Below are 62,333 nucleotides of genomic sequence, written 5' to 3'. Positions count from 1 at the left end.
ATTTGAATCCATATCCTAACCCAAATCATATTATTTTAGATACGGATTAATCCGATTGTACGGTACACTCGAATATACCCAGGATTTTGTGATGAAGAATTTATAAGTTTTCTCCTCCAAACGACGTCGTAAATTACAACTTTCATAAATTGTTCGACAACTCATCATTTAAATTGGTTGGAACCTTAGTCCACATAGATCAAATAAAAAGAACTACATCAAACACCAAAATAAATTTAGGGTCAAATTTGCTACAAAATTATAGGTTGAAACTTGATGATAATATCTTAAAAATTAGATTTAATTTGCAACAAGAAGAGATTTTAGAAGCAATTATCCCCTTGCTTAACAATAACTGATTAAAACTAGTTTGTTATATAAAAAATGAAGATTCTTGAATGAAAAATGAAGGTACATCAACTTAATGATATACTCCATTCGTCCCACGAATCTTGATGCATATTCCTTTTTGGACCGTTCCACGAATCTTGATGCATATTTTTTTTTGGACCGTTCCACGAATCTTGATGCATTTTTAAATATAGTAGTAACAATTAAATAAAAAAATAAGGGTTCTTAATTATATTTAATTATCACTTTTCTACTTTATTACCTACACACTTAAACACTAATCTACAACTCCTTAATTCCCGTACTAAAAATAAATGCATCAAGATTCGTGGGACGAAGAGAGTACTATAAAATAACTCCCCTATTTATTAACTCAAAATACAAGGGCCCAAAGTGGTTCATAATTTTTTTTTCTTTTTTTTAAAAAAAATTGGGGGAGGGGGAGCAGTGGAGTTTGAACCATAGACCTCACTGTTCACAGACATGAGTTTTGCTAGGTCCGAAGGGTCTCGAATAGGTGTATGGGGGGGGGGGAAATACACCTATAGACTACTTTTAATCAAAATCAGAGGGATCTCAAGATAGAGATCAAAACGAAACTTTACACGCAAACTTAGACGCTTGTTAACTGAAAGGAGTTTTGACCTAACATGGTTGACGACTGATACTGAAATACTCTTCAGTAAAGAGTTATCAGTTAAGTCAATGGAACTTAACTGATGCACGTTAAGGCTTCAGTCGAGTTTGCTAAAACAGAGATGTTACAAGTCTTCCTGACTATCAGAGGATAGATCAGTCAGACTAATAACATACGCAGGGGAAATAACTTTGTTTCGTAATAGCCTTTGTTGAGCACGTTGTTAGTCTTAGGTTTCTCTTTACATTTAGTCAGTGTTCAGTTTATCAAAGGAAAGAGCATAAGTAAGAATGTAAAACTGAAAGCTGTAAATAACACAGAGATTTTTACGTGGTTCGGAAAACACTTCCTACATCCACGGTCGATTGATCAGACCAACAACTTTACTCCGCAAGTGCTTAGCCGGGTACACTGCAAACTGAAACTGTGTGCTTAGCCTGGTGCACACCGCCGAATCAACTGAAGATCCAATCTTCAGTACCAACACTTCACTCGCGTTGGATTTCCCACTCTTAGCACGAACTGGCACTAGGATCTCACGGAGTCAGAGTACCTTCCTGAACTCCTTTTCAACTCAAACACTCGATTCTATCGGTCGAAGGGAGGTTTGAAATCTTGCCAACTAAACTTCAAAGAACAAGTTCTTTGGAGTTAGTTTTGACCTAGGCTCTGGGTAAGCAGGGGTTTGCCTAAGGTCTAAGAGAATGTATGTAATCAGCAGTGACTGATTTTTGGCTTTGGTATTCTCTTCTTCGATTCAAGCTTTGGAGAGATTTAAGCTTTTGGCTGAGAAACAATTTTGGCAGAGTTTCAGCTTATGTTGTTGAATCGGTGAAGATTGAAGTGATCCTCGAGCGCTATTTATAGGAGAGGTCTTGAATAGATCCGTTGGCGGAGAACGTCTTCAAGATTTCTTCCGTTGGAGAGCTTTTTGAATTTGGGCTGAGGCTTCAATCTTCGAGGTTCCTTGTTTGGTGAGAACGAATATGTTGAAGAGCAGGAGATGCGACGTCTCTGATAAAGTAGCCACCAAATAGGAATGACCTCTACAGAGAAAAGAGGATCCTGAGATCTCTGCATTTAATGCGGTTGTACTTTTGGAGTATGTGGCTTCCTTTGAATGTTGGAGGTTCAGTCCGAGGAAGAATGTTTAACTGATACTTGACTTTAGTATCAGTCCGCTGAATCCACGTGGCACGCATTAAGTAATCAGTTCCGGACTGATTCTTCAACTGATACTTCAGTTGGTAACTTCAGTCTTCAGCCCTTCGTCCTTCAGTCTTCAGTCTTCAGAACCGCTAATTAAACTAGAAAAGAACTCTAACACTTGAGTTCGAACAGTTCTAGTCTATTACAATTAAGGCCTATGAATTTTGGTATCATCAAAACAAGGATTAGGATATTCCATTAAGTTCCAACAAGTTTGCTCTGTTTGGTGTCCCATTAGAGACTATTTTTTTTTGTCTTCTTAATTAATACTAATGTATAGTTACTGTTATGAGGTAGTTTCCTGTAAATCCGGGTGTACCGTACACCCGAGTTGTACCCGACCCAGATCCTGACCCAGACTAGTTGGACTATCCTAACCCATTTTTTCTTGAAATGACACTAACACTAACACGAAATGACACTAACACTAACACGATCTTGGAATGACACTAATATTATTTTGTTTTACAAATGACACTATTTCGAAAATAACACTAACACTATTTTATTTTACAAATGACACTATTTCGAAAATGACACTAGCACTATATTGAAATGACACTAACATTACGTGTAAAATGACACTTACACTACATGTAAATGACACTAACACTATATCGAAATAACACTAACACTTGACATTCGGATATGATAGTCCAGTTGGGTCGGATTCGGATCAGGATTCAGGTCGAATACGACCCGAGTGTACTGTACATCCGGGTGTACGCAAGTTTTTGTGTACAGTGGAGGGAGAGAATTAATTAATTTCTACAAACCAATTTATTTTTTTATATGATCTACATGGACGGCAAGCATGTTTAGGACATTGGAAAACATGTCGATTAAGAAATTAAATGCGAGATGCCGAGGCTAGCTATATAACTTTTTATTCATTTACCCAATGCATATCTATCTAGAATTCAATTTTTAGATGAGTAATTAGCTTTTGACGATGAGTATTCATATTTTCTAAGTTCTCCAAAAAAATAAAACCGACAATATATATCTTACCACATCTAAAACAAGATGGCTACAATTTTGGCTTCATTTTTTTTTTGTTACGATTGCTTGCATACATTCTGAAAATTCCACAAAAGATTGAAATCTTACAAAGAAAGGTAAGTCTAGGTCGTTGAATGGATTACAAATTTTCCTTTATCACCCCATTCCTGAAAAATAAAATCCCAAGATTGCAAAGCGGATTGCATAATTTTATTTTTTTTGTCAGATTTCCATAATATCGGCGTACAATGAGTAAAAAATTCAATATTAAGCTTTATAGCAATTGCTATAAGTCTTCCCTAAAAAAAAAAAAGCAATTGCTAAGTCTACATTACATGGGTGAAACACGTACGAATAGAAAGTGACAATATCTATAAAAATACTATAGTAATATTATTATTATCCATAAAATACTTTTTATTGCGATTATTTCTTTTTCTAGATCAGTTTTTTTGCCACTTGCGTGGTTTGAAATCTCAAAAAAAAAAAAAAAAAATCTTACCTTTTAAATCCATTGTATATAGGGTTAAGGCGCAGATCCACTCCTAAAGTAGAGGCCCCTAGAGCGTTTATCCCCTCATTCTCGACCTTGGCGCAAATACCTCCCCATAGTCCAAGAAAAGGGTGCAATTAAACCCAGACCTCTAACGCCGTTAAGTGCCGTTAAACGTCTGGGTTTGATTGCACCCTCTACTTCAGGGGTGGATATGCACCTTAACCTTAACCTTTTTTTTTCTAATTTCGACAACCCACCTTCGGCATCAACTTAGCCGCCTCAGTACTCATCGGCTCCGATTTGCACCTTGTCAACTCGCACGCGTCTAATTTCTTGGTCGTCGACTGCCCACCGTCGACATGAGCAACACCACCAACTTCTTCATCGCTCCGCACAACAACATCGACGACCAAGAGATTGGGTGCATGCGAGTTGACAAGGTGCAAGTCGGAGCCGATGAGTACGGAGGCGGCTAAGCTGATGTCGGAGGTGGGTTGTCGAAATTGAAAAAAAAAAGATTAAGGTGCAGATCCACCCCTAAAGTAGAGGGTGCAATTAAATTCAGACGTTTAACGACGCTTAACGGCGTTAGAGGTATGGGTTTAATTGCACCATTTTCTTGGACTATGAGGAGGTGTTTGCGCCAGAGTCGAGAATGGGGAGATAAACGCTCTAGGGGCCTCTACTTCAAGGGTGGATTTGCACCTTAACCCTTGTATATATACATAATTAATACTTTGATTGACTTTCTTTCTTTTTTATTCTTCTTATTTTTCTTAATCAGATTTTTTATTTCAATATTTTTCTTTTGCTGAATTCTTTTTCAATATTTTTCTTTCTTTTCCTAAACCAAAAGTATGAAACTACCTGAATAAATCAAAAGATTAATGGGATGTGATGCTTTTGGGAGAATGAATATTGCTTTTGATCAATTGCTATAAATTTTTGGATAAATTGCAAAATAAGTCACAAACTTCGACTCATTTTTCAATTTCAATATCATTTTTTTAGTCGAATTTTCAACATCACTTTTAAATATTTACAAATAAGTAAAAATTCTTTTAAGTTTTTGTAATTGGAGCTTCTCGTCTCAATTTACAGCCTCTTTTTCTCTTTTTTTTTTTCTTTTTCTTGCAATCAGCTGTGTTATTATTGTTATAATTTATTTATTAGTATATATCTCCACATACAATAGGTTCACTTGCTTCTCTCGTGTTGTCAATGTGGTAGTTCAAGAGGTGTAAAAATTTGGGGAAGCCCCAATTGCAAAAATCTAAAAGAATTAATTGGTATTTATTTGCAAAGGTTTAAAAGTGGTGTTAAAATTATAAAATGAGACAAAGTTTGTGACTTATTTTGCAATTTATCTTAAATTTTTTGACAGAAAAAAAAAATGAAAATTAAAGTTTGGCACGATCGTGAATGCAACTCAGTCGACGTATAATCCAATATACTTAACCATTTGAGTCCCTTTAATTAATTGCGAGGAATAATTAACTTTAATTAGAATTCAATTAGAATAAAATTAAACACATTTAGAGAAAAGAAATATACATATATATGAACTCCTTTCGACCATCTTGTTTCTCCTTACAAATAAAAAAGTAAAAGTATTTTTAACTTTAACTATAAAAGTAACTTAAAAATCACACGTTTTCCCAAAAAATAAAATTAGATTATTAATTAAATACTCCACTATGACTATTTTTGCACCTTTACCTAAACAAAAGTCTCTAAAACTACGAATTAAGGTCCAACTAAAAAAGGAAAAAAGAAAAAAGAAATGCGTCAAAGATGGAACAAGCTAACGTAACATGATAAGAGAATGAAATTCAAGACAACCTTTTTACATTTTACTTTTACGAAGTTAAATTACAAAGTCAAGCCAATCTTATCATTCTAAACCCTTCACAAAAAATAGTCTATTTTCGTTTATAAATACTACCACACAATATAATTCTTCTCGATACATATATCAACTAATTAATCTATCACCTATTAAACCCTTTAGCTTTCTCTACTCAAAATATAATTAATTATCATTATTAATATTATTCTTTAACTGAGATCGTTTCTCTAATCACAATACTACACTCAATCACTTTTATAAGAGCTCGTATCGTCCCCTTCTATGATTATGTTTTGGGGATGGAATATATTTTTACAAAGTCAAGCTATAGAGATATACTATATTGGATTAACTTTCTGAAATCCACATAAAATTTGTGTCTCAGAAAGCCTATATATATCCGGATCCAAATTTACATTTTATTATCATGAAATGAATCTAAACTTATATTAAATTGAGATGCTAAAAACTTTTGTAAAACAATCTCATCGTCATGATATATCCAAAATTAATTTGTACTATACATTTGTAATTTCTGTAGGTGAAGATGAGGAGTTTGTAATTAATGATATATTTGTAATTTGTGTATAATTTGCCGTTAAATATGATGAGTTTGCATCTGAATCTTGTTGGAAATATGGTTTTATGCCATATCTGAAAATTATTATTTAATTAAATATTTATTATTTAATTAAAATAATAATTGGATGTTAATCTACATCTCGAGTAGATCAACGTGATATACTTGAAGTCTCAAAACTGATTTCCGGTGAGTGAGATATTGTATGTCAAAGTTTGGATGTTGAAGAGGGAAAATCAGTTTCAACTTCTGCGTTCAACGATTGCGGCCACCTACCGCAGCCGCCGGAATTGACTGTTTCAACTTCTGCGTTCAACGATTGCGGCCACCTACCGCAGCCGCCGGAGTTGACTGCCGATCCGTTCACACTCGGTTTAACACCTATAAATATGGGTGTGTGGTGAGCTTTAGAATTCACTCTGAAAACTCACAACTCACAACTCACAAAATAGTCTGCATTCTGCATTCCACCTCTAGCTCAGTTTTTCGATCCTTATTCAGTTCGCCGGAGCTCGCCGGATTGTGGTGCTACATCCGCCGAGACGAAGTCGTTTTACCTTTGGGGAAGATACGCCAAACCGAAGAGCACTACCGGGGCGATAATCTTCTTGCGGGAAGAGATTCATCTCGACTCGACTTAGTTTATACGTATAATTTATTTATACAGTATATTTCAGTTGTATACAATTATTTGAGTTGTAATTTCTCAAATTATTTTCTTTGTAATATTTTCAATTATTTTGAGTTGTAATATCTCAAAATATTTATTTTGTAATATCTCGATCGTGTACCCGGTTCTAACAATCGCAAGAAGATTATTTCTCTGCCGTTGATACACGTTCGAGAAATGGCTCACACCGACGTCAATATGGATGGCTCCACCACCTCTGCAACCATCGGTTCAACCACGTCGTCAATATTTTCCTCGTTTGCATCAACGGGGGCTTCATCGTCAACATCTAGAACTATTGGTCTTGCCGAGAAACCATCAACGTTCTCAGGCAAGAACTTCAAATATTGGCAAGAGAAGATGTTATTCTACCTCACAACCGTGGGGTTTGCCGGATTCTTAATGGAGGATAAACCTCCAACCCCGAGTGAAGGGGAAGGGGAGACAAGCCAAGAAATTCGTGCCGAATATTTGAACTGGTGTCGCGGCGACTACTTGTGCCGTAACACCGTTCTCATGTCTCTGGACGAACGGCTCTACCGTGTTTTCAAGGTTCATGAAATCGCGAAACAATTGTGGGAGGCCCTTGATCTAAAGTATCAAGTGGACAAGGCAAATACTACCAAGTATATTGTTGCCAAATGGTTGGAATATAAAATGGTCGACTCCCGACCATTGATGGACCAAGTGGAAGAGTTCCAAAATCTTTCACATGAGGTTCAAGCCGAAGGGATGCCCTTGGCGGATGCATTGCTCGTTGCAATCATCATAGAGAAATTACCTCCTAGTTGGAGGAAATTTCAAAACCTTTTGAAGCATGAGCGCTCGGAGATGTCCGTGCCGATATTGTTATCCAAGCTTCAAATGGAGGATCACGAGAGAAGTCGTGATCAAAAGGGAAAAGCTCCAATGGAGGCAAAGGCCAATCTCACCGAGAAATGCGGTCCCTCCAACAAACGTGGTCGCCCTAACCCTAACAATAAAGGTAAAGGGAAGCAAGGCGGACATCAACCATCAAAGTTTGATGGTGTATGTTATAATTGTGACAAAAAAGGTCACATGGCTAAGGATTGCCGCAAGCCAAAGCGGAAGAAAGCAAATGGCAACGTGAACAACGTCGAGAAGGACTTCGACGATTGGAACCACGATGACTTTGCTGCCATGATCTCCGAGGTGAATCATGTGGACAACCCGAACGCTTGGTTCGTGGACACCGGCGCTACCGTCCATATATGCATAAATCGTGAGTTGTTCCACAACTACAAAGAAGTGGAAAACAAAACGATAATGGAGGCTAGCGAACGGACATCCCAAGTCCTTGGCATGGGAGATGTGATTCTTCAACTCACGTCGGGCGTGGAGATCACATTAAAAGACGTATTACACGTTCCAACTGTCCGAAAGAATTTAATTTCGGGCTTTAGGCTTACGAATAAGGATTTTGAATTATTTTTCAAATCTGACTATGTTGTAATACGCAAGTGGGGAAAGTTCCTAGGGAAAGGCTATGCCTCCGAAGGACTTTTCAAACTTGGTGTAAGAGCTTGTAAGCCTGCCAAGGCTAAAATCAATAAAGATGCATCAACTTCTTCTGCTTACTTGATTGAGTGTTCTGATTTATGGCATTGTAGACTTGGACATGTTAATCTAAATGCTATAAAGAGATTAGTAAAAATGAATTTACTAAAAGTTGATGAATACAACTCACAAGAAAAATGTGAAGTTTGTGTTGAAGCCAAAATGGCTAAGTTACCGTTTAAATCGGTAAAAAGGAACACTCAACCTTTGGAACTTATTCACACCGATGTTTGTGATTTAAAGTTCGTGCAAACTAGAGGTGGCAAGAAGTACTTTATCACCTTTATAGACGATTGCACAAAGTATTGTTACCTTTACTTATTGAAAAGTAAAGATGAGGCTATTGAAGCTTTTATAAACTTCAAAAATGAAGCCGAGAATCAACTTGGATGTCGAATTAAGATGGTTCGAAGTGATAGAGGTGGAGAATATGTAGCTCCGTTTGCTGAATTATGCAACGAAAGTGGTATAATCCATCAAACGACGGCTCCTTATTCACCACAATCTAACGGCGTTGCTGAACGCAAGAATCGAACTCTTAAGGAGATGATGAATGCCTTGTTGATTAGTTCAGGATTACCCCAGAACATGTGGGGGGAAGCTGTCTTAACGGCCAACTATATCTTGAACAAGATTCCACTCAAAGGGAAAGATGTAACTCCCTATGAGCTATGGAAAGGAAGGAAACCTTCGTATAAATACCTCAAAGTGTGGGGGTGTTTAGCCAAGGTAGAAGTGCCTTTACCAAAGCAAGTTACAATAGGACCTAAAACGGTGGATTGTATCTTCATTGGTCATGCACTTAATAGCAGTGCCTATCGTTTTATAGTGCACAGATCGGAGATACCTGATATACATGTTGGGACAACGATAGAATCAAGGAATGCTATATTCTTTGAAAATATCTATCCTAACAAGGATAAAGGTACATCGAACTCTAATGATGGAGTTGATGGTAATGCTACAGGTTCTAAACCTATGGAAGTAGCTAGTAATTCTACTCAAGTAGATGATGCCACGGGTTCTAATCATGTACCACCTAATAGGAAAAGACCAAGGTCTAAACCTATGGATGTAGAACCGAGACGTGGGGAACGAATTAGAAAAGCTAATGTCTATGGACCGGATTATGTTGTCTTGATGCTAGATGGCGAACCGGTGACGATTAAAGAAGCTATGTCTGGCTCAGATGCAGCTCTCTGGAAAGAAGCCATCGATATTGAGATTGATTCCATTATGCAGAATCATACTTGGGTGTTAGTGGATCTACCACCTGGAAGTAAAGCTTTAGGATGCAAATGGATCCTAAAGAAGAAGTACAAATCTGATGGTACTATAGATAAGTACAAAGCCCGACTTGTCGTTCAAGGTTTCAGGCAGAAAGAAGGGTACGATTTCTTCGATACCTATTCACCTGTGACCAGACTAACATCTATTCGGATGCTTCTCGCTATTGCTGCCTTGCACAATCTCGAGATTCACCAAATGGATGTGAAAACTGCGTTCTTGTATGGCGAGTTGGAAGATGAAATATATATGAAGCAACCTGAAGGGTTTGTAGTACCTGGGCAAGAGCACAAAGTATGCAAACTTCAAAGGTCTTTATATGGGTTGAAGCAAGCACCGCTTCAATGGCATTTAAAATTTGACAGTGTAATGTTGTCAAATGGATTCAGAATCAATGAGTGCGATAAATGTATCTACATTAAGAATTCTAATAACGGATATGTTGTTGTTTGTCTTTATGTAGATGACATGCTCATCATGGGAAGTAATTCCCGAGTGATTCAAGAAACCAAAGGCATGCTAAGTAAAAATTTTAGTATGAAAGATATGGGCTTAGCTGATGTTATCCTTGGAATTAAAATTCTAAGAAGACCTGATGGTATTGCTATAACACAATCTCACTACGTTGAGAAAGTGTTAAAGAAATTCAACGCTTTTGACAAGCCAATAGCTAAGACACCATGGGAACCTAATGTGCATTTGAGTGTACACAAGGGAGAACCTGTTGACGCGATAGAATATGCGAAGATTATTGGGAGCTTGTTGTATCTAACAAATTGCACTCGTCCCGATATAGCATGCTCGGTCAACAAGTTGGGCAGCTTTACAGCTAACCCTAGTAATGAACATTGGAAAGCTCTTGAAAGGGTTTTGAGATATTTGAAATATACTCAAAACTATGCGATTCATTATACTAGGGAACCCTCTGTACTTGAAGGGTACTGTGATGCAAATTGGATATCTGATGCCAAAGACTCGTTTTCAACGAGCGGTTATGTATTCACTGTGGGGGGTGGTGCTGTGTCTTGGAAATCCAAGAAGCAAACATGTATTGCTAGATCGACCATGGAATCAGAATTCATAGCTTTGGATAAAGCTGGTGAAGAAGCCGAGTGGCTTAGAAATTTCCTCGAGGATATTCCATGTTGGTCAAAACCTGTGTCGTCCGTGATAATTCATTGTGATAGTCAAGCTGCTATCGGACGAGCACAAAACCATTTGTATAACGGTAAGTCGAGACATATTCGTCGACGTCATAATACCGTGAGACATTTGATCACTAGTGGAGTTATCTCAATTGATTATATAAGATCAATTGATAACATAGCTGATCCTTTGACAAAAAGTATCCATCGAGATCAAATGTATAAACTGTTAGGGGGAATGGGTTTGAAGTCCACAAATTAAGGATAATCATAGTGGCAACCCAACCATGATGACTGGAGGATCCCAAGAACTTGGTTCAATGGGACAACTAAGTTATGAAAATCCGTGTGTTGAACACTCGAATTGCCTATTCCTTGTAGAACAGTGAGTGTTCGGAAACCTGCACGTGGTGAGGTTAAGTCTTTGACTTTTAATGACTCTAGAACTCCTCGAAGAGGACAAGTATAGCAGGATACTTGAGTTAAGAGTCACCTATGTAAGTGTGAAGTGGGGCCGCTTCGATTGAAACACTTATGAATCCAAAGAGGTGTTCCAAGGCCTGTAATGGACACAAACGTGAGAACGAATAAGGATTGAAGCAATATTGTGTCAATATTGTTGACTAAGTATACACCGAGGAGGACTAGTTCAAGGAACACAATCCACTAGGCCGCCGGTATACTCGATAATATTGACTATGGCAGGTTCAAAGCCACAAGCTACCTTTCCAAAAGCAATGTTGTTTCTTAAGAAGACTGAGCTAAGTGTCTGCATACTTTCGCATACTGATTTCTCACTCATGTGGGGGATTGTTGGAAATATGGTTTTATGCCATATCTGAAAATTATTATTTAATTAAATATTTATTATTTAATTAAAATAATAATTGGATGTTAATCTACATCTCGAGTAGATCAACGTGATATACTTGAAGTCTCAAAACCGATTTCCGGTGAGTGAGATATTGTATGTCAAAGTTTGGATGTTGAAGAGGGAAAATCAGTTTCAACTTCTGCGTTCAACGATTGCGGCCACCTACCGCAGCCGCCGGAATTGACTGTTTCAACTTCTGCGTTCAACGATTGCGGCCACCTACCGCAGCCGCCGGAGTTGACTGCCGATCCGTTCACACTCGGTTTAACACCTATAAATATGGGTGTGTGGTGAGCTTTAGAATTCACTCTGAAAACTCACAACTCACAACTCACAAAATAGTCTGCATTCTGCATTCCACCTCTAGCTCAGTTTTTCGATCCTTATTCAGTTCGCCGGAGCTCGCCGGATTGTGGTGCTACATCCGCCGAGACGAAGTCGTTTTACCTTTGGGGAAGATACGCCAAACCGAAGAGCACTACCGGGGCGATAATCTTCTTGCGGGAAGAGATTCATCTCGACTCGACTTAGTTTATACGTATAATTTATTTATACAGTATATTTCAGTTGTATACAATTATTTGAGTTGTAATTTCTCAAATTATTTTCTTTGTAATATTTTCAATTATTTTGAGTTGTAATATCTCAAAATATTTATTTTGTAATATCTCGATCGTGTACCCGGTTCTAACAAATCTTGACCCGTTTCATTTCATGGCGAGAGAGGTGTGGCATATGACATGACATACGTATTTGATAATGATAAATATGCCATTTATTATAAGCTGATCCAAATCTGACGTGAAGGGTGTTACGTACATATAAGCCTCCCCAAATAAAGACCAATTTATTAAACGATTTTTGAATCAGAATTGATTGAAAAAAAGTACGATGCACGACACGCGTATGCTGTAATTTTCCCAAAGATTATAGACTTATGCATAGCCATAAAAGTTCACTAAATGCAATCACGTCTCTCCCATCTATAAATATATATATATCTCTACAACACATGAAAAAAATCATACACATTTCTTCTATTGCATCATCATTCATAAACATGGCAGATTTGGAGCAGATAAGCGTCCAAGAACTCATGAAAACCAAAATTCATGAAATCCCGCAAAAATACGTAATCGATCAAGAACCGGCGATGGCGTCGGAATCCTCCGTTCCGATCGTGGACATGAAGAGCTTCTTCTCGAGCGCCGAAGCCAAGGCTTGGGAGCTCGAGAAGTTCCACTCCGCATGCAAAGAATGGGGCATCTTCCAGGTTCTAGAACATTCTGGAAGCTCAACTTAATTGTTTCATATGATCTTAGCGTAATCTGGTGGATATTTTTGCAGCTGGTGAATCACGGGTTGGAAGCTTCGTTGCTGGAGCGGCTGAGGCGCGAGATTCAGGAATTCTACGCACTGCCATTGGAGGAGAGGCTCAAGTATAGAATTAGGGCAGGAGAATTCGAGGGTTATGGCCAGCATCTGCTACAGAATTCCGGCGATCAGAAGGTGGATTGGGCTGATCGCTTTTACATGATCACCAACCCCATCCGCCGGAGGAAGCCTCATCTCTTCCCCGAGCTACCCGACTCTCTCAGGTACTAATATTTTCCTTTTTCCAATAAATCCATCATCAAATCTACGTCCTACTCACTCAATAATTTTAATTCATAAGGCCACTCAAAAATCTATTATTACAAAAATTAAGCCTTTTTTGCAATCCACACAAAAATTAAGTCTTATATATGTTGCCGTCTTGCAAAAAGAACAACTCTCCCGTTACCCAATTAACTTCCTACCTTTGAAATAACTTTTCATCTATTTTGGGACACTACTCCATTATTAATAATACATCATTTATTCTTATCTTTTCATATTGTCGCCATCCCAATAATAATAATAATACATTTTTACCACTTTCAATATATTATTCAATATATTATTCAATACTCCTCCCTCCTATAGAAAGTTATTTAGGGAACCAATGGAGTATTAGTTACTCCAATTTATTGTGTGTAGATTAGAGGGGAAGATAGAACGGACTAGCTATGTTGGAAAATTATACTTTTTCCATTTTGTTGGTCAAAAAGGAATTCTTTTTTAAAAATTTTGACCTACACAAAATGAAAGAAATTTATAAATTATAAAATGATTATATGATAGCGACGGTTTTTGGTAAACACGGTGGTGGCGCAGGGAGAGCTTAGAGGGCTTCATATCGGAACTGCAAAAACTGGCGAAGGCCCTTCTGGGATTGGTCGCGGAAGCTCTGAAGATTGATATAAAAGACATTGAAGAAATGTTCGAGGACGGAATGCAATCGGTGAGGATGAACTACTACCCGCCGTGCCCGGAGCCCGATAAGGTGATCGGGCTGACGCCGCACTCCGACGGCAGCGGCCTCACCATCCTCCTCCAAGTCAACGGCGTCGAAGGTCTCCAAATCAAGAAAGACGGCGTTTGGATGCCTGTCAAGTTCTTGCCGGAAGCCTTGGCTGTCAATTTGGGAGACATTGTTGAGGTTTGTCGGTCATTGCCTTTTTTTTGTGACAACGATGTTTCATTATATTATAACTTGACATATAAAATAAATATATGAAAAGAGCTACATTCCCCATTTTTATTTGCTTTGACAAAGGGCGAAACTAGTTTATTTATTTATTTTTTAATTAAAGAAGAAGATGGTCAATATATAGATCAATAGATGGGTTGGCCGGTCGTGTATCTGACAGGTATATATTATAGGTTTGATTATTTCATCAAAAAATATTTATCATCCCTAATTAAGAAGAAGAAGAATAAAACCTCAAATTAAGACCAAGATTAAAGTTGATTACTCAATCGAGATGGTTTGACTGATGAAAATGAATATTACATAGGATTTGTACTAGTAAAATCTACTAGAAGAAATTATGTAAGTAATTGCAAACACGTCATAGATATACAATGTCAAGATTTTAACATGAAAAATTGATTTAATATTTCGTAATATAGCAAAAAAAAAAAAGAAACTAATAATAGAACTTGCCTATATATAATACTAGTATATATAGCATGGAAAAAAATAGAAGATAATCGCCATAATCTTTTTACCATTATTATTTGGAAGCCCCCTTGTCATGCATATATAGGTGATCCCAATATGTTATTAATATTAATAAATAATGGTATATGGACCACATAATAATTGAGTTTTGACCAAAATTTAAACATTATCTCCATTTGATGTTAATCGATCAGTAATGCGATTCAATTTGGTAGTTCAAAATCAAGAATAAATACCAGTATATATATATATATATATATATATATATATATATATATATATATATGGAGAGGTTCAAGAAAGAACTATAAATAAAAAAAGAACGGAGAACCATTTTCAGCCATTCGATTATCAAGATTTACGGTGGATGTATCATCTTGTTGGATGAATGCAGATCCTGGGTTCGAATCCTGAAGGAAGCAATTTTTATTTTTTTTGGAGTGCATTAATTTTAACAGCGAATGCATCAATTTTTACAGTGAATGCATTAGATTTGATGGTTCTCACGTTCTCACAAATAATATAGTTCTCTCTAGAACCACACCCTATATATATATATATATATATATATATATATATATATAGGGAAGGGCTAAAATAAGAGCATTTCTTAAGATATAAAATAACAATCATTTTCAGCCCTTGGATCATCAAGATCTACAGTTGATTCGTAATCCTGTTGGATGGATTTATGGTCCTGAGTTCGAATCCCAAAGGTAGCAAAAATTTATTTTTCACAATTCATACTTTTATACAGCGAATTCATACGCGTTCTACATAAAATTCATACATTAAAAATTGCTCTTATTTCTTATTTTAAGATGTGCTCTCACGGTAGCCCACCCCTATATATATATATATATATATATATATATATATAGGGTGTGGTTCTAGAGAGAACTACATTATTTGTGAGAACGGGAGAACCATCAAATCTAATGCATTCACTGTAAAAATTAATGCATCCGCTGTTAAAATTAATGCACTCAAAAAAATAAAAAAAAATGCTCCCTTCAGGATTCGAACCCAGGATCTGCATTCATCCAACAAGATGATGCATCCACCGTAGATCTTGATGATCGAATGGCTGAAAATGGTTCTCCGGTCTTCTTTTATTTATGGTTCTTTCCTGAACCTCTCCCTATATATATATATATATATATATATATATATATATATATATATATATATATATTAGGGTCAAGAATGGCATGAATGTGGCATATGCTTCAAATCAAATCAAAGTAGGGTATAGTCTTGTCCCAAAAAACAGTTGTGTATGGTCATTCATTTCCATTGAAGTATGAAAATGAACCAATCAATAAAATATACTATCAAGTAAGGATATGTAAAAAAATTGATTTTATGTCCACTTAGTTTAATATTTTTGGTTCGATAATATACATTAACTAAGAAGTAGAACAATACTATTTTACTTCATTCATAAATTATTCATGACTTGACTCATTCATACACAATAATTAATTAAGTATAACAATTTTATTTGGCTTTTATCTTTTAATTGATTGACTAGATTCGATGAGATACATTAATTGAGCATTAGAACACACTTCTCTTTTATTTCATTTCAATCTGATCTACTTGGTTCGTTACCCTTACCATACTATTATATTTCAGTTTGATTTATTGATTAGGGGTTCATTTTATACTAATTAACGAGTCGTGAATATTATTCTATGCTTTGCTTTTTTTACTTGGTTCGTTAGCCTTACCATACTATTTTATTTCAGTTTTGATTTATTGACTAGGTTTCATTTTATAGTTAATACACTCATGAATACTATTCTTACTTTTTTTTTTACTTGGATGAGGGGCAGAAGTGAGTTTGAACCTTAGACTTGATTATTTACAAATTGAAGCTTGCTGCATTCTTTGAATGTTCCATTGGAACATTTTATGACATAAAATGACAATGTCACATCATTGGTGAACACATCAAACATTTAAGCGTTTAATTTTGAAAAAAAGATGGTTCTTAAATAAGTGTTATTTCAAAATTCTATACAAAAATGATGTCAAACTACCAGAGTTACCCTTGTTCCAATACTACTACAACTTAGCCAACTCTTCATATATATTATCCGCAATTAGGTGTTAAAATAGTAAATTTTACCATTTTGTTGGTATACAATTTGAGGATACTTATTGAAGGAGGAAGATAGTAATTTGGTATGTTTTGCAGGTGTTGAGCAATGGATTGTATAAGAGCATTGAGCACAGGGCAACCGCGTGAATTCAGAGAAAGAGAGAATTTCAATAGCAATGTTTTGCAACCCTAATTTTCAAGCAAATGTGGGCCCATCTCCAGCTCTCCTGACTCACCAGACGCCAATATTTAAGACTATGTCAATGGAGGAGTATGTCAATGGCTTCTTCTCTAGGCGGCTCAAGGGCAAATTTCTAGACACCATGAGAATATAACATCATTAATTAATTACTTACAATTAAATAAATATAGTTAGTTTCATTATATTATATATGTGTATTTAATAATTGTGTGATTTGCATTTATTTATATGCAAATTTCATAATAAATATTAGGGCTATGTAATTTATACTAAATGAATTTTAAATGAATACTTTACACATTCTTCATCTCATGGTGTATGTGCTGTAAGCGTGACACTATATAAATGGAACCACATCAACATTAACTTGATTAAAAATGAAAATGTCTACAGACTTTTTTTTTAAGGAAATGTCAAAAGATTGTTAAAAATGTAAAGTTTGTGCTACTTATTTCACGCTTCACAATTCACGTGCAAATTAAAAATGACTCATAGCTCATATAATTTACCGTAACTACCCCTCCTATTTTTAGGGTAGGGAATTATCTCCCCATTAGAAAATCAACCAAAAAATTATGTAATTTTGGTAGTTTCCTCCAGTATTGTGAATTTGGTGATGGTTGGCATGGAAATTGATGAATTGAGCCCAAAATATTTATTTCATCTCACTAGTTAAAACATGTCCTATTACGGTTTCAAAAAAGAAAAAAAAAAAGAAGAAAAACATGTCCTATAATATTTTAGGTCGGTATAGTTTTAAGCTTGGTCCAATAGTACATGTCAATTTTAAAGTTATGTTGATTTGTTTGCATTTTAACATATATAGGACCTATGCACCAATGAATACATTTGTGATGTTGTCTCCCATGTTATTTTCACGAGTGAGGATGTCAATTCAGCCCTAAATTTGTAGATTGCTTCTATTAGTCTAAGAATATTAGGATTAAAAAATTTCATTCCAATAAAATTATAATCTGAATAGTCCGTAAACGAATAATCCGACACTCGATCAGATTGACTCGATAATATCGAATTACAGCTTGAGCTCGAGCTCGGCTTGTTAGATGTTACTCTATATGATGTTCGAGCTTGAATTCGTTATAAATTTAGGAAAAGCTTCTTAATTAATATGTTACTCGAGCTCGAGTTCTACTCGTTTAAGGCTCGTACACTAAGTCGATTGAAGGCTCGACTGAAGGTTCGTGAATAGGCTCGCAAACATGTTCTTGAACAATCGAATTCGAACATGTTCACGAGCTCAACGAGCCGAGTACTATCATACTCAAGCTCGGCTCGATAAAAATCTTGAGCTCGAAATCAGGCTCGAGCTCAGCTCGTTTACTATCGAATCGAGTTCTGAACGAGTTTTTTTCGAGTCGAATCTCGAATAGCTTGCGAGTGGCTCTGTTCATTTACAACCCTATGCACTAGTTCCTAATTAAGTATAGAGATCTACTTGTAGGCATACTCCTATCCATTGGAGTCAATAAATTGTGAAAGATTATAGTTATCCAGTTGAACCCCCACAAGTGAGAGTGATGTCTGGCATACCAAAGAAGAAAAAGAGAAAGGACAAGGATGAAAAAATCTCAAACATCCTTCAAGGTTGAGGAGGGCAGGTACCATGATGACATGCTAAAAATGTTTGCAAGTAGGCCACAATACAACGGGTTGTAAAACTGAAGCTGTGGAGAAACCAGAAGTGGAGAAGAGGAAGCTCGAAAGACTAAGAAAACATCTAAGAACCGATGATATAGGGACTTTTGCAAGTGATAGGAGCATGGCTATTGCAAGGGTGAGGCAACAGGTACATGCAATGACATTTTGATTTGATTAATGGATTTCCATTCTATTCTCTAAATGTAATATCTACTAGTTTGATTAAATGTTTGTAGGAAAGAAATGAGATAGGGCACTTTATGGGAGAAGAGTTAGGGAACTCCTACATTGCAACTGGGAGCTAGTACGGTTCAACAAGTTCCTAGAGGGGAAGAACTCTCAACTCAAGTGCCAACCCAAAAATCCCAAGCCAACAAATGAAAGTGGATGCAGTTAGAACTTTTTGTGTTTTTTTTGTTTTTGTTTTTGTTTTTTGTTTTTTGTTTTTTGTTTTTTGTTTTTTGGATCATATATACTTGTATATTATTATGAGAAGTCTATTAGATCCTATTTGAGTAGATCCTATTTGAGGATGAATCTGTGAATCCAATACACATGTTTTGTTGAACTTGTGTTGGGCATATTTAATGCATAATTCATGGAAGATTTCCATATTTTCATTTGCACTTGTTTTGAATATATTCAAATTTTCGTTTGCTTTGAACTAGTTAATGCATAGTTAATCAAGATTTCCAGATTTTCATTTCCATTGCACTTGAAATACATTACAAAAGGGAGAAACCATATCATTCAAATCTTAACCAAAAACTTTAGTACATACGCACCTTCAAGCTTAGAAAGGGGGAATTCACATCATTCAATGATGAAAACCTACCAAATCTAAGCTAGAACATGACTGCAAAATAAGATAACCTACAACTCCTAAGCAAGCACCCATCAAGATCATCTTCTTGTTGTCCTTCTCCTGCATCCGTTTTACCTCAGCCTCCAACATCCAAATTTTCTTGAAGTCATCCTCAACATACTTTTGGAGTCGATAGTATTCACCAATCCAAAAATTCAGTTTTGCAGCAGCTTCATCTTTATCTCTGAAGTTCACATTCTTCATCCTAGTTACACAATCTCCATGATTTGGAGGAATCTCAGGATCAATCCATTCAAAGGAACATTGAAACTGTAAAAAAAAGTCTAGATTTAAAGACAAACATTACAATCTCCACTCAATCTCTACACTATACTCACGACTTGTACCTATTCTTTGGGGCATCGCAAGAACCTTCGGCCAGGGTTTTGCTGTCCGTGAAGTCTTCAACTCTACTCGACTTCCGCAATTACAAAAACTCCATAGAGCGGGTGTAGTCATGGTTGAAGCGCCGAAGGACGAAGATGGTATGACCATGGTCGAGGCCCTAATTGCGTAAGAGGGAAGAACAAATTTAGAAATGTTGAAACCTAATTTCGACAATTAAATAAGAAATCAAATAAAAAGACATCGTATTTATTAATATATAACGACGTCGTTTTGCTTGTCGTCCGGCATGTCCATGTCATTTATCAGGTAACTTAAAAAAATTCCATGTCAGCTTGTAATTTGAGGATTTATGAAAATTGCTGAAAAATTGGACAATGCTTTAAATTGATGGAATTGATGACAAAAATTAAAGTTCGTGGGAAGTTTGGAAACCAACCTAAAGTTCATGAGTTTTGGCGTAATTAACCATATATTTAATAAAATTATAATTTTTAAAATTTAAATTGGTTTAAATTAACATTAATTTGACCTTCATTGCAATTTATTTGTCTATAAAAATCAAATTCGTAATTTTAATATGTTTGTTATGTACTCCTTCCATCCCTCATAAATATGCATAGGTGCATCCAGCATGTGTTTTAATGAAAAGTTGCTTACAGTATTGATAGTGGAGAAAGGGTCCCATATTAAGGGTATTGTTATGTAGATTTTTTGTAAATAGTGTAAGTTAAAATGATAAAATTTTAAAAATTATGTGTGTTGCAGTGTCCAAAAACGAGGTGTGCGCATAAATTTGAGTGACGTACCAAAAAGGAAAAATATGCATAAATGTGGGGCACTGATGGAATAATATTTTAGGACTTTGATTCATATGCATAGGAGCGATCATTATACAAACTACTCCCTCTGTCCGCCAAGAGTATGTCACAATTGCCATTTTGGGCATCCACAAAGAGTATGTCACTTTCTTTTTTAGGACATGGTCCCACATATTTTCTTTATCATTTATCCTTACAAATACTCATTATTTACAAAAGAAACCACTTCTTATTCAATTTCAACCACTTATTTTATACAATGGTGGGACCCATTCTCCACTACAAAAAAAATCACCAATCATTTTTTAAAATCTCGTGCCCAACCAAAGTGACATACACGAACCTTGCACCATGAATTCATTGTAGATCTTCACAATCTAAAGGCTGAAAAATTGCTCTAATTTTATATGGTTAATACCTGGACTCATTTGAATCACTTATCTCTCTCTCTCCCCCCCCCATCTCTCTCTCTCTCTCTCTCTCTCTCTATATATATATATATATATATATATATATATATATATATATATAAGGGAGGGCTAAAATAAGTACACTTCTTAAGATATAAATAAGAATCATTTTCATACCTTAAATCATCAAGATCTACGGTTGATTCGTGTGACAACCCGTACTTGGGAAAAATAAAAATGTAATAAATAAAAGGACTTATTATGATGAAAGAGATCGATGACATAAAATGAGTTTATAATACGGAAAATTCCCAAGGGTTCGAAAATGTTTAGTTTCGCAATCTCCAATACATAACATCAAACAATGGAGCGGAATGAAGATAGTGATTCTGAGCTCAATATGATTAGACTAGTCATTATTCAAGAATATAAGCTAGAGCAACTAAAGAGTCGATTAGCAGTTGGATCAAGGAGCACTCCCCAGCTTAACACCGTGCATGCCATCTGCCTACCCTGAAAACATTTGAAAATAATTTGGGCTGAGTACTAATGCACTCAGTGGACATGAGTTTTATAAAGCCATTTTACGAAATGATAAAGGTAGTTTATCCAATATCACAATCATGACTTGGAAGGTTTTAAAACAGAAATCCGCTTCCAAGCATGATAAAATCTTTTCTCGTTGAGGGCACCCATATGACATTCGATTGTTACTCGCTGCTTATGATCTTGGGCTTTTAACCACCGTCGGATCGCTTATCGCCGCTTAAGTGAACCTGAGAACCCAGATGGAACACATCATCATTCGTGCTTTGGAACGTATCCAAGAGCACTCTTATAATTAAAGCCTGCTTAAGTTTGTTAGCACCCAATGACGATCAACCCATTGAGCCACTAACCTTGTGTATACAATCATCATTTAACGTGTTAGAAAAAATGAGAATATCGATCGATGCTTATGCGAGCATTAAACAATACAGAATGCACATAAAAACATTTATATTGGATAAACAAGTATTTTCATGAAATATCAGAGCTTATATAACTCAAGATATATTGTATGTAAAATAAAGCCCACCTCAATAGTGGAGATTCAATGCTCAACACGTTTGAAGTCTCACCGCTCTTGGTTATTCGGACCTACAAGAAATTTATTCCTTAAGTAGGTTTCCGAGGTTCCATTCTAATTTCTAAAGAATAGGGGATTTCTAACTATTGATACACTTTGCTCGGATAATTACTGAAGAATTGCTTATGGATAGATTCCAAGTAAGCATGGAGAATAATTAAGAATCAAATAATTTATAACTTAATGAAAAATAATTAAAGAAGTTTAAAGGTATATAAATATAATTAATGGTTTAGTGGAAATAATGAGAATAAGTATATATATATATATATATATATATATATATATATGAAATTAATTAAATAATAAGCTTTTAAAACTTATAAAATAATTAATAATTTGATACCTTTAGGATAATAAAATTAATTAAATACTAGTAGAAGTAGGTCCAATAGGAGAAATTAATAGAGCCCAAGCAAAATAAATAAACTGAGCCCAGTATAGAAGTAATAAATAGGCCCAATGCATTTAAATTATACTGGCCCGTCAGCAAAGTGAGGCCCAACAGCTAATTTAAACTAACTATATTTTAAATATATCAAAATAAAACCCTAAAATAATTATTAAAAAAAATACAAGTCTCTCTCTCTCTCTCTCTCTCTCTCTCTCTCTCTCTCCAGCTTCCTCTGTTTTAGACATAGATATTGGGCTCATTCCTCCCTTAAAAGGCCTTATAAGGGAGAGGGTTGCCTCACCATATAAAGTGGCTCATGCCACTATTTCCAATCCAATGTGGGACACTTCAATACACCCCCCGCACGCGTTGGCTCTGATACGTGTTAGAAATGGATATTGGGCCCATTCCTCCCTTAAAAGGCCTTATAAGGGAGAGGGTTGCCTCACCATATAAAGTGGCTCATGCCACTATCTCCAATCCAATGTGGGACACTTCAATACACCCCCCGCACGCGCAGCGTGGACTATCCCAAACGCCATCTGTTGACAACGATATTGGGGGGGCCATCATTGGATTGGGTTGGCTCTGATACCATGTTAGAAATGGATATTGGGCCCATTTCTCCCTTAAAAGGCCTTCTAAGGGAGAGGGTTGCCTCACCATATAAAGTGACTCATGCCACTATCTCCAATCCAATGTGGGACACTTCAATACACCCCCCGCACGCGCAGCGTGGACTATCCCAAACGCCATCTGTTGACAACGATATTGGAGGGGGGAATCATTGGATTGGGTTGGCTCTGATACCATGTTAGAAATGGATATTGGGCCCATTTCTCCCTTAAAAGGCCTTGTAAGGGAGAGGGTTGCCTCACCATATAAAGTGGCTCATGCCACTATCTCCAATCCAATGTGGGACACTTCAATACACCCCCCGCACGCGCAGCGTGGACTTATCCCAAACGCCATCTGTTGACAACGATATTGGGGGGGGCATCATTGGATTGGGTTGGCTCTGATACCATGTTAGAAATGGATATTGGGCCCATTCCTCCCTTAAAAGGCCTTATAAGGGAGAGGGTTGCCTCACCATATAAAGTGGCTCATGCCACTATCTCCAATCCAATGTGGGACACTTCAATACTCTGGACGCCGCCGCCCTCTTTCCGGTGAGGTTCGCCGTCAGCCGTTTTCCTTCGCTGCCTCTCCGTCTCGCGCCACCCCCTTTCCCTCACGTTCTCGGCAACGGGCGGCCAAGGAGGGCCGCCGCTGCTGCTGCTGCTCCACTCCGGGCGGCGCCTGGCCTTCGGCCGCGCCGCCTTGTCCGGCATCGTCTTGCTCAACCACCATTCGCCTCCTTCCCTCTTCCTCACGTTTTCGGCAGCAGCGGCCAAGGAGGGGCCGCTGCCTTTGCTCGTCCCCTCCGGCGTCTTGCTCTGCTCCGCTCCGGCCAACCGCCTGCCGCGCCACCTACGCCAGCCACAGCAACACACACATGCAGCCAAAGAGAAGTCTCTCTCCCTCACCGTCCCTCACGATTCGGCCCAACAAAAGAAAAGAATTGAAACGAAACTTTGCAGATTGAAAGGAAATGTCTGTTCTTGAGATAAAAATTGAGTCTTGGTGCTGGAGTTTAGAATTTTTGGAGGCTATGAAATGTCGAGTTCTTGGTTTGTACAGATTCTCCTTTCTTTTGTGTTTGGTGCTGAGTGTTTAGGAAGGTAAGTATATTATGCCAAGTCCTTTGTCTATGTTCATGTACCGAGATTCTAGTTCAGTTCATGTAGGAATTAGAGGTTGGAAAAAGTAGAACGAACCTTGTTGAGTTTGTTTGGGTATGTTTTTGTTGGATTGCCTTGGAGTTTCTGTGAACAAATATATACACACTTTCACACCACACCATTTCTTTCTTTCCAAATCTGCCAAAGAAAGTTTTTAACTTTAGGCAGAACATCAATCTTGCATAAACTCCCCCTACTAACCATCAAGAGTGAGAGAACTAGCCAGTTGATAACCGAATAATATCCATTATTAGTGGAGTGCCAAATGAGCTTATCAGGGCCAGAGTTAGGCAGAATGGTGGTGCTAATAATTGCACGGAAATCATTCTCAGATACCATAATGAAGCAGATCCACATCCCACCTATGCTGCCCCGACATCATCATATCTCTCACCATGATATTCTCAAGCCCCAAGGCCAAAGGACATAAACTCGAATCAACCTTAAATGAATCCGCCCATTTCAGCCAAGGATCTTGAAAGAAACGGACCATTGACCCATCACCGGTCCTCCACCGCAACCCCTTTTTCACAAGATCTTGAGCCGAGAAAATACTACGCCAAGTAAAACTCGGGCTATGGCCAATCTTAGCGGTGAGAAAATCCCCCCAGGGAAGTATTTTGCTTTGAGAACTCTACACACCAGAGCATCCGGTTCATCAATGAGACGCCAACCTATTTTCCCAAGCATGGCTGTATTCAAAAGCTGTAGACTACAGAAACCAAGCCCTCCAAGTTTCTTATCCACACAAAGTCTGTTCCATTTCATCCATTTAATTCATTTTCCTTCCGCGCCATTATTACCCCACCAAAAGGAGTTCAACATACGTTTAAGCTCATCCGTCAATCCCACGGGAAGAGAAAAAATAGCCATGCAGTAAGAAGGAATGGCTTGGGCAACACCTTTAATAAGAGTTTCCTTCCCAACTTTTGGAAAGCTTTTAATTATTCCAACCCTGGATCCGATTCCACAACCTATCACAAAGATAATTGAAGATACCTCGCTTTTTCCTCCCCACAAGCGAGGGCAGCCCAAGATAACGCCCAGTGTTGAGCGGAAGAGAGACTCTCATGAGCAAAGAGAAATCATCGCGATCATCATTGCTCACATTTGAGCTAAAAAATATGCCAGATTTTTTAAGATTGATAGCTTGACCTGATGCATCCTCATAATCAGCCAAGACACGTTTAAGGACCATACACTCATTTCTCATAGCCCGACAAAAGAACATGCAATTGTCGGCAAACATAAGATGTGAAATAGACGGACCACCACAACCAAGCTGCACGCTATGCATACTGCCCCTATCCGTCTCATGTTTAACCATAGCAGAAAGACCCTCAGCACAGAGAATAAAGAGATAAGGCGAGAGCGAATCGCCCTGCCGAAGACCCCGACCCGGGTTGATAGGACCAACCGGAGCATTATTCACCAACACGTCATAAGAAATAGTTTGCACACAAAGTCTCATCCATTCACGCCATTTATCACAAAAACCAAGTCTACGCAAAACAGCATCGAGATAGTCCCAATTCACTCTATCATAAGCATTGCTAATATCAATCTTAAAAGCAAAAGAACCAAACTTACCCCGAGTTTTCCGTTTCATAGAATGAATGGCTTCAAAAGCGATTAAGATATTATCTTGTATCAACCACCCCTCTCCACAAAAGCCGATTGGGCACGGTTAATAAGATTAGGCAGCACATGCTTCAAACGATTGCAAAGAAATTTGGAGATGATTTTATCAAGAACGTTACATAGGGCAATTGGGCGTAACTCCTTCATATTAGTCGGAGACTTTACCTTTGGAATGAGAGAAATCCAAGTGTGATTGTGACCAGCTGGGAAAGTGTAACACCCCGGTTTTACCAAGACAAAAATAAATAGAAAAATAATGGAAAAATTTAATAGAGCTAAATAAACTTGACAATTTACCCTTTTAAATGGGTTATTTATAATTTGAAGAGATAAAATGAAAGGCATTGAGTGATGACAATCAATTGATAATATTTAAACTCACAGGATCACATAAGTTTAGTTTCGCGACTCTGATCATAATCAACAATAACTTTATTAATAGAAATATGAGTTAAAAAGTCTAAGCTCAACAAGATAATATTGCACCATATAATAGAAGTTCTTAGTTTAGGGAATTGAAAGACTTAAGATAACAAGTTAGTCATTAGCGGAAGCAAAAGACAACGTGGAACCTTAGCATCAGCTCAACCCTGTCTGCACCAACCGATCAACTTGAAAATATTTAAAAATAATTTGGGCTGAGTACTAGTGTACTTAGTGGGCATGAGTTTTCGAAACATCTTATGAAATAGTCAAGCAGTTTATCCAATATCACAATCATGACTCAGAAAGTTTTAAAACAGAAATCCACTTCTAAGCATGACAAAACTTTTCTCATTACGTGGCGTGCCATGTAACGTTCGATTGTTACTCGCTGCTTATGATCCTAGACCTCTAGCCACCGTCGGATCGCTTTCTTTGCTCCCATTTATCAATCTCGAGACGCACCCGGTCTGATCAATAACCATAACTGTGCTTCGGAACACATCCAGACAAGCACCCTTATAACGCCTCTTAGCTTTGTTAGTGCACGATGGCGATCAACCCATCGAGCCACTAATCTTGTGTACACAATCCTCATCTAATGTGTTAGGCCAAATGAGACGCGAGCATTAAACAATACAGAACGCACATAAAACATTTATATTGGATAAACAAGTAACTTTCATGAAATATCAGAACTTATATAACTCAAGATACATTGTATGTAAAATAAAGCCCACCTCAGAAGTGGATATTCAGTGCTTGCTTTGCTCTTCTCTACTGCCCTTGGTTACTTGAACCTAAAAAAAATCTATTCTTAAATAGGTCTCGAGGTGTCATTCTAATTTTTAAGTAAAAGGGAAAAACCGCTAACTATTGATACACTTTGCTTGAATAATAATCTCTTTAAGTGACCATAAATTTTTAATACATAATTATTAACTTAATAAATTTTAAATTTATAAAATAATTAATAATTTTAAAATATAAAACTTTAATCTTGGGAGAAAGTTAATTAAAACATTTACAAAACCAAAACAATAATAAAAGTTCAAGGAAATAATGTAATAGGCCTGCCCAAGTAAAATATATAAACTGAATCCATCAGTTAAGTAAAATCGGCCCATTTGAAAAAAAAAAATTAGCCCAACAGATTTTAAAGAAAATCAGCCCATCATTTAATAAAAGAGAGCCCAAAAGAAACCGTACATTAAAAAAAATCTGAATTAAAAGATTGAGCTTCTCTCTCTATCCTCACTCAAACCCAACGTCTCTCTCTCTCTCTCTCTCTTCTCCCTCCACAGATCCGCCGCCGCCTGCTCCAACCCCGGCGAGAATCGGCGGCTCCGACGCCTCCATCACCCAACGCCTTCTCTCTCTCACCATACCCTCTCGCTCACCACCTCCCATCTGCTCCTCTCTCTCTTTCTTGCGTACCCGACAGCAGACGGCCAAGGAAGGAGCGCCGCCATCACTGCTGCTGCTGCTGCTGCTCCGTTCTCGGCCGCGTTAGTGGCGCCTGGCCTCCGGCCGCGCCACCTCGTTCAGCCACCCCGGACTTCGCCGCCTTGCTCCGACTCTGTCTGCCTTCGCCGCGAGTGGCCGGCGGGCTGGTGCCACGCATGCAGCGCCGGCAGCCGCGGCCTTGACAGCCCGAGCCGAGCTCGGACAGCCCCCTTCCTTCTCCCTTTCAACGATTCCTCGACTATCACTCACCGGAGGAACAAAAGGAATTTCAAATGTAAAGATTAAATTTTGGTGTTTTGTATTTCTGAAATCTTTGAAGTTACAAGAAAAGAAAGTTTATGCCATTGCTGAGTTCTGATTTGGGCGTCAAAAATGGTTTCTTGAACAGTCCTTGCTGGGTTTAGTCGATTGAGTCCTCAAGTTTGTGTTCTAGTCATTGAGTTTTCTGTTATGATGTGGGTGTAGTCTATGATCTTTCTTCTTTTATTTATTTATTTTCAAAATGGAAGAAAATATAGAAGGGAAATTATAGATGTATGGGAGTTGAAGTAACCTTGCATCGAGTATTGCTGTCTTTTATTTGAGATTTTCTGGAACAAAAGAAAAAGATCGCTTGGTTGTTCATATGAAAAAGACAAAAGAGAGTGAATGAAGTTACTGAATTTGGTTGGTATTGATTTCATCCGGTAAAAATCAAGCTCATAAAATTTCTGCAATTGAAAAGTAATTGAATGAAAGCAAATTGAATGGGAGAGAAGAAATTGCGGATGGAAAATGTTTGTGGGTCAGGTGAATCTTAAAGAAACAAAAAAAAATCAACACTATAGAATTCTTGGAGAAAAAGCAAAATGTTTCAATTCTCGCTCGACTCAGCTTCTCACACTGGCATCTTAATTTTGGCCCACTACTGATATCAAAATTCTAGGGCTGAAAGCCCATAAAAATTATTCTCTTAAATAGAGATTTGGGCTTGAGGTCCATCAAAAAAAATACTAGTAAGAACCTTTCTCGTGTATTTTATTATTGGGTTCAAGACCTTTGATTGATAAAAATTAATGGTAATGAACTTTAATTTTAAAAAAAATCTCGTTGAAATAACATGACTTATTAAAAATCGAGCGTGTATCACTATTATACTAATTAAAGGTCTTCTATATTCCTTATGGAAAGGTAGGGGTATCACAGAAAGACCCCTCAGAAAGCCACGCAGCACAACTACTGAAAATATCCTCGCCCATCATCTGCCAAAACTGCTGATAAAATTTAGGATTCAAGCAGTCCGGCTCCGACGACTTATCGGGGTGCATCTTGAAGAGGGCAGCCCGGAATTCCTCAATATTAAAACCTTTAGTGAGTTCCATATTCTTATCATGATCAATACAAGGCGAGAGTTTGTCAAGAACTCGGTGAAAGCCATTGTGGCCTTGAGGAAGATCAAACAAACGCACAAAATAATCTACGACAACTTGTTTAATATCTTCAGCTCCCTCTGTCCAATTCCTACCATCCCTCTGTAGCTTTATAATAGTATTCTTCTTTCTGCGCGCCGACGCTATAGCATGAAAGAATTTAAAATTATAGTCACCCTCCCTGAGCCAGTGTTGCTTGGCTCGTTGCTTCCAACTCCTCTCGAAGAAAAAGCCCAACAAGATCTTCTCGAGCCCTCTTAAGCTTTCGAATAGAATTCGGATAAAAACGCCCCTGCAGAGAAAGAAACAGTTTCTGAAGTTTAGATTTATCGAAACCCTTATTATGACGAAGATGCCGAGCCCAAACGGATATGGAATCCGAGACAGCCGTAAGGCGTTCAAAAATAGAGATGCCATGGAGATTCCTCCAGCAGTCATGAACCACATTGGGAAAATCCTGCTCCAAGCACCATTTATTTTCAAATTGAAAACACTTAGAAGACAAAGAAATCACCGTGTTGGAGCAATTCAGCAATAAAGGAACATGGTCCGACATCGGAACAGTAAGCGGAGTGAGAGTGGCTCCTGGAAAGAGAGATTTCCAACTACAAGATGCCATGCCTCTATCTAAACGTTCCTCAACAAAATTAGCCGTACCCAAACCACACAACCACATGAATTGATATCCCACCAGCGGGACATCAGTCAGTCTACTACCGATCTAAAACCAGAAAATAACCAATTTGGATGCTCAATACGACCCCGCTTATCTCCCGGATCAAGGAGATCATTAAAGTCGCCCAACACTATCCACGTGCAAGAATGAAGCCCAACAAGACGTCGAAGAAGCTGCCAAGATTCTTGATGCGCGATCTCTCCGGAAAACTATAAAAGCCCGTAAAATGCCAATCACCACGACTATCCAAGACCAACATATCAATATGATTATTAGAATAACCAATCATTTTGCAAATATTAGAAGACCTCCAAAACATGCAAAGTCCTCTACTACGACCTACACAATCAACCACAAAACAGCCTTCAAAATTTAACCTGACACGAAACTCCTCCATGCGAGGCTTAATGGAAATCGTCTCACAAAGGAAGAGAAACTGGGGTTTATGAACTCTCACGAGTTCATAAAGAATAGGAACTGCAAGAGGTTGGCCCACACCCCTGCAGTTCCAACCTATCGCTTACATTGGATCCAGCCGGCCCCGGATCCGGAACCTGCCAGTTTAGAGTTGTAAACGTCAGAACCATCATCGGAGAATCTAGCAGGAAAAGTGTCTAACGCGGAAGGAGATTCAGTTGCAAAGTTAATAGCACCCCGACGTCGTTTTCTTTCATCCACATGCATCGCTGATGAAACATCAATCATCATATAGTCCCTATAATTAACAACGTTGCTGACATCTCGTAGGACCAACTGCTGCGAATTTTGTGGGATTTGATCGTTATTTCTATCATCCTCAGAAATGGAAATAGAACCATCCCTATTTTCAAGCTCTTTCCTTTTATCATCCATGAAAACCCTAACACTAGAAACCCTACTATTCGCCGCCACCCCAGTAGGGTTTCCATTCGAATCTTTAGATCTGATCCATTTATCGCCGACGAACGATAGCCCTCGTCGATCAGCAGCCTTTAAACCGACGCCCCACTCCCGAGGCATATCTTTCGACGTAGGGTAAACATCAACTCACAAAAATTTTCAGAATGTCCTAAACGCCCACACAAAAAGTAGAACACATGTAGACGTTCATACTTAAAGTTAACCACAAAAGTGGAACCCTTTTTTTGCTTAAGCTTTTTGAATCGCTTTAGTGGATCCAACATGCGAATCCCAACTCGCACTCTCATGTATTGTCTCCAAACCCCATAAGTGTTTGTGCTATCATATTCCAGAAAAGATCCAATAAAGTTGCCCAGTATACGACCCACCCCCTCAGTGAGAAACCCTACCGGCAAATCATGAATTTGAACCTAGAAGGGCAGGAGATCCAACAGAACAGACAACAGGAATTCTCCCATCTTGAGCCGGTGGATAATGAGAGGAAAATTCCCAAACGACCATGGTCCACTGTCATAAACTCTCTGCAGATCGATCTCGTGAAAAAAATGGAAAATATACCGACCTTGTCCAATATCCTTAACAAAAACTCCCTTCCCCGGTCGCCACACACTAGCAAGGCAACTCCTAATCAGATTGACATTTATTGGCTGATTGGTAAGGAAGCGAACCACCAAACAAAGATCAACAACCCCGTTTGATTCTCGAGTGATCTCATCATCTTCTCTTGATAGATTCAAGCCAACCATCTTGTCTTCCATGGAATGCAACGAAAGGAAACAAAGGAAAAAACTAGGGTTCTCAACGAGGAGAAAAAATCAAGGCTCTCAACTAGGGGAGAAAAAAATTATATCTCAGTTGAGGATTGTTATAGGAACATATAATCTAAACAAAAAAAAGAAGATTAGGAAGAAGGTGAAAGAAATAACATTAATCTTACATATTTTTATAGATAAAATATAAAAATAGTTGATTTGTCGAAGAATTTTTTTATAAGATTTATCAAACTTAGCAAAATCTTACTTGTTATTAATTGTGATAACAATCATAAAATATATTTAAATTCATGATAAGATGAAATAATTAAATAACAATTGAAAAACTTTATTAGTAAATCTTAATTGTTATTAATTGTGATAACAATCTTAAATTATATATTTATCATATTAATGTTTATATAGATTTTTTAGTGAGTGGAGTTTGATTGAAGATAGAGATTAATTAGAGATTTAGAAAAAATAAGAATGACTAAGAATTAACAAAAATTGAGATAGAGTGATTATACATTTATACTGCTTCAAGTAGAATAAGATACATTCTTGTTATATACTCCCTCCGTCCCGCCCAAGATGCTACATATTCCTTTTTGGGCCGTCCCAATGAAGATGCTACATTTCTATATTTGGCAAAAATAAGGAATTTTAAACACTTAATTAACACTAATTAAGTATTTCTTTATTACATTCTCTCTCCTACTTTATCACTTTATTATCTTCTCTTTCTTGCTTTATCACTTTCTCTCTCCTACTTTATCACTTTATTACCTTCTCTTTCTTACTTTATCACTATCTCTCTTCTTCTACTTTATCACTTTATTATTACACACTTAAAACATTAATCTACAACTCCTTAAATCCCGTGCCGAAAGGTAAATGTAGCGTCTTGGCCGGGACGGAGGGAGTATATATATAGATAGATATTTACGAGATTGAAAAATAAGCTAATATATAAACAGTAAATAACAGTAACCAAAAACAAAATTACGAAAATGATTGAAGAAAATGCAAAATCAGCAACTGCCGCCATGAACGAGGGATCAGAGAGAAACAGCTCCTCATCGATGAAGAAGACCAGCGTCGACGAAGACGAATCAGGGGGGAAGGAGGCGGAGATCGTCGCCGGCGATTCCGACGGCGCGTTGGCGCCGCCGAAAGCGCAGCCGACGCGGCATCCGCTGGAGAATTCGTGGACGTTCTGGTTCGATAATCCCTCCGCCAAATCGAGACAAGCTGCGTGGGGAAGCTCCATTCGCCCAGTTTACACCTTCTCCTCAGTCGAAGATTTCTGGCGGTATGTATCATTTTTCCTTTTTTTTTTTTTCGTTCGATTTGGATTATGTATCCAATAGTTTTATTTCTGCATGAATTTGTGTGTCATTTTAATTTGAGATCGTAATTTGGTTTTCGTATTTATCGTAGCCCTAGGTGAAAATTGGTATTTGTGGACTTTGCTATGCGACTTCTGCTAGTGTTTGAAATGTATTAGGAAATAGTGGTGAAGAAAATGCTGAATATTATTGCCAGCTCTTGTAGTTTCAATCAAATAAAATATGCATTTGGTAAACTTCTTCCTGCATTTATATACTTTGGTAGATGTTGTGCATTCTCTTTGGTCGTAAATTTATCATGAGAAAATGAGAGATAACTAAAATTTCACCTTTTAAATCCTTCCTTTCTTTTCTCTCATTTCCTACTTAACTCTTACTCATTCCTTCTTTACACTACAAAGGAGGGATAATATTATTCCTCCAAAAATGGTGTGATAATATTATCCGTTCTTTGTAGTGTAAAGGAGGAATGAGTACGGGTCAAATAGGAAAATAAGGGAAAAGAAAGAAAGGATTTAAAAAGTAAAATTTTGTTTATCCTTCATTTTTCCATAATAAATTTACAACCAAAGATAATGCGACCTAAAAAGAAAGAGTATTGTAGGTACGGTTGACAAACTAGAGACACTATAGGAGCTAGGATTTTGAAGTGGGGCTCTACTTTTTCTACTTCAGAGTTAATTTAGACAAGCTTTAACCTGTTTTGTATTTTTAACACAAAATCCTTTTACCTCAAAAAAAAAAATCACAAAATCCTTTAAAATATTGAAATAATGTCATCAATTTTTAATTTGTTGTAAAATTAGTACTCTCAATTTTTTTCGGTCACCGTGGAGTTGGACATGTTCTGATAGAGTCTAAAATAAACTGTACAACCGCACTTCGACAGTGCCAACTCTGGTGAGGCATGCCAAGTCAACTCTTCAATGGCCAGAATAATTGAGGGTGTTAATTTTGCAACAAGTTCAAATATGGTGACATTATTGCAATCTTTCAAAGTTCGTGTTAAAATTGAAAAATGAATTGAAGATTGTAGATTAATTGCAATTAAATACTTACCTAATCATGACTATAGTTATTTTGAAGCCTAACAAAATTTTACAAGTTAAAGTCACATAAATAGGACACTATAAAACTTGCTAATTAAGAGTTAATCAGATTTGCAATATATCAAAAATCTTCTCAAAATATAAATTTTTCAACACAAAGTTAGGTAGCATGTAGTACTTATAAAATTTCATTAAATATTAGAGGAAAAAAAAATACTAAACCACTTAACGTGCACCTATATAGACAGACACAAGTAGATTTAGGGGGTGCTGTGGAAGCTTCAGCACCCCCAATGAAAAATATTTTTCGTTTACTTACTGAATATTTCATCATTTTGTTTTTTTAGTTTAGCTCCTCCAAACTATTTTTTGCCTCTGTGCCTAGCAGGAATGGGATCTAGGAATATAGTTGTTTTCATATATCTTCTTAGAATGTGCAAGTTTGTTTTAAGTCGATCATTTCACTCAAAGCAGAATCAATTTAAAAAATATGTGATGATGGCTTTCTTGAATAGTAGTGGAAATGAAAATTGTATTAATTTGTTGATTGCAGAGTTTACAACAATATACACCATCCGAGCAAGCTAGCAGTTGGAGCAGACTTTCATTGTTTCAAAGAGAAAATAGAGCCAAAATGGGAAGACCCTATTTGTGCCAATGGCGGGAAGTGGACTGTTAGTTTCTCTAGGGGCAAATCTGATACTTGTTGGCTCTATACGGTAATAATTTTATAGTATATATTAGTGTGTGTTCCTTTATTGCTCCTCTGATTTATGATCTTGATGATGGAGGCATGCAGTTGTTGGCGTTGATTGGAGAACAATTTGATTATGGTGATGAGATATGTGGAGCTGTTGTTAATGTCAGAGCTAGGCAGGAGAAGATAGCTTTATGGACCAAGAATGCTGCCAATGAAGCTGCTCAGGTATGTTTCTCTCTCTTTCAGTGATGGCCGCATGGAAATAATTAGAGGAAAGTTAAAATTGAATAAAAATTTGACAGAATTTCAAGTATAAGGTGCAGAAAAAAAAATGGTTGGAAGGCCCCCTAAATCTGCCACTAAATTCTTGACAAAAAATTGATTGATATGCATAAGTTGTGTTTGAAAGTAATTTCAAAGAAATAAAATCTATATAAGAAATTTACGTAGATTTTAAAATACATAAGTGAAATGTTTAATATCCGTTCCCAGCTGAGTATAGGAAGACAATGGAAGGAGTTTCTGGATTACAACGACCAAATCGGTTTCATATTCCATGTAAGTTTTGTATGTTTGAATCCTGTATATCGGCAGAGTAAGTGAGATGATTTTCCAATGCAGGCTGATGCTAAGAGGCTTGACAGAGGTGCCAAGAATCGATATACTGTGTAAGGACTCTCCTCTTCTTACTCGGTTTTGTCTCTAGACTGCTACAAATAATATTCACTCTTCTATTCCAATGCTTTCAATTTAATTGTTTCATATGTATCAATGAAGAGATGGGTAGGATTAGCCGTCACTAGTTCTCTCGAAGCCATAGATTAAATAAGAAAAAGAGTTCTTCAGGTGGAGTTTTGGCATGTAGAGATCCACTCAGGATGATTTATTTTATTCTGTTTTGAATGTGAGTATACAAAGTTGTCAATTATCATAGAGAATTCTATCCACGTATTTTTCATTTTTCATTTTTATAAATGTGGTATTCATAGTTTCAATTTGTCTTATATTATAAATATTTACATAGTCATGCTGTGCGTTTGGCCCGAGATGGATAATTTAAAATTTATTTTTAATTCAGAGCGGCAAAGGGTGAAACTGTAATAGGTTGATGTTTACTCGTCTTATTATTCATTTAAATCATTAAATCTTAGCGTTACATATATAAAAAAGTAGATTTGAACACTAGACCTTTGTGTGATTTAATAAAGTGCAATATAACAAACCCTCATGAAAGTGAATGAGTTCATGGGTGAACTGTAAAGGTCTCGGTTCGAATTTCTCGTTCGTGTTTGTTGTATAAATTCTACATTTCTTCTATGTTTGCAAGACTGCCATTTACCCATTTCGACCGATGACAATTGCTTATTTTTTATTTAGAATGTGTTTTTTTAGTTGTTAATTTATCGTAAAAAAATAAAAGACAATTTGTTTTTACTTTATATCCTTTTTTTTTTCTTTTCCCTCATTTTCTATAAAAAATAATCACTCTTTCTTCTTCTTCTTCTTCTTCTTCTTCTTCTTTTTCAATTTTTACTCCAAGAAAAATTAATATTAATATTATTATGAAGTACTCTTTGGAGTGAAAATGAGGAACAAGAAATTGTGAAAAAAAAAACATTATATAGAAAACTTTAATCAGAAAAAGTAATAAAATAGATAAAAGGGATCAGTGGTACCAGAGATACCAAGATCACAAGAAATTTATATAGAAAACTAGTTGGTAATTCTTCGTTGTAAATAGAAATTATAAAAATAATTTTATACTTGGTTGAGTTCTGCCATTTAAAATCGTTGATCGTGTGGAACGTGACAATGAACCAAAACGAATTCAACAATCCACACCCGCGTAAATCTATGTATTCATATCCGTCTTAAATTAATACAATTAAAAAGTGATTTTATTACTTGTTCTAGTTCAAAATAGTACTCACTAATTACTCAAACCCGTTTAAATATAAAAAGATACTTATCACAATAGTTAGATATTCATCGCAATAACAATCCAAATATTTTAAAGTAACATTAATAATAAATAGAATAAATAACAAAGATTACAAATTAAAAAAAAAAAAAGTTCGCATAAACATGACAATTAGTATTCATGCTCATTTTATAAAATGATTTAGTATCAATTTTCGTCTAAAACTCGTATAGTAATACCTAATAATTATCCAAATTCATTTATATTTTACTTTTTTTCAATTAGTTAAATATGAATTGTTACAATAATTAATTATCTATCTTAATAAATTTTGAACATTACAATATTACAATGTAAGCATTAAAAATACGTAGTATAAATGCTTGATAATCACTTATTCACATCTCAAGAATGTATAATATTCTTGTTGACTCCTCAAACTCGTTTGAATTTATACAAATAAGTTGTTATAAATAATTGATTGTCTTCCGCTATAAATTCAAATATTTAAATATTAATAGTAAAGAGTATAAATAAAAATAGGTGTGAGATTTTAGATTATTTATGATCTCCAATTTGTAAAGTTTACTAAAATATCAACTCATTAATCGGAATAATGAGGTTAGAGTTCAACAACACAAACCCGTGTAGAATATATATACATACATACTGTTGGGAACCTTGTGGAATATCATAACCCTTGTTTTGATGATACCAAAATTCATAGGACTTATATGTAATAGACTAGAATCGTTTTGAACTCAAGTGTTAGAATTCGTTTCTAGTTTAGTTGCGGTGTCAAAGACTGAAGACTGAAAACTGAAGAACGAAGACTGAAGACTGAAGATTGCAGATACCAACTGAAGTATCAGTTGAAGAATCATTTGAAGACTGATTATTTAATGCGCGCAAAGGACTGATACTAAAGTCAAGTATCAGTTGAACATTCCTCCTAGGACTGATCTTCCAACGTTCAGAGGAAGACACGTACGCACAAGTACAGCCGCATTAAATGCAGAGATCTCAGAATATCTTATCTCTGCAGAGGTCATTCATATCTGGTGGTTACTTTTCAGAGATGTCACATCTCCTGTCCATCAAAGAGAGCCGTTTCCACACAGACAAGGAACCTCGAAGATTGAAGCCTCAGCCCAAATTCGAATTGCTCTCCAACGGAAGAAATCTTGAGGACGATTTACGCCAACGGATCTATTCAAGAGTTCTTCTACAAATAGCGCTCGAGGATCACTTCAACCTTCACCGATTCAACGACATAAGCTGAAGCTCTGCCGAAATTGCTACTCAGCCCAAAGCTTAACCGCCCCAAAGCTTGAATCGAAGAAGAGAATTCCAAAGCCAAAATCAGTCACTGCTGATTAATACATTCTCTTAGACCCTAGGCATATATCTGTTTACCCAGAAGCCAAAGGTCAAACTTGCTTCAAAGAACTTGTTCTTTGTAAGTATAGTTGGCACTCATTCAAACCTCCCCCCCATAAGAGTGTTTGAGTGGTTCGGAGTTCAGGAAGGTACTCTGAACTCTGAGTGAAAAAGTCTGAGCACGAGGTGTGCTTAGCAGGGAAATCCTACGCGAGGTGTGTGGGTGCTGAAGAAGGGTTTTCTTCAGTTTACGGTTGTGTGCACCAGGCAAGCACACGGGTACAGTTTGCAGTGCACCAGTGAAGCACTTGCGGAGTGGATTGTTGGTCTGATCAACCAGCCGTGGATGTAGGAAAGGGTTTTTCCGAACCACGTAAAAGTCTCTGTGTTGTTTACAGCTTTCAGTTTTACATTCTTACTTGTGCTATTTCTATTGATAAAACTGAACACTGACTAACAGCAAAGAGAAACCTTAATCCAACTATCTGCTCCACCGAGGCTATTACAAAATGAACTTTAATTTCCGCTGCGTATGATATCTATCTGACTGAACTATCCTCTGATAGTAAGGAAGAGTGATATCATCTCTATCTTGCAAACACGACTGAAGCCCTTACTTGGATCAGTTAAGTTCCAGCAACTTAACTGATAACTCATTACTGAAGAGCTTTCAGTATCAATCGTCAACCTTATTGGTCAAAACTGAAGTAAAACAGGAGTCCTTGTTTGCGTGTAAAGTTTCGTTTTGATCTCTGACTGAGATCCCTCTGATTGAGGTCAGTAGATTGTGGTAAAAATAGCCTATAGGTGTATCCCCCCCCATACACCTATTCGAGACCCCCCGGACCTAACACATACATGACCTGGTCACAAGCTACTTATATGTGTCAATAAAATCCGAATATTACATAGTAAACATTCATTATAAATAGTGTAAATATTCGCTAATTAGTTTTTCTCAGCTCAAATCATTAATAATAAGACCTGCTAACTAAAATCCGATTATCGACTATCGTTTTAAATGAATTGTCCGAATTCTATATACTATTTTATTGAGGTTCTAAATTAGTGAAATCTAATGAAAAATCAACTTGTATCATTTTATTTATTTAATTGATAAATTTTATTGAAAAATGGATGTAGTACGAAATATGTCCTTTTATATAAATTTTTGAATTGGTGAAGTGTAATGAAAAATCAATACGATGTTCAACATATAATATACCGAATGGTGTTGTGTTTTTTATTATAATATTGTAAACACACATCTCATCACATTTTGTTTAGAGAAAAAAATTATAATAACTCAAATCTCTATATTGATATGTACTCATCTTCAAGAGCCAATGAAATTGTGTCACATCAATCATAGGCCGATAGTTATGCGGGCTCAGGCCTAAAGCTCGAATCTCCTTACAACTATAAATAAAAGTCTCATATTAGTTATAAACACACCAAATCATAATTGAACAGCTTGAGAATTGGAGGAGAATTCTCTACAAAGAATTTCTCTCCAATAATCAAGGTTTCCCGCCAAGGTTTAAGACGATGGTCGTGGAAGCAAACTTAAAGTTCAAATCAATTCCAACGTTCGATCCAAAAATATGGTGAAGGTTCTCTGCATCAACGTTATAAAGCCCAAAGCTCAAGTTAAACCCAAAGCTCAAATCATGTCCAACGTTCGATCCAGAAACAAATTAAATGATTGTTTTTTTACTAAATAGAGTGTGAGACATTACTAGTGGGACGTCTCAATATGGTAACTGAGACATTACTAGTGGGACAAAAGGAGTACTTATTTCGTCTCCAAAAAATATGTGATACTTTTGATGGCACAAATTTCAAGAAATATTAGGTGAATGTGTGTGAGTATAAAACGGATCTCACTTTGTTGTAAGTGAATTGATGTCCAAAAATGAATGTTGGGTCCCGGTGGGGTACTGAACTGGTGTATAGGGGGGGGGAATATACCAGTAGGCTATTTTTCGTTGAAAATTGAAACTGATGTGAAGCGAGTGAGAGATCAGTATAAGAAATGGTTTCAAGGCTGAGACTGATGATGAGTCAGTCAGTTAACTTTAGTGTGAGGAACTGGTCGACAAACTGAAGTTCAATTAAGGGTTCAGCCTTTTCAGTTTTGAAATCAGAGAAGTTTTATAAATCTTACTGACTGTCCTAAGACTCGTCAGTTAGACTGATAACACTTAAGCGGAAGTGATTTATGAAATAGATTTTAGTGAAACGAGTATCAGTTTTAGGGTTTATCCTTTAGGTTATCAGTATTCAGAGTATGTCAGATTTAAAGCGCAGGTAGGAACTGAAAAACTGAAAGCAATAAGAACACAATGATTTTTACGTGGTTTGGAATACTGATTCCTACGTCCACAGTCAGTAGATCACACTGACAATCGATAGGCTCGTGCTTACGGGTGCACAACAAACCTTACAATTGAAAAACTCTTTTTAATGCCAACACACTGAGTTGGACTTCTCTTCCTTAGCTTACTGGTGCTAAGTAAACCACACGTCTAGCTTGCGGGGTGCTAAACAACCTAGTGTTCAGACAACTGTCTCGAACACTTTCTCAGACACTCTTTTCTTACTCTTGAAAAGGGGTTTGAATTCCAACTAGGATTACTGAGAACAGGATCTCAGTAATCAGTTTCTAGGCTAAGGATTTGCGTGTATATGCCTAAGAAAACTAAGATAATTTATGTTATCAGTTAGACTGATAGTTACAACAATGAGTATTCTCTTCTTTGATTTAAACTTAATTGCAGTGAATTAACTGGCTCTTGAGTTCGACAGAGTTTCAGCTTTGTGTGTTGAATCGATGAAGAATGAGGTTGATCCTTGAGCTCTATTTATAAGCAGCGTCCTGAGAAAGATCCGTTGGAGAATTTCAGTCTTCAGATTTTTTCTGTTATGACTCAGATTCAAATTTGGGCTAAGGTCCTCCGTCTTCGTCCCCTCTAAACCGAAAGAAGGTACGATCATTTCTTTCGTAGGAGAGGGTGCTGCAGAATAAAGCAGCACGAAAGGGGAAACTCCGTGTTCTAAAAGGCGATTATGCAGATGTTCGCATTAAATGCAGTTGTACTCGTTGACTTTCCACGTGGCTTCTTTTGAAACGAATAAGACATCCTTAAACTGAGAATCAGTTTGGGACAAAGAATAAGTCCGAGGTTTCACTTTACTTCAGTATCAGTTTTGCTTTAACGACGTGGCATGTATCAGTGTTTCCCTAACACTGATACTTCAGTATATGCGTCCTTTAGTACGAATCAATAGTCTTGAGTCTTGGTCTTCAGTTTTGACTGGAACTTCGGTCTTCAGTCTTCGACATTTCAGTCTTTAGTCTTCGATCTTCAGTTCTTCAGGCTAGCTAAAAACATGGACTCCAACACTTGAGTCCAGAATAACTATAGTCTAGTGAAGATAAACTAAGTGTTTTGGGATCATCAAAACAAGGGTAGGATATTTATAGTATTATTTTCTCAACAATGAAAAATTAATATTTTTGGAAGATGTCCAAAGTAGCAAATTGTGCATGTAAATATGAGATGGGGGAGTACAAATTATTAAAAATCTTGAGGTATCTTAATATTTCAATTCATCCTAATAACTTCTCCCTCCGTCCCATTAGTAATGTTGGAGTTACTATATTGGGACGTCCCACTAGTAATGTTTCATACCCTTTTTAGTAAAAATTAATTACTCATTCCGTCCCAGTTCAATAAGCTATGTTTCCTTATTTGGATGACCCATTTCAATGGGCCACTTCTTCAAATGGATAGTCAATACATAATAAATATCCCCACAAAACTCATTAATTACACCAAATGCCATTATGACTCACACATAATTATCTCTTCTTTCATTTATCTCTCCTAAATAAATATATCCTAAAAAAAAATAGTTTCTCTCTGCTATTTTATTATAAATTATTCGCTTTCTAACATTCGTGCCCAAGCCTTGTGGCTTATTGAATCGGGACGAGGAGAGTATTTAAAATATTATTAATGGTTGGCCCAACTCACTTAACTAATCCTAAAATATCTCCCACCAACTCACTTTATACACTAACTACATTTTTTTCTTAATCTTCGTATCCAAAAGTAATGTGACATTACTAATAGGATGGAGGGAGTAATATATAAGCTTATACTCCCTCCGTCCGCCAAAAGTATTTCACAATTACTATATTTGGTGTCCGCAAAAAGTATTCCACTTTCCTTTTTAAGTCATGGTCCCACCATCCACCTTTATATTTTATCCTTACAAACACTCTTTATTTACAAAAAAACCCACTGACTCAACCTAGAACACCTCTAGTTTGACTTGCAATAGAACAAGGACATTCTAGTGATGGTAAGTTGACCCAGTGTCATCTCTCAAGGAAAGTCTTAAAGGGCTTCTAGTAGTATCGTGGGAAAAAGTAATAAAAGAAAGCAGTAAAGAGTTTGATTATTAATCTAGAACTGAAACTTAAAACCGAATTAAAACCAAATTGTAAAATTACTAGGCGAATTAAATTATTAACCCTAGGCAGAATTAAAACAACTTAAATAAAATCTAACTTAAGAAATTAAGTACTTGTAAATTAAAAATAAAACTAATCTAGGCATGAAACTAAAGTGCATAATTTAAATTGCATAATTAAAAAGAAAGCATAAACATGAACTAAAAACATAAACATGATTAAACGAAAATAAATTGAATTGAAATACGAAATACCGTAAATGTCTTGAACGTGTAATTGTGTCACGCAATCACAATCCAATAAATAACTAAAAACTTAACTAAATCGAAAACTAACTAAAAACAATGAATTTTCAATACTATGAAAAAGAACTATGAAAGCAATAAATTCTAAATTTCGGATGCCAAGAGATCTCAAAGATGGAGTCTACAACTATAGCAAAAGATAGATGATTTTACAATAGAAATGAAACCCTATTTATAGACCTAGCTCTGGTGAGAATAAGCATAGCTGGAAAGTAATCGGTGCTGGCAAGAATAAACATAGCTGGAAAGTAATGGTGCTGGCAAGAATATGCGGAGCTGGAAAGAATAAACATAGCTCTGGAAAGTGAACTCCGATGATTATGCTTGGGAAAGATAGTCAGCGTTGGCGAAATAGGCGGAGCTGGAAAGTAGTCAGCGCTGGCATTTATGGGCGGAGCTGAAAATGGTCAGCGCTGGCAAGAATGGGTGGAGCTGAAAATGGTCAGCGCTGGCAAGAATGGGCGGAGCTGAAAATGGTCAGCGCTGGCAAGAATGGGCGGAGCTGAAAATGGTCAGCGCTGGCAGTTATGAGTTGAGTTGAAAATGGTCAGCGCTGGCAGTTATGAGCTGAGTTGAAAATGGTCAGCGCTGGCAGTTATGAGCTGAGCTGAAAATGGTCAGCGCTGGTAGTTGACTCTGGCACTTAGCTCTGCTACGTCGATGTCTGCTAAAAACACCATTTTTAGCCCAAAAATCTCCAAAATTGCATTCTTCCATCTATAAACCTAAATCTCCTGCAAAGAATCAAACAAACCATAAAACGCACCAATTTCCAGAAGATTTAATTTAAAATATGCACATGCAAACCCCTAAAATTAGAACAATTAAGCATAAATCAACCCCCCCACACTTAGCCTTTTGCTTGTCCTCAAGCAAAATCCATATGAATCCTAGGAAGAGATTGATTTCAACAATGCAAATTTCCATCCAAACATTCACAAAGTCAATTCAAAATTTTATCAACAACACACATCTCTCGATCATGCAAGTAACTCAAAGTTTAAGACGCAACAAAAGAGTAATGCAAGTAATTCGATCAGACCCAATTCTCCGCTAGAAGTGAATTCCCTAATGTGATCACCTTTATAATCAATATCACCATTTTTCACACTTTTTGTGCTTAAGATTTTCAACAGTTGAGCCAAAATTCATGAAATAAAACCATTTGAATGTAATCCAAAGTCTTTTCACGTGGTTTCCCATGCTCATAGTTAGTCTAGAGGAGCAGAGACTCAGAGCTGTCACATTTTCAGAACAGGCCAGATGTTTCAGAGCTGGAATTTTCAGAGTTGGCAATTCGTCCAACATTTTTCACATTTCACAGATAAGATACAATCGTAGGTAATCACACTGACAATACTCCTTCTAGTATCTACCGGACAAATCTCGTTTTACTAACTTACAATCATGTTGCAACAAAACTCATAATTCTTTGCATAATCAAGAGACGCATATTAAAAATAAAACAAGAATAACCACCATTCATTCACAAACCCTAAATGCACATCGAAAACCATCTTCTCTTCCACAAATTCATAAAAATTCGCATGAGACAAAGACCAAAAACTAAGCATAGAAGACTAATCTCGTCAATTTTTTTTTTTTTTTTTAATATAAGCACAAGAAAACACCCCCACACTAAAAGCATGCCATGTCCTCAGGGAAGAAAAGAAATATGAATAGTTTAGAAAACGTCCCTGATTATCGGCATTGAAAAACTGAAGCATCGTGAGAGGTGGTTAAGAAAGGGCTTTGCGGTCTGTTGCAAGTGTGGAGAGTAGCAGCATTGATAGCTGCAGAATAGAAAGGCAGCGCTGACTCTGCACGACAGAGTGAGTAAAAACAGAAAACAGAAGTAAATTGCTAACAAACCAATCCCCAAAGTAATTGACTCCCATCAAGAATTCCACGGTTTCATACACATCCGAATATTTGGGAATAGCATATCCCGCCGGATAAACCTTAAACGACGCCAACACGAGAGAGAATCCCAGCCCTACCAGCGTTTTGAAGAGCGGCCCCACGTAGCAGCTGTATATCGCCGCGCGCGTCAGCCCCGCCCTTCAACGCCATCGCCAAATTCAAAATCAAGTCGCCTAGCGAGTTCCCCCACGCTAGGGCAGTTTAGCGATGGCGGTTGTTGAGCGTAGCACAGCGGGCTGGTCAGCGATGGCGGTGTGGAGTGAAGAAGCCGGGCTGGGCTGCCGTGTGGCGGGTGGCGTGTGGCGTGTGGCGGTTGGCTGGGCGTGTGGCGTGACAGCGCTGACGGGTGTTGCTATGAATTTGGAGAGCGAAGGCGCTGGGCAGGTTGGCAGAGCGCAACCGGGCTGGCTGGTCAGCGCTGGCAGCGCTGGCATGGTTCGGCGCTGAATATGGAGAGCGAGAGCGCTGGGCGGGTGGCGGGTGGCTGGGCGGAGGTGCTGGCAGCGCTGGCGGGTGGCTGGGCGGAGGTGCTGGCAGCGCTGGCGGGTGGCAGCGCTGACGGGGGCGTGGCTGGGCGGGCTGGCGCGTAGGTGCTGGCAGCGCTGGCGTTCCGTGGCGGGCTGGTCAGCGGGTGGTTGGGTGTTGACGAAGGAGTTAATAATTTTTTTTATTTATTTATTTTTTTTTTTTTTTAGTGTTGGCTCCCTTTTTCCCTTTGTCGGCGTTGGCAACCTTATCCATCGTTCATTTTCAACGCTCACTTATTTTGCCACCCAATTTTTTTTTTTTTTTTTTTTTTTGAAGATACTCTTTCCCCCAAAATTTGCGACGCTGACTGCTTCACTCAATCGGCCTTGCCTTTATTTGCCAACGCTGACTCCTTCAGCTATTTTCCTTTCTTTTGCCAGCGTTGGCTTTTATGGCGTCTTTTCTCCCTTAGCCATTATTGGCAATTCTTGACCTTAGCTTGGTAACTGTGCCATTATAGGCGCTGACGGGTGCGGGTGGCGGGTGGCGGAGGAGTTCTTGCAGCGCTGACCAATTCGGTTGATTTATGCGGGTGGCAAAAATCAATGCCGATGGAATTGGTCAGCATAAATCAACCGAATGGGCGGGCTGGAGCTAAGGCGCTAGCAGCGCTGGAGTCAAAACATGAACGCCAACATCAAAGTATCCACATGGCAACCAAAACTGAGGAAAGACTCAAAACAAACAACGAAAACAAAGAAAGCAAAAGAAAAATAAAAATTAAAAACAAACCAAAGGTGGGTTGCCTCCCACTAAGCGCTAGAGTTAAAGTCTCCAGCCCGACTTCAGAGTTGAACTTCAGCTAGGGTTGTGCAGAGCTTGAGACTCCACCTCCATAGGCGAGCTCTGGTGCTCGTAGTACGGCTTCACTCGATGGCCATTCACTCGGAAACTCTCCTTTGTGTGCTCGTTCAACAGCTCTACCGCACCATGCTCGAACACCTCTTTGAGTAAAAATGGACCGCTCCATCTGGATTTCAGCTTTCCCGGAAATAACTTAAGTCGAGAATTGAACAAGAGCACCTTCATTCCAGGGCAAAGCTTCTTGTGGCAAATGCGGCGATCGTGGAGTCGCTTCACTTTGTCCTTGTAAATTCTCGCATTCTCATACGCCTCATTGCGTAGCTCATCTAGCTCCTCCATTTGTAGCGTGCGCTGCTTCACAGCAGAGTCCAAGTCATAGTTAGCAGCCTTGATCGCCCAATAAGCTTTATGCTCAATTTCCACCGGCAGATGGCAGGCCTTGCCATAGACGAGACGGTACGGACTCATCCCAAGCACGCCCTTGAAGGCAGTTCTGTACGCCCAAAGAGCATCATTCAACTTTGCGGACCAGTCCTTGCGCGAGGGTTGAACTGTTTTCTCCAAAATTCCCTTGATTTGCCGATTGCTCGTCTCGGCTTGGCCAGAGGTCTGCGGGTGATAAGGTGTTGCTACCTTGTGCGTGATCCCATTCTTCTTCATGAGCTTTGCAAACAACTTGTTGCAGAAGTGCTTGCCTCCATCGCTAATGATGGCTCTAGGAAATCCGAATCTAGAAAGAATGTTCTCTTGCACAAACTTAAGTACCACATTAGCATCACATGTTCGCGTGAGAATAGCCTCAACCCACTTGGACACGTAATTTACAGCAAGTAAAATATATTGAAACCCATGTGAAGTAGGAAATGGCCCCATGAAATCAATGCCCTACACATCGAAAATTTCGACAATTAATATGCTTTGGAGAGGCATCTCATTCCTGCGGCCGATATTTCCTACTCTCTGGCACCTATCGCATGCAAGAGTGAAAATGTGTGCATCTTTGAAAATGGAAGGCCAAAACAAACCTGATTGAAGAATTTTATGTGCTGTTTTCTGCCCCCCAAAGTGTCCACCACAATGATCTTCATGGCACATCTTCAACACTTGTTGTTGCTCCTCTGCCGGCACACACCGTCTAATGACATCATCCTTTCCAAGCTTGAAGAGGTGAGGAATCTCCCAATAGTAGTGTCTGCACTGAGCTAAAAATCTCTTTCTCTCCTGCGATGTCAGCTCAGGTCGTAGAATACCACAAACTAAGTAATTGACAATATCGGCATACCAGGGCTCGGCGCTCGCAGGGCTGGACTGAGCAGCGCTGAGTTCGGCAGTGCTGGGCTGGACAGCGCTGAGCTTATCAACGCTGACTTCGGCAAGGCTCGCAGGGATGAACTGAGCTGCGTTGGGCTGGGCAGCGCTGCATTCGGTGGAGCTGGGCTCGGTAAAGCTGGACTCTGCAGCGCTGCACTTGTCAAAGGTTAATGCATATGTTTGCTCAAAAGGAAAAGATTCAGGGATGCAATTAAGATTCGACTCTTTCCGATGATTATCCAAGCGTGAAAGGTGGTCAGCTACATGGTTCTCGCTCCCTTTCCTATCCCTGATCTCTACATCAAATTCTTGCAACAGTAAAACCCAACGGATCAGACGAGCTTTAGCTTGAGGTTTAGTCATCAAATATCGCAGCGCAGCATGGTCACTATGAACAATAACCTTAGACCCAATGATGTAGGCACGAAATTTATCTAAGGCAAAGACCACAGCAAGCATCTCTTTTTCAGTAGTGGTGTAATTTACTTGTGCACTGTTCAGAGTTAAACTAGCATAGTAAATTACACGTAACATCTTATCCACACGCTGACCTAGCACAGCTCCTACAGCAGAGTTAGACGCATCACACATAATTTCAAAGGGCAATGATCAATCAGGCGCAATCACCACCGGGGCAGAGCTCAATTTTAGTTTTAATGTTTCAAAGGCATTCATGCAAGAGTCATCAAAATTAAACGGAATGTCCTGAGCTAGCAGTTTGCATAGAGGTTGGCTAATTTTAGAGAAATCTTTAATGAAACATCGGTAAAAACCGGCGTGACCTAAGAAACTCCTAATTCCTTTAACATCAATAGGGGGTGGTAACTTTTGGATTACCTCCACTTTAGCTCTGTCGACCTCTAGTCCATGCTTAGACACCACATGACCCAAGACAATACCACGTGTAACCATGAAATGACTCTTTTCCCAACTCAAGGTTAAGCCACTTTCAATGCACCTTTGCAACACTACATCAATCTTCGTCAAACAATCATGAAATGACTGCCCAAAAATCGAAAAATCATCCATAAAAACCTCCACGAATTTACCAATCATTTCAGAGAATATGGATATCATGCATCGTTGAAACGTCCCGGGTGCATTGCACAACCCGAACGGCATCCTCTTCCATGCAAACGTCCCAAAAGGAGTGGTGAAGGCAGTCTTGAGTTGATCTTCCGGGGCGATCGCGATCTGGTAATATCCCGACAAACCATCAAGAAAACAATAAAAATCATGCCCAGCTAAACGATCTAACATTTGATCAACAAAAGGGAGAGGAAAGTGATCCTTCTTGGTGACGGCATTGAGTTTCCTATAGTCAACACACATCCGCCACCCCGTCGTAGGACGCGTCGGTACCAACTCCATCTTGTCATTGCGCACAACCGTCATTCCTCCTTTCTTTGGCACGACATGCACGGGACTCACCCACTCACTATCAGCGACAGAGTAGATGATCCCTTCGGCCAGCAACTTAAGGATTTCCTTGCGCACGACATCCATCAGAATAGGATTCAATCGTCGCTGAGCGTCTCGCTTGGGTGCTGCTCCCTCCTCTAGGTTAATTTTGTGCATGCATGTGGCTGGACTTATGCCACGAATGTCTGCCAGGCTCCATCCCAAAGCTGCCTTGTTTCTCTTCAATACCTTGAGCAACGCTGCCTCTTGCTCCCAAGTCAGCGTGGAAGATATGATCACTGGCTTCTCCTCACCTGCTTCTAAAAATACATATTTGAGATTGGCAGGGAGTTCCTTTAGTTCCAGCGCTGACCTCTTGGTTTCCATCTGTTCATCAAAGGGCAGCTCGGTATGGCTGAAGGGTGCTGAGCTCGGCAGAGTTGACTGTAGCAGCGCGGGAATCGGCAGAGCTGGCTGCGGCAGCGCTGACTCTTCAGGCAGCGCTGATTCTTCAGCTTCCTTAGCTAATTCCTCCATGTCGGCCGATCCAGCAAAAGCTTCCATATACTCCTGTTCCTGAATAAATACCTTCTCAACCAAGCCATTAATAGCATCTATATATGAACATTCACTTATGAAATTCGTAGAAGGCATTGCACGATTTTCATGCACCGAAAAAGACACCGACTCCCCTAACACCGTCATTTTAATAGTTCCATGTTTAACATCAATCAAAGTGTTAGTGGTCGCCATAAAGGGTCTTCCTAATAGTAGAGTGTGGTCTCTACCATTCTCATGCACATCCCCAATCTCAAGCACTACGAAATCAACAGGCACAATCAAACCCCCGACTCTAACCAGAATATCCTCTACTATCCCACGGGGGTACCTAACGGACCTATCAGCTAGTTGTAGACACATGCGAGTGGATTTCAAATTACCTAACTCTAATTGTTGAAAAATAGAGTAAGGCATCAAATTAATTCCCGCTCCCAGATCTAACATACCCGTGGCCTTCTTACCATTTCCCAAAGCAATATTAATCACAAAGCTACCTAGATCGCGTTGCTTTGGTGGTAAGGATTGCTGCATGATTGAGGTCGCTACTTCCGAGACTAAAATTTTCTCATTGTCCCCGAACTTTCGCTTGTTGGAAACCAACTCCTTGAAAAACTTCACATACGCCGGTACTTTTCTGATCACATCAAGGAGAGGAAGATTCACGTTCACCTTGGCAAGCATGTTGTAGAAGTCGGCGAACTGTTTATCCAGCTTTTCATTCTTCAATCTGCTAGGAAAAGGGATCGGAGGTCGATAGGGTGTGGTAGACTTATGAAGTTTATTCTCCTTTTCTTCCTCCATCTCTCCATCTTTTTGTTGATCTGCCTTTTCTCCATTGGTAGGGCTGGTCAGAGCTGAGCTCGGCATCTCTGGTCTGGGCTGTGCTGAGCTCGGCAGCTCTGCTCTTGTGAAGGCAGAGCTATTCAGAGCTGAATTAGGCAGAGCTGGACTTGGCAGCGCTGACATCGGCGGAGCTGGATTCGGCAGCGCTGACTGCAGTAGCGCTGACTTTGACTTTGAGAGATTCTGTAATGCTAAGTTCGTCAGGGATGATCTTGGCAGCGCTGGCACTTCCACTTTGTTATCCACCATCTTACCATTACGAAGAACAGTTACAGCTAGAGCTTGATGCGGCTGAGCAGGTTGGCTATGAAACTTTCCGGGCTGCTGTTGTTGTTGGATTTGATTCAAAGTACCGGAAAGTTGACCGACAGTTGTTTCAAGCCTTTTTATGGTAGATGCTTGGGACTCCATATTCTGCTTAGTCATCTCCATATTTTGCTTACTAATCTCCATGAAAGCTTGCAAGGTATCCTCTAGGGATGTTTTCTGTGGTGGCATGGGCTGTGCACTCTGCTGCAGGGCTGATTGTTGGTGTTGGTATTGCGGTCTATATGGTTGAGAGGAGCTTTGCTGCGGAGGGAAATATTGTGGTTGCTGTTGGTAGCCCATTTGGGGTGGTCGACGGTATTGATTCCCCCCAAAATTTTGATTTCCCCATCCAGCATTCGGTTGACTTCTCCATCCTCCATTGACATTCTGTTGCCCTTGATTCATGTTCTGCCCATATGGTCTACTTAGCCCTTGATTATAGCTTTGAAATCCTTGTGCCGCATAGACCTCGGCTTGTCCTTCCGGAGTAAACTCTCCCATTCTATGGCACTCATTAGCTCCGTGGCTGAAATCTCCACAAATACCACAAGGCTCCATATTCTGCATAGCTGGGTTCGGCAGAGCTGACATCGGTAGTTCTGCATTCTGCAGAGCTGGCGTCGGCAGCGCTGCATTCTGCAGAGCTGAATTCTGCACCGGAACGGAAGGTGTATCCATCTTGCCCATCTTCAGCTGTTGTACGTCCCGCATGATTGAAGCCAATTGTTGTTGTATTTCAAATTGATTCGTCACTGCGCTGGCTTCAACTCTTCTTCCACGGACGGATTTTTGTTGGGAGCTCTCAGCTAAAGTTTTGAAAATCCCTTTTAACTCAGTTGCTGTCTTCCGAGCTATGTTACCTCCTGCCGTGCTATCCACCATAAATTGGGCAGTTTGCACTAACCCATCGTAAAAGAACTGCATCAACATAACATTAGTGAATTGATGTTGAGGGCATTGACGGAGGAGTTCTTCATATCTCTCCCAAGCTTCATGCAAAGGCTCGTCCGCTCCTTGGGTGAACTCCATTATTTTTGTTCTCAACTCCTGTGTCTTATGGCTTGGGTAGTATTTCAGCATGAATTTTTCACAAGCATCTCCCCACGTAGTGATTGAGTTGGGTGGCAGAGATAGCATCCACGTCCTCGCCCGGTCTTTAAGTGCATAGGGGAAGCACTTGAGCTTGAGTTGGTCCTCCGTGAGACTAAGCAAAGGAATTGTTTGCACTTGGGTGCAAAAATCCCGGATGAATTGCAGAGCATCCTCGCTTGGCATCCCGTGGAACACCGGTAGTAAACTCGAGTCATTTGGTTTGAGATTGTAGTTTCTCACAGCAGTGGGGAGCACGATTGCTGACGTGTTGGTATCTCCAATCACAGGTCTGGTGAAGTCTCCCATGTATTCTATGTTCTAGGCCATCTCCTTCTTCTCCTCGTTTAAATTCTGCTCAACTTTGTCCTGTTCAGAGCTGGTTTCTTCCTTGGTGGTTTTCTGCTCAGTGCGGAAGTTGGCAGGGCTGGCTTGGTCTGTGCTGAAATTGGCAGTGCGAACTTCGGCACCGCTGCCAGCGTTGACTTCGGCAGAGCTGGCAGCGTTGACTTCGGCAGCGAAGAACTTGAAGGCAGGGCTGGCCTCTTCCTCCTTGAAGGCAGGGCTGGCAGCGTTGACTTCGGCAGCGAAGAAGTTGAAGGCAGGGCTGGCCTCTTCCTCCTTGAAGGCAGGGCTGGCAGCGTTGACTTCGGCAGAGCTGGCAGCGTTGACTTCGGCAGCGAAGAACTTGAAGGCAGGGCTGGCCTCTTCCTCCTTTGTCTCTACGGTGTGCTCTGGAATTTCAGGTTCAGATTCAGAGCCAGAGTAGAAATCGTCAGTTGGAGACACCAATTTGCCTTTAAGACTACGGCGTCCCTGCATGCATAACACTGAACAAACAGATTACGCGTACCGAGTGGAAGAAACGTAAAAACAAAACCGAGAAAAACTGGAAATTAAATAAAGCAAGTAAAAACGACACAACTAAAACGCCTAAAACTGTCCCCGGCAACGGCGCCAAAATTTGACTCAAGCTAGAACACCTCTAGTTTGACTTGCAATAGAACAAGGACATTCTAGTGATGGTAAGTTGACCCAGTGTCATCTCTCAAGGAAAGTCTTAAAGGGCTTCTAGTAGTATCGTGGGAAAAAGTAATAAAAGAAAGCAGTAAAGAGTTTGATTATTAATCTAGAACTGAAACTTAAAACCGAATTAAAACCAAATTGTAAAATTACTAGGCGAATTAAATTATTAACCCTAGGCAGAATTAAAACAACTTAAATAAAATCTAACTTAAGAAATTAAGTACTTGTAAATTAAAAATAAAACTAATCTAGGCATGAAACTAAAGTGCATAATTTAAATTGCATAATTAAAAAGAAAGCATAAACATGAACTAAAAACATAAACATGATTAAACGAAAATAAATTGAATTGAAATACGAAATACCGTAAATGTCTTGAACGTGTAATTGTGTCACGCAATCACAATCCAATAAATAACTAAAAACTTAACTAAATCGAAAACTAACTAAAAACAATGAATTTTCAATACTATGAAAAAGAACTATGAAAGCAATAAATTCTAAATTTCGGATGCCAAGAGATCTCAAAGATGGAGTCTACAACTATAGCAAAAGATAGATGATTTTACAATAGAAATGAAACCCTATTTATAGACCTAGCTCTGGTGAGAATAAGCATAGCTGGAAAGTAATCGGTGCTGGCAAGAATAAACATAGCTGGAAAGTAATGGTGCTGGCAAGAATATGCGGAGCTGGAAAGAATAAACATAGCTCTGGAAAGTGAACTCCGATGATTATGCTTGGGAAAGATAGTCAGCGTTGGCGAAATAGGCGGAGCTGGAAAGTAGTCAGCGCTGACATTTATGGGCGGAGCTGAAAATGGTCAGCGCTGGCAAGAATGGGTGGAGCTGAAAATGGTCAGCGCTGGCAAGAATGGGCGGAGCTGAAAATGGTCAGCGCTGGTGTTCGCAATTATTTTCACCACGCCGCAAGTATACGGTGTAGTTGCAATATAAGGGAAGCAAGGTCGTATCCCACAAGGATTGGTGAATTCAAACTTCTAAATACCATTAATAAGTTGTTTTCAATCTATTTAGACAACCAAAGATGAAGAGATATTGAAGGTTAAATCAAAGTTAAATTAAAGCAAGCAAAGTAAATAACAATAACATAAACTTAGTTAATAAATTGGGGAATGACTCGAAGGAAAGTTATCCTAGGGACTAGATTTCGATGGATCGTAATGAACTTCAATCTAAATCAATATAAATCTTGATATGGCCTACTTATCTAGGGCGATCTCCCCACTAGTTTTAGCCCCCTCCCGGACGACTAAAACAGTAGATTACGGGTCATAATTGCCGTCCCCGGTCAATTTCTAACCTATAACTCCCAAGAGCACAAAAGATCAACAAGCCCTCACCCACCTCTCAACCTCCCGGTTTATTGAGATGATATGTATCAAACTCCTAATCTATTGTAATTATCCTCTCCCGATTCAAATCACAAATTAGAAATGCACAAAAGGTGGCCAACCAATCATACAAGAGATAAATCTAGGACTTGAAAAGATAACAATAAGCACAATCAAGATATATATTGAACAAAGAAATCAATCCATTACAAATCCATCTAATCTAATCCCTAAGATAAGAGATTTTAGCCAAGCATATTCATAATAAAAGCAAATCTCAAGTCATAAGAAAACATAAATAAAGATATAGAGAGATAGAGATTCATAGACAAATCCTATAATCTTGATCTTCAATCATGTAGTCTTGATGAGCTCCTTTCCAAGTCTTCCCCTTCTTTATTTGATTTTGGTGTTGTTTTTGTGTGTGGAAGAGAGAAAAAATGGTAGAGAATGGAGGCTAGGGTTTGGGATTGGAGAGTTGGGGAAGATGAAGTGGGTGTGTGTGGTGAATGATTGGGGAAAAGAAGAGAAAAATGGAGTTTTGAGGCTAAAATCGCGTTTGGGGTCCACTTGGGGGAGCCCCGCCCTTTTCCCGCGGTCACGGCCCGCGTCCGCGGCCTTCAAACGTGGGGGATGCTCAGGGGACCCGCGGTCCCGCCCCGCGGCCGCGGGTGGTGACCGCGGGTGTCTCCTGAGTCGGGAACAGCTGACCCGCGGTCTTACCCCGCGGCCGCGGGTGGTGACCGCGGGGTACTGGGCGTTTTGCACAGTCCGCTCGTTTTGCTCCGTTCTCCCTCGTCCGGACTCGGATTTGGTCGCCGTTTGCGCTCACGGATTCCTCTCGAGACGTACTTCAATATCATATCTTCAAAATCCTCCAATTAATCCTTGATTTTTCCTGAAATTACTCCAAAACTACACAAAGATATCAAATCTTCATAAAACTAAATATTCGGGCACAAACAAGCATTCACAAGCAAAACATGAAGGGAAATGACAACAAAACATGTGGAATTGAGGTACGAAAACCATGTTTGTCAACCCCCCCAAACTTAAAGTGTTGTTTGTCCCCAAACGACGAAGAGAAGAGAAATAAAAGATAACAAACATGTGAGAATGAATTGGTGTCATTTCGAGGGCTTCAATTTTTTCAAAATATTTCACTAGTGTATCACAAGTAGATATGCATTTCAAGAAGTCACAAGTGATAGTAAGTTCAACATTATAGCCTCCAAGCTTGAATCCTCACAAGGTGAATGTTTCAATGATGCACTCGACTCTCAAATGTTTAGAATGGACGTGTTTACACTCAATTCGAAACAGTGCATGCAATCTACCATATGCTTGCCATTTGTCCTAACTCTCTATGCTTCAATGTGTTATAAATAGAGATCAAAAAGGGCTTTCATTGGGTTGTAATGAGGGCTCTTTGGTAAGGTGAGTAGTTTTTTTAGGCAAAGTGACTCATCCCACAATCTATCAATCACAATGAACAAGTCAAATTCACCATTTCTCTTTTTTAATCAATCAAAAACCAATATCCCCACATTTCTTCTTTTCACCCTTAGTGATACTTATCATGATATGATTCAAAAGGCAAATCACTCCCCTTTATGCTCTTTTATTCACATTTATTTTCATTTTTTTTTTCTTTTTAAGCTCATAGGGGACTAGTGATTTTCACTCAATCAAAGCTTGATAAGCAATTTCAATCATTTCCCAAACATTTTCATCAAAGTAACCACTAACAATCTAAGTTCTACCCATCATTGGTTAATTCAAAGAAATGCTACAAGGCACAAAGAGGGTAAACTAGGATCATATGAGAATTTGGACACAATTTAAGTCAACTGGCTAACAAGGATGGCCTTAAATCACTTCAATATTAACAACACATCTACTTTTATTTGCAAGAGAGGACTCATGGCAAGTTCTAGAGACCAACATACATGCTCAATCGATTTACACTCAAGAACAAAATGAGATTGTGATAATATGACAATCAATGGCTCAAATCTTACAAGCTCATTATCAAGTTCTTGGAGGCAAAACATTTAACTCACTTGTCACAAGTTCAAACTTTTCATGCATAATCCACAAGTGATACACACAATTTCTTTTCAAAAGCAACATTCATATCATAAGCCCAACACACATTTCATCCAACTCATGTTTTTCAACAATCAAGCTCAAAAACAAAAGACAAGGAAAAGCTCAAAAACAGAGACAAAATCTCATTATTCGAAAACTAAACTAACTAAATAAATAAACAACGGATAAACGAGATAAGTAACCCATCTTCACCCCCCCCCCCAAACTTATTTCACACAAAGGAGAAATAAGTTTGGATGAAGGATAAAATGGTTACTTGTCTCGTACTCACAAGCGAGGTGGAGGCTTAGGCGGTGGCCACTTCTCATCAAATTTGAATGCTCCATCTGTTGCCACCCAAAAATATGGTGGCTTTGCAATTCTTGAGACATCTTGGGCGTCATGGTAATCTCGTTCACCATCTAGAGTACCACCACACTCAAACAATTCCTTATTAGACAAATCAAAGTGAAAATCAAAAGATGAAGATAAATAAAAGTGAAAGAAGCAAGCCTTCATAGAATCGCCCATGTCGAGGTAAGGATCGACAAAATTTTTGACTTTGCATTCTTTAAAGCTTGTGAAATCTTCATCTTTTTGGAATTGTAGAGGTTGCGTTGGAAAAGTTGGGCTCTCAACTTCAAGGGGTTTGGAGAATTGATCCTCATCTTCTTTATACTCTTCTTCAACTTCTTGAGGCTCTTCACTTAGCATCGGCATTGGTTCCTCATACAAGGTTCCATTTCGTAGGCTAATGGCCATGCACAAATCATCAATTCGCTTTTGATTTTCCATAGTGGTAGCCAAAGACCTCCTTTGCTCATCTAGCATAACCTCCGATTTTGCTAGACTTTTTTCTATCCAAGCTTGTGTAGTTAAGAAGCATTGTAGGAGATCGTCTTTCGAATTCGATTTCTCCACTTGATAGTATCGATTTCCCCCTTGGAAGCCTTCTTGAGTGGAATAAGAATTTTCATAATTCCAACTATTGAAATGGTCCTCATACTCCAATGGTGATTGCCACTCCATGGCATTGCACCCCATGTCATAATACTCACCATAGGAATGTGTTGGTTGGAAGGCTTTTTGGATCATTGGTTGCCTACAATTTCTTTTGGCTTCCAAAACACGCAACTTAAGTTGCATCAACGCCAATTGTAGTTGGAGTTGCTCAACCAACTCATTCCTTCCATCATCCATTTTTGGTGTCGCTTTTACGGTTGTGGAGCAATTTTCTCTAACAAAAATAAATAAACATATAAATAAACAAACATAAAAACAATATCTAAATTAGATAAAAACAACTTTTCACAATATCAAAAGTAAAAACTCAACCAATCCCCGGCAACGGCGCCAAAAACTTGTTTGCAATTATTTTCACCACGCCGCAAGTATACGGTGTAGTTGCAATATAAGGGAAGCAAGGTCGTATCCCACAAGGATTGGTGAATTCAAACTTCTAAATACCATTAATAAGTTGTTTTCAATCTATTTAGACAACCAAAGATGAAGAGATATTGAAGGTTAAATCAAAGTTAAATTAAAGCAAGCAAAGTAAATAACAATAACATAAACTTAGTTAATAAATTGGGGAATGACTCGAAGGAAAGTTATCCTAGGGACTAGATTTCGATGGATCGTAATGAACTTCAATCTAAATCAATATAAATCTTGATATGGCCTACTTATCTAGGGCGATCTCCCCACTAGTTTTAGCCCCCTCCCGGACGACTAAAACAGTAGATTACGGGTCATAATTGCCGTCCCCGGTCAATTTCTAACCTATAACTCCCAAGAGCACAAAAGATCAACAAGCCCTCACCCACCTCTCAACCTCCCGGTTTATTGAGATGATATGTATCAAACTCCTAATCTATTGTAATTATCCTCTCCCGATTCAAATCACAAATTAGAAATGCACAAAAGGTGGCCAACCAATCATACAAGAGATAAATCTAGGACTTGAAAAGATAACAATAAGCACAATCAAGATATATATTGAACAAAGAAATCAATCCATTACAAATCCATCTAATCTAATCCCTAAGATAAGAGATTTTAGCCAAGCATATTCATAATAAAAGCAAATCTCAAGTCATAAGAAAACATAAATAAAGATATAGAGAGATAGAGATTCATAGACAAATCCTATAATCTTGATCTTCAATCATGTAGTCTTGATGAGCTCCTTTCCAAGTCTTCCCCTTCTTTATTTGATTTTGGTGTTGTTTTTGTGTGTGGAAGAGAGAAAAAATGGTAGAGAATGGAGGCTAGGGTTTGGGATTGGAGAGTTGGGGAAGATGAAGTGGGTGTGTGTGGTGAATGATTGGGGAAAAGAAGAGAAAAATGGAGTTTTGAGGCTAAAATCGCGTTTGGGGTCCACTTGGGGGAGCCCCGCCCTTTTCCCGCGGTCACGGCCCGCGTCCGCGGCCTTCAAACGTGGGGGATGCTCAGGGGACCCGCGGTCCCGCCCCGCGGCCGCGGGTGGTGACCGCGGGTGTCTCCTGAGTCGGGAACAGCTGACCCGCGGTCTTACCCCGCGGCCGCGGGTGGTGACCGCGGGGTACTGGGCGTTTTGCACAGTCCGCTCGTTTTGCTCCGTTCTCCCTCGTCCGGACTCGGATTTGGTCGCCGTTTGCGCTCACGGATTCCTCTCGAGACGTACTTCAATATCATATCTTCAAAATCCTCCAATTAATCCTTGATTTTTCCTGAAATTACTCCAAAACTACACAAAGATATCAAATCTTCATAAAACTAAATATTCGGGCACAAACAAGCATTCACAAGCAAAACATGAAGGGAAATGACAACAAAACATGTGGAATTGAGGTACGAAAACCATGTTTGTCAGCTGGCAAGAATGGGCGGAGCTGAAAATGGTCAGCGCTGGCAGTTATGAGCTGAGTTGAAAATGGTCAGCGCTGGCAGTTATGAGCTGAGTTGAAAATGGTCAGCGCTGGCAGTTATGAGCTGAGCTGAAAATGGTCAGCGCTGGTAGTTGACTCTGGCACTTAGCTCTGCTACGTCGATGTCTGCTAAAAACACCATTTTTAGCCCAAAAATCTCCAAAATTGCATTCTTCCATCTATAAACCTAAATCTCCTGCAAAGAATCAAACAAACCATAAAACGCACCAATTTCCAGAAGATTTAATTTAAAATATGCACATGCAAACCCCTAAAATTAGAACAATTAAGCATAAATCACCCACCTCAAATTCAATCTCAACCACACATCTCATAAAGTGGTGGGACCCTTTCTCCACTACATCAACATCATCTCCAATTTTATTAAACTCCGTGCCCAGCCAAAGTGGAATACTTTTGGCGGACGGAGGGAGTACTATTTTTATTTATTTAAAGTAAAATGTAATTGCTTCTAAGAGCATCCACATATGGGCTCTTAAAAGTGGTCCCACCATTTAAGAGCCTCCCATCCGTAGTGGGAGAGCCTCCACCTATACTCTTAATTTTTCTTTTTTCTTTTATCTTTATTTTTAATGTTGTTTTCAATTAAATTGAACATTAAATTTAACAACATATATTTTTATTAAAATTAAAATTTAACACTACATTAATTGAAAATTAAAATTACATTAACATAAAATTAAAATCCTAAATTAGTGGGAAATAAAAGAACATTAAAATAATAATCTAAATCATTTCATTGCGACGTTTGATGTACTCAACATGCTTCAACTATAACTCCAACTCGTCGAGATTCATTTGCGAGGTGTCCTTGCCCATGATGATGCTATCCGCGAGGTCCCATTGGATTTGGAAGAAAATTCTCATGACTTTCACCATATTTTTCATGGCCTCGAGAGCTCGTTTCTGCTCGCCAGACGACTCGACATTTTTCTTTGCATTTTCCTTTGTCTTTCTTCGCTGCTTGGGGCCTCGCTGAGATACTTGACTTGCTAGAAGTAGTTGTGTAGCGACCGTCCGAGCCCTTTGAACGTTTGAAAGAGCGGACATCCTCGCCAATAGACGCGATTTTTTTTACTTTCGAGGAGCATATTCCAAGCATGTGGATATTTGAATACACCATCATGCTCAGTTGCGTACAACTGTTGCGCTTCAGCGGTGATTTGTTGATCGCTCATGCCGCATGCCCAATTTGCCCGCCATTTTTCGTAGATGGCCTCCCATACCTTCACATCCTTTTGGACTCGTTGGAAGTGCAACTTGATTTTCTTCAAGTAGCGCGGAAGGGTGCCTTGGGGCCGTTGCTCGTTGTATTTGGTGGCGATGGAGCCCCAATACATGCCACCCTTTTGGTCGTCTTCTTTCACGAAGTCTAGTGTAGCCTTCGCATACAAATGGCATACAAGCGTTGTCTTAGTCGGAGTGTAACCACCTCTTTGTTTGGAGGTCACCGGCATGGCCGCTATCTCCTCCACCTCGGGCTCCGCCACCGCCGCAAAGTTCGTGTTCAAATTAATTCCCTTAAGACCCGTCGTTCGAGCGACATTTGATTCTTGAGAGAATGACGAGAATGTACCATCGGACGAATTTGCGTTGCCCGTAAAGGGATTTTGAGGGTGGTTGTTTCACCAATTTCTTCAATTATCCTCCATTTTTCTAGCACAATATCTATGAAAGGAAGAAAAAATAAATCAGAAGAAAGAAGATGAAGAAGAATGTAGTGTAAAATTGAATGAGAAGAGATTAGTATTTATAAAAGTAAAAAAGGAATAAAAAGGAAAACAAAACAAAACAAAACAAAAGAGCTGTTCAATGGCTCTCAACAACTAAAAATAAAAAAGCTGCCATACTGCATATATTGCTCGTTTGCGATTTTTTTAAGGCTATACAATATTTTGATTGGACTGTGCATTCCACACACGCTCAATCAATTCTCATTCTGCATCGGGAGAGTGCACGGAAGCAAGCACGGGCGGAGGGGACGCGGCATTGGTGGGGGGCTCAGCTGAGCCCAGTGTGCACCGGCTCTCGAGCCCCTCCAATGTGGATGCTCTAAAGGTACTTCTTTTCATTCTTTTCACGATCGATTATACATGAATTCCTACCTCACTATATATAGAAATAGCAAGTCATAGTAAGTGTTGACATAAATCATAACTTAAGCATCGTAATTAGGGCTGTCTAAATGGTTATCGGGTTTTGGGTATCCAATTAACCGAACCGAAATTCCCGGGTTTGGGTATCCAATAACCGAAAATTTTGGGTAATGGATCGGTTTCGGTTATTGTTTTTTTGAAAATTTCGGTTATCGGTTAACCCGAAAAACCGATCGGGTTAACCGAATAACCGAAAATTATTTTATTAATTATTTAATATATATATTATCAATATAATATATATGTATTATATATATATATATATATATTATATATAATATATTTGTAAATTATATTTGTAAATTGACATATATATTATATATTTACAAATATATTATATATTTACAAATAATTTACATATATATTATAATATATTTACAAATATATTATATATTTGTAAATATATATTATATATTTGTAAATTTACATATATATTATATATTTGTAAATATATATTATATATTTGTAAATTTACATATATATTATATATTTGTAAATTATTTAATATATATTATATATTTGTAAATATATTATTATATATTTGTAATTTCTTTTAGAGTAGATAGAGCAAAATTATTCGAATTTTATTTTTTAAATGAGTATTTCGGATACCCAAATGACCCAATTGGTTAACCGAAGCGGGTATTGGGTAACCGAACTTCTAAAACGGTTCGGGAACGGTTATTGAAATTTGGCAATTTCAGGTTCGGGTAACCGAAAATTCGGGTACGGGTAACCGAACCCGAACCGATCGACAGCCCTAATCGTAATCAATTTTACTATAAATCGCCTTAATAAGACAAAATGTGATCTGCAGATCCCAATCCCAATTAAATGGTTTTATTTATTAATTTGGTTGTCACTAATATAAAAATGAAAAGACCATCATAGATATAGAGTAAAATTGACCAAATTAAAATAACAAAGCATGTGTATACATAAATATTACTCTCTGCGCAGTGTGCCCACCTGAATTCTTGGTAAACATGCTGAATTTAAATTGATCAGAAAAAATTACTACATAGTAGTAGTAATAAAGAACATGCATACAATGAACTATATACATAATAATATAACAAGAAATAGATACCAAATATTATAAATAATAA

General features: G+C 38.4%; 3 protein-coding genes and 1 long non-coding RNA gene across 4 annotated transcripts in view; 3 read left to right on the top strand and 1 right to left on the bottom strand.

Moving 5' to 3' along the window:
- The first annotated feature begins 6,198 nt into the window (after positions 1 to 6,198).
- Positions 6,199 to 6,901, top strand: LOC131013561 (uncharacterized). The gene is made up of 2 exons (XR_009097729.1): positions 6,199 to 6,517; positions 6,626 to 6,901. It is a non-coding gene; the product is annotated as an uncharacterized LOC131013561 (long non-coding RNA).
- A 5,752-nt stretch (positions 6,902 to 12,653) lies between these two features.
- Positions 12,654 to 17,340, top strand: LOC131013560 (protein SRG1-like). The gene is given in 5 exon segments (XM_057941684.1): positions 12,654 to 12,951; positions 13,026 to 13,276; positions 13,875 to 14,199; positions 16,928 to 16,972; positions 16,975 to 17,340. Coding segments are annotated over 5 exon segments (1,074 nt in total). The 5' UTR covers positions 12,654 to 12,690; the 3' UTR covers positions 17,167 to 17,340.
- A 15,336-nt stretch (positions 17,341 to 32,676) lies between these two features.
- On the top strand, positions 32,677 to 35,804 carry LOC131013559 (eukaryotic translation initiation factor 4E-2-like). Its single transcript, XM_057941683.1, has 5 exons — positions 32,677 to 33,023; positions 34,663 to 34,828; positions 34,909 to 35,034; positions 35,302 to 35,367; positions 35,431 to 35,804. Exons 1-5 carry the CDS (start codon positions 32,722 to 32,724, stop codon positions 35,479 to 35,481), a joined length of 711 nt encoding a protein of 236 aa, XP_057797666.1. The 5' UTR covers positions 32,677 to 32,721; the 3' UTR covers positions 35,482 to 35,804.
- A 26,394-nt stretch (positions 35,805 to 62,198) lies between these two features.
- Positions 62,199 to 62,333, bottom strand: part of LOC131013558 (protein S40-3-like) — an 894-nt gene continuing 759 nt past the window's right edge. Inside the window, exon 1 of the mRNA XM_057941681.1 lies at positions 62,199 to 62,333. This exon is cut by the window's right edge and continues 759 nt beyond it. The gene's annotated coding sequence lies outside the window, so the exon portion shown is untranslated.

Source organism: Salvia miltiorrhiza, chromosome 2 (assembly GCF_028751815.1).
Source record: "Salvia miltiorrhiza cultivar Shanhuang (shh) chromosome 2, IMPLAD_Smil_shh, whole genome shotgun sequence".
In the NCBI taxonomy this organism is placed as follows: domain Eukaryota; kingdom Viridiplantae; phylum Streptophyta; class Magnoliopsida; order Lamiales; family Lamiaceae; genus Salvia; species Salvia miltiorrhiza.
Note: the sequence above shows the minus strand (reverse complement) of the source record. Positions and strands in the feature narration are given on the sequence as shown.

What these genes read in the sequence shown, in the direction of transcription:
- LOC131013559 (XM_057941683.1), top strand. Translation starts at nt 32,722, where the DNA reads ATGATTGAAGAAAATGCAAAATCAGCAACTGCCGCCATGAACGAGGGA. An exon ending in TCAGTCGAAGATTTCTGGCG is followed by an intron (nt 33,024 to 34,662) that starts GTATGTATCATT and finishes TGTTGATTGCAG; the next exon opens with AGTTTACAACAATATACACC. An exon ending in AAATCGGTTTCATATTCCAT is followed by an intron (nt 35,368 to 35,430) that starts GTAAGTTTTGTA and finishes TTTCCAATGCAG; the next exon opens with GCTGATGCTAAGAGGCTTGA.